The sequence below is a fragment of the Oculina patagonica genome, chromosome 2 (genome assembly GCF_052425735.1).
Source record: "Oculina patagonica isolate OP01 chromosome 2, crgOcupat, whole genome shotgun sequence".
Taxonomy (NCBI): Eukaryota; Metazoa; Cnidaria; class Anthozoa; order Scleractinia; family Oculinidae; genus Oculina; species Oculina patagonica.
In genome coordinates, this window is record NC_135759.1 from 20,173,681 (window position 1) to 20,245,769 (window position 72,089).

General features: G+C 38.6%; 2 protein-coding genes and 1 pseudogene across 2 annotated transcripts in view; 2 read left to right on the forward strand and 1 right to left on the reverse strand.

Annotated features, from left to right (window-relative positions):
• Positions 1-16,150: 16,150 nt before the first annotated feature.
• LOC144638216 (neuropeptide FF receptor 2-like) lies at positions 16,151-26,915 on the reverse strand (annotated as a pseudogene).
• An 8,694-nt stretch (positions 26,916-35,609) lies between these two features.
• On the forward strand, positions 35,610-40,768 carry LOC144638225 (uncharacterized). The gene is made up of 5 exons (XM_078497434.1): positions 35,610-35,657; positions 38,640-38,729; positions 39,132-39,707; positions 39,924-40,178; positions 40,419-40,768. Exons 2-5 carry the CDS (start codon positions 38,660-38,662, stop codon positions 40,766-40,768), a joined length of 1,251 nt encoding a protein of 416 aa, XP_078353560.1. The 5' UTR covers positions 35,610-35,657; positions 38,640-38,659.
• A 7,665-nt stretch (positions 40,769-48,433) lies between these two features.
• LOC144638230 (uncharacterized) overlaps positions 48,434-72,089 on the forward strand; it is a 38,517-nt gene continuing 14,861 nt past the window's right edge. Inside the window, exons 1-19 of the mRNA XM_078497447.1 lie at positions 48,434-48,495; positions 48,907-49,117; positions 50,960-51,357; positions 51,912-52,119; positions 53,289-53,689; positions 57,104-57,314; positions 58,863-59,263; positions 60,016-60,226; positions 60,825-61,225; positions 62,129-62,339; positions 62,634-63,028; positions 63,951-64,158; positions 64,675-65,072; positions 65,905-66,115; positions 66,578-66,978; positions 68,023-68,233; positions 69,024-69,421; positions 69,834-69,863; positions 70,913-71,323. Coding sequence (XP_078353573.1) covers positions 48,963-49,117; positions 50,960-51,357; positions 51,912-52,119; positions 53,289-53,689; positions 57,104-57,314; positions 58,863-59,263; positions 60,016-60,226; positions 60,825-61,225; positions 62,129-62,339; positions 62,634-63,028; positions 63,951-64,158; positions 64,675-65,072; positions 65,905-66,115; positions 66,578-66,978; positions 68,023-68,233; positions 69,024-69,421; positions 69,834-69,863; positions 70,913-71,323 — 5,260 coding nt within the window. The 5' untranslated portion in view covers positions 48,434-48,495; positions 48,907-48,962. The remainder of the gene's footprint in view (positions 48,496-48,906; positions 49,118-50,959; positions 51,358-51,911; positions 52,120-53,288; positions 53,690-57,103; positions 57,315-58,862; positions 59,264-60,015; positions 60,227-60,824; positions 61,226-62,128; positions 62,340-62,633; positions 63,029-63,950; positions 64,159-64,674; positions 65,073-65,904; positions 66,116-66,577; positions 66,979-68,022; positions 68,234-69,023; positions 69,422-69,833; positions 69,864-70,912; positions 71,324-72,089) is intronic.

The window sequence follows — 72,089 nt, forward strand, 5'->3', positions numbered from 1 at the left end:
AATGATTGTTTTTTTCTTTTTATCCACTCTGTTTATTTTTGACCGCTTTAGCCGTCAGGACACAGTTTGCCGTCTATATTTTCCGTTTTAATTTAGTTACTGATCCAGGTCTTCAATAGATCCGGCACCACTCATCGGTTTGTCGCTGTGATATTGCAGTATTTTATTATATATGTCTTTCAATAATGCAAGCAAGTGAAATTTTAACATTCTTCTCCAAGAAATCTAATAACTATTTTTATCAATGAAGTAAATTATAAACTAATTAATGATTAACGAATATTAACATTTAACACCGGAATTACTTTCAGATAAGAGCATGAAAACTGGTTTACCAGTTAAAACAATTCTCCGAGAGCCAAAGGTAGAGATGTGAAGGAAAAAGCATGATATTTGAAAACCTTGAAACCGTTTTGACAGCTAACAACAACTGACGGTTAACGGCAAATAAATTACGGTTAACTGTAAAAGTTACACTTTTTGACGGTTGAATTTCAGGCCGTTTGACCACAGGTACCCCAAGCTCTATGGGAGAAATAGACCGCGTGACCTTTGTTCAGCGTTGTGTAAGGTGTTGTAAATTGAGCTTCACGGCGGTTGTTGCGTAACAGCGCAATTATAAGGATTTGTAAGGGAAATAACGAACGCGTTCTTAATAAAAAAAACCTTACCTGAAGTCCTCTGTCTGTTGTTCTCTCTCCTATGTGGGTTTTGAAGCGATTTAGCGCGACTAAAACTCTCTGGAATCGCGCTAAATCGCTTCAAAACTCACATAGGAGAGATAACAACAGACAGAGGACTTCAGGTAGGATTTTTTTTATTAAAGACTCGTTCGCATTTTTAAATTAACGTTGGAATCGTTAATTTCCATACAAACCCTAATAATTTCGCTGTTACGCAACGGCCGCCGTTACGCTTAAATTGCAACACTCACACAACGCTGAACAAAGGTCACACGGTCTATTTCTCCCATAGAGCTTGGGGTACTTGTGGTTTGACGACTGACGTTTAGACCCATTAAGACCCTCACAAATGGAATAAAATACGGCGTCCTTATAAACAGTAGACATTTTATCAGTGACATTCACCCCCTACCCCACCCAAGTCCCTCCGGTTGCGCGATTTGTTATATCTACACAACCTGCCAACTCCATCGATATCCAGTGTAAAATGTCCGTTGTAGAATATGAGCAGCTCATTATCCGAGCCTGATACAGCATAACTGAAAAGACTTCCTTTAGTGTTACTCGAACTCATCCACAGACACATAGTGAAGGCTGTTAATTTGCGCTTGCCCGAGATTTTGACAAAGTCCTTTACTCCTTTCTTTGGAAAGTGCAACGCATTGTCTAGAGATAGAGAGAGAAAAAAAAACTGGAATGAGAAATGCTTGTAAAGGGAACAATGTACCTAGTATTGTGGAAACTAGTTAAGACAATGAGAAATAAATATATTATTCAGTGACACAAGCTACTCTGAGTTCTCCTAACAGGACAAACCTATGACCTTCCACGAACCAGTGACAGGAACTTAGAAGACAGAACAGTATGCATTATAAAATGTCCAAGTAATTGCACGCGCTATAGTTTGTCAGTTCGTCTTCATTAAGGCCCGTCTACACAGGCCATTTTTGTCGTGCAACTCAATGCAATTTTTGTCGCGCTGAAGTTGCACGAAGTCTCCTGCGATATCGTTGCGATAAAATTACCATGTAATTGCCGCGAGTTTGCATGCAAGTAAACTAGCGGCGTTAAAATCGCTGTGAGTCGCAGGAGTTTCGAAAAAATTTCATTAAGTTGCGCTACAAAAATCGCCTGTGTAAACGGGCCTTTAAAGCTCCATAAAGCACGCGGCTTACGCCACGCGCGTGCTTTATCGGTCATTGTTGAGCTACATAAGCACTCAGAAATTTTTAAGAACAAGTGACAAAAGCACTTCTCTCGTGTTCTTAAAAGTTCCCGCGTGCTTATATAACTCGATCATAAATGAACTCGGGTGCGCTTTTGATTTCTTTATGAAAACGGAATATAGAATTGCCCGCTTGGTGTTGTTATCTTATAACGTACCCATTATAACTGGATTGCAGGGAGATGGTTTTACGAGCGTTGCTCCTCCCTCATGGAGAAAATCCAGCCATTTGAATACTTTGTGATCAGCAGCGACATCTGTTCTTTCCAGACATGATTGCGACATCTTTAGAATTTGGTTGGCAGTCAGCGCTTCATTCCAAACATTCACATTTGATAACATTCCTTGGAAGGAATCAGCAGTTTCAAAGCCACCACCGACCGAATCTTGATCCTGTCCCAGAACCAAAGTGCCACCTTTACTTATTGTGTGACCTTTTTTGACGCCCAAGCCTGCACCTTTTACTTCACCATCTCTGTAGAATAACAATGATCCCGAACTGCTTTCCCACGTTACACAGATATGGTGCCACAGGCCGTTACTGGCAGCTACTGATATAGCACTGTGAACAAAACAAACCAAAAAACAAAAAAAACAAAAAAATTACCAAACATACTACTATAACTGTCACATGATTTCGAACAAAAATCTAAGGTACTAAGTAAAATTTTAAATCAAATGTATTTTTCTTGAAATTTGATAAAGAAATTTCAAGCAGAAATTGCAATGAATCTTCCACAAATTTTACAGGAAAAAAAAAATGTCGATCCATAGTAACCAACTCATTTTATGTAAGAACGTTTATTTTATCGGTTTTACTCTTTTGCGGCAGATGGATCGGCTAAGCTAATTATTTTGCAACTTATTGATGTGTATCGAAACAAACGCGGTCAATCCCCAGGGCATTTTTCTTTCGAGATATTTGTGTGTTTCATGGCTAACTTCCCAAATGAAATTGGGTTACCTGACAGATAGAAAGCCTTACAAACGTAGAAAGAAATATGTAAATAAATTAATTTCTACGTTTGTAAGGCTTTCTAGGCTTATAAAATTTCTATCTGTCTCGAAAGAAAAATGCCCTGTGGATTGCCCATTATTTTGTTCTTAGGATTATATACTTAAAGCTATTGTTTCATCAGAAAATCAAAGAGGCTGTACCCAATGTGGCGGGTTTCGGAGTTCTACACAATTGGGACGTTAACGGTTTCAAATTGTTCGCCTTAAAAATGTATCTTTTGTAGTGTTTTTTTGTTGATGTCTTAAAGTATAATAATTTAACATTTAAGTAAACTTCTGTATCCATATCACTCTTAGGCAGAAGACAGCATTATCATTATTTTATTTTTGATTGATAACGTACTAATAATAAGCCAACGCCGTAATCTTTCTTTGACTGGGTATCTTTTAAAATAATATGTAGCAAAATAAGCATGATAATTGTTTCCCACTGATATTGTAAATTTCACACAACCTGCTTTTTCCTCCAATGTATATCTGGAATTTATCACTGCCGTAGTATATGAGAACCTCATTATTCTCGCCTGATACAGCGTAACTGAAAAGAGACCCTGCACTGTTATTCGAGTTCATCCACAGGCACACGGTGAGCTTTGTGAAGCTGTGCGTGTGCGTTTTCGACAGTTTGACAAAGTCCTTTGTCCCTTTCTTCGGAAAAGTGAAAGCAATGTCTGAGGTAACAAGAAAAGAAGAAATGTATAGAATTACATAGCGAGTTTGTAGAAAATATTAATAAGTGCTGAATTTGGATAGCCTGCGTAGCAGGCGTCTGTTGTTTTACGCGCGCTCAAAACTACAAGGCACCTGCTACGCAGGCTAATGATCTTATATCTAAGCACTTGAACTTCTTCGATTCTGCTGAAACTTGGTTAAGGTATGTATTAAGTCAATATCAGCTGATTTCAATGTATGTACAATAATTACGTAAACTTCCTAAGTGGCTGTGATTTTCTTTAAAAAGTGAGGTCCACTGAAGTGCTTATATCAGTAAAAATGTATACCCCTGCCGGTTGAACTCTATCATATTTATGCTGAAATTAGCTAAACGTTTTCCCAAGGTAGCCCTCGTGTAGCCCTCGTATGTAGCCCTCGTGTTAAAGCCGAAAACGTGACATGATAATTTATAAAGTCTGTCATTCTCCAGTGCACCCGCAATAAAAACGGAGCTGCCTTAAGTGCAATTAAACAAACGAGCTAACTAACTAACTAACTAACTTGGAAGCTATCGTAATAATTTTCAAACAATGAAAATGTTGTATAGAATTAAAATACTCATAACCAAATTTAATGGAAATAACTTTTACAAAATTCTTTACTTCATACTGATAATGAAGACACGCATTTCGAGAAAGGCTAAAATAACGTTATGAAGAAAGGTAACTAAAGGTAAGGTAAAGTCTGCGTCGAGCCAAGTGGCCCATACAGCCGGAGCTTATCCCGGTTTCCGTAGCATTAAGCGTCTAAGGAGTATTTCTATTCCCCCTGTGTGGAATGCTAGTCCATTGCAGGGTTACCACAGCATGAAATTCGCGGTACCCATTTACACACCTGGGTGTACAGAGACACTATGAGAATAAAGTGTCATGCCCAGTAACACAACACAGAGACTCATACCCGAACTGCTCGATCTGGACCTCCAGCGCGCTAAAATAAACTATTATTTATTTTTCTAGCTATTTTGTCCGCCACACCCTCATATCACGAGTCTTCGAAGACAACACTTAAGGTGATTCCACGGAATTGCATTGCGCATCCTTGCTGCGCATATGTTTTCGCGTCATTTAGCGCGCGCACGAGCGCGCGCGCACACAGAACACTACGAGATTCCCTTCAGGCTAAGCTCATTAGGGATTTAAATGGTCGTTTTCTCTTAACCCTATTCAGACCGGGCTTTTTTGGACCTTCTCAGACCGGGGGGGGGGGGCTTCGGAAGCCCCCCCTATGTAACTTCCAGAATATTTAAGCAATCACTATGAAACTTATAGGATGTATTGTACGTCCAAAACCCTTTTTTTTGGTATACGTCACGTGGGATGGTGACGTCACATCACGTGACAATTACATCATGATGTCAAAACAGCCGCCATCTTGGATCCGCCATCTTGGATTTCAAAATTTTTCCAAAATGCCAGAAAACCACCCAAAATCATTGCAAAGTACTCAAAATGAATAAAAATGTGCTAAAAGCCGTAAAAATGTAAAAATAATGCCATTTAAGTTGATTTTTATTAACAGAAACACGCAAAATTACAAATTTGGGAAAACATGCCTGTCAAAATGCCGTTGCCATGGTGATGTCAAGTTCCTGACACATCATCCAACCCTACCAATTTGTTGCCAGATAAATTTTAGGAAAACTCAGAAAGTTTGGCAGCGTTTGGTTAAATCTTAAAAAAGTTATAAAAGTTCAAAGTCAGCGCGGGCCTCAAAAGCCCCCCCCCGGTCTGAATAGGGTTAAACGAGCACGGTGACCCCCATTTTTTAATGCATTAGTTTAAATGTCATACGGTTGTCTACAATATATCGCGATTTAAAGAAAAGTTTAAACTTCTACATTGAGATATTTTAATTTTAATGCCGTAAAAAACACGTTTTTAGGTAGTGCCGTTAACGTGCGCACAAACCAAAATCTTTAATTTCTTTCATTATCTTAATTCCTGTACAATAAGAATAGTTTTTAATATAAGATCAAAGTCTATTTTGTTGAACTAGACTAATACTTTAATGCAAAAATGATTTTTTTCTAGAAACAAAAGTTCCCCATTCGGATTTCTAGGGTTCCTAATATATACCTCGCGGGTCGTATATTTACTATAATGCCCATCCATTTTACACAAAAACTAGCGCGGTGACCCCCATTTTTATTTCATTTTTTTAATGCTCATAACATAATTGTAACCTGGACCAAGTTTCAGAAAATTTTTAATACTCCTTCTATTTCAGTGGAATCACCTTAACGTGTAAGTCACTTTACCTGTTCGTAATGGTTCACAAGGAGATGGTACAAGAAGAGTTGCTCCCTTTTTACGGAGGAAATCGCGCCATTTGTATATGTTGAGGACTGTATACACTCTCTCTTTGAAACACAACTTTAATCGTATCCTAATCCGCGTCAACCTTCGTTTACAACACTTCTCCGCATCTATTTTGATCTATCTCGCATCCTTTTTCCTTTCCTACTTCGCACGCATCATTCGCTTCTTCGACTGTTCAACTGCAACTCGATTTTTACAACACGTGTTCTAACATGACACCGAGCCATATTTGGCAAGTAAAACTACGACGTTCACGTGCAAACGTCACGCAATATCTCAACAAAAATAATGTCACGCAAACGTTCAATTTAAAGTTCCTACACACTCCCCCCTTGATCAGCGAGGAGCTGGTCAACATGGCGTCTTCTAAGATCTGCTTTGATTGCTGCAGCCCTTCTTGGAACTTGTCTCACTGGTACTTGTTCCACTACTTGGTTGGTCTCGATCGGTCTGGCATACACAGGTGCTCTTACTTCTAATGGGCACAGCCCCTGTACTGGTCGGCTGAGGTACATCGGCTTCCCTTTCTTTGTCAACACTTTAACTTTGGCACCTCTGGTCTCACCATCCTTGCCCGTTATCAATTCTTCTACTTTGCCAAGCCTCCACTTGCCACGCGACACTCCTTCTTCATTTGATTGCCGTTCCCTTTCACATACAACGGGCCGGCAAAGTCTATGCCAACCCTGGAAAAGGGTGGCGCTTGTTCCACTCTGAAGCTTGGTAACTGCGCGGTAACCGGAACAGAATAGGCAGTTCCTTCGTACCTTCTACAAACAACACATCTTCTTATGCTAAGCTTCACTGCTTGCCTTCCCTTGCTGACCCAAAACCTTGTTCGCAATTCTGCCAGCGTCTCTCTTACTCCACCATGATGAACTCTCTTGTGGCACTGTTCAATAAATAGTTTAGTCAGATGATGATCTCTAGGTAGCAGTGCTGGATGCTTTGCTTGGGCTTCTAGAACTGTTTCTGGGATTCTCCCATGGCATCTAATCACACCATCCTCATCTGTGTTAAGTCCAAGATCCCTTTGAAGCTGGGTAAAATTCTTCTGATTCATGAGGTTGGACTGTGCTTCTTTAACCCATGCTTTCTCTGCTTGATCTATTTCTGTAGCTGTCAGGTTTCCTGTTGTAAGATTCTTCACTCCTTCTTTCTTTAGCTTGGCATTTCTCACAAATCTGCGGACATAAGCGGTCACTCTAAACAACTTCTCACAACTGCTGTAAGCGTTCACAGGAATAATACTTGCGATGCTCGATGCATCCTTCCCAGCAGTCAACAGGGCGTTGTTTCTGCACGACGCCTTGATTTCCACTTGGCTTTCGGGGGTCGGTCCTACATTCATTGAAGGCCAGTACTCCTGTGCCTTGCTCAACCATTCAGGCCCTTGCCACCACAGCTTACTTGACTTGATTGTCACTGCCGTTACACCCCGTGATCCGAGATCAGCCGGATTCTCTACACCTGGACAGTGGTTCCAGGTCTCTCTCGCAGTCAGTCTCAAAATTTCATTCACTCGGTTCTGCACGAACTGACTCCACTCTCTTTCTCCTTTGATCCAGTACAAGGTAGTGATGCTGTCAGACCACATGTGTACACTGTTCACAGTAATCCTTGATTGCAGAGCCTTCTCTACTGCTTCCTTTAACTGCACTGTGATTCTGGCGGCCATCAGCTCCAGACGTGCAATCACCTGTTTGGACAGCGGTGCCACTCTCGTTTTTGAAGCCATAAGACGCACAAATCGCCCGCTGTTCGTCACACACACTAGGTACACCATTGCACAATAAGCTCGATCACTAGCATCCCCAAACCCATGCAACTCATACAACACAACTTTCTCACAGATTCCGTCATAAATACAGCGTGCTAGGTTCACCGAACAGGCTTCCTTTAACGAGCTCAGCCACTTCCTCCATCTCTCTTGAAATGCTTCTGACAAGGGCTCATCCCAATCAAGCTTGCTCTGACAAACTTCTTGAAACATAACTTTCATTCCAACTGTCAGCGGACTCAACATCCCCAAAGGATCGAAGAACTTTGCAATTATCTTCAACAGATTTCTCTTTGTCAGCTTCATGTTTTCACACAGTTCAATCAGCGCATCAAATTTGAAGATGATTGTATCATCCACACGATTCCAGATTTCTCCCAGGACCTTCTGTTCCTTGTCTTTCAGTTCATCAACACCTCCCACAGTAGTCTTAGCATACGTATCGTCATCTTCTTTGAGGCTTTCTCCACACTGTTCAGTAGCTCTTGTTTCAACACGGTCATTTTGAATCTTCTTCATCAGATCTTCACTGTTCGAACTCCACTTCCTTAGCCTGAAACTTGCTTCTTCCAGTCGAGACTTGATCTTCTGGTAAAGTGTGAATGCCTCTTCGACACTATCTGCTCCTGAATTGAAGTCGTCCACATAAAACTCTTCTAGCACCTTTCTCACAAACTCTGCATCTTCATTCTCATAGCTCTTGAGATGATGTCTAAGGGTTGCACTCAACAGAAATGGAGAGGAACTCACTCCAAACACTACTCTGCAGAACCTGTAGACAACAACCATCGGCTCTTCTTTATCAAGGTCGTCCATCCATAAGAATCGTAAGCAATCTCTGTCCTTCACATCAACTTCAATGTTCAAGAAGGCTTTTTCAATGTCCGCTATCAACGCGATCCTGTTGCATCTAAAACGCACCAAAATGTCAAACAACAACTGTGTGAGGGACGGCCCCACATGCAGGCAGTCATTCAAGGAAGGCTCCTTTTCATCAGCTCGTGATGACGCATCATAAACTACTCGCACTTTCGTTGTCTTAGCATCTCTTCTGATAACCGCATGATGTGGTAAGTAGTGGGTTCTGCCATTCTCACCCACTTCTAAATTAGTCACAGCTTCAATTACACCATCCCTCTCTTGTTCTCTGATGACTTGATCGTATTCTCTCAACAGTTCTGGAACTCTCTTTAATCTTCTTATCTGAGTGTTCAACCTCTGAAGACTATTTCCATAATTCAGCGGTAATTCTTTGTGGTGCTCCTTCCATGGCAAGCCCACAATGTATCTGCCATCCTTAAACTTAATACTCTTCAAGAAATTCTCATGCACACTGTCTCTCTCCCTGATTCCTATGGAGTCAAAGTCCCATAGCCTCTCAAATTCCACTGTGGGTGATTCTTGTACTGTCTCTAGTACAGCTTGATCCTGGATTTCCAGAACATGTGTGACCAAGTTTGTCCCTGTGGTCAGTTGTCGCTGCGGGATCTTCAATGGACCAGACAACACCCATCCAAGGGAAGTCAAGATAGCAACTGGCTCGTCTCTCTCCCCCCTTACTACATCACCCTTCATAAACTCCCACAGATAATCAGCACCGACAAGCAGATCAACTTCCAAATTCTCCTCTCTTGGGCAAACATCTGAAAACCATAGCTTGTTCAAGTATGGATGGACCCTTTTTGCCTCTTCTATATGCTGATTCTGCAGTGCCTTGCAAATGACAGGTACCTTAAACGCTTCAACTTGAACACCATCTTCTTCGAAGAGATGTCCCACATGGAGTGTGACAAGTTCTCTCTCTGTCACCATTGCTTGGGGTTGTCCAAATGTTCCAGTTTCCATGATTGTACTTCCTATGCTCTTCAGCTGTAACATTTCGGCTAATTTCTCACTCACATAGGACCTCTGACTACCAGCATCAAATATCACTCGAATCTTACATCCTTGTATCTTTGTAACACCGCTTGTACTCGCCATCGCCTGAGCTGTTTGTAACACAACCCGTGCTCTGGAATTTACATGCAATGTTGCACCAGTCTCCCTCGGTTTGTGTGATTCACTGGATATTGCACTTCGTGAGTTTTCGTTTTCCACTTTCGGCTCTTTACACTGGTTGTCGCACAAGGCTGGGTGATGCCACAAACCACATTTGCATTTCTCCTTACACTCACAACAAACTGCTTTGTGTCCCCGTTGAAGGCAAACAAAACAACGCCCAAACCTTTTGGCAATCTGCTTCCTTTCACTAGGACTGACTATCTTCCTGCAGTCAACATGTTTGTGTGGCCCCAGGCAGAATGCACATCTATTTTCTAAACCCCCAGGTGCAAGGAAGGTACTTGTTGACTGTCGGTCAGACTTCTTGGGACCCGAAGGATAGGTCGGGAATACGCTTACGCTCGTGCACCTCTCCCGAGCAGTAATCTCATCAATCAACTTCTTCAACAAATCATCAAGCTTCCACTTACCATCCTCAACTCCACGAGACATTTCCAGCTTCACATCATCCGGCAATTTCGACAAGAGAATTGGTACCAGCAATGTCCCATACGAATCAGCTTGAATCCCCATACTTTGTAATCCTCTGATTTGGACTTCTATTTCATCATACAACCTTCGGAGTCTTCCAGTGTCTTTTCCATTGTAAACCGGGGATAATTTCACTAGTTTGTCCATGTGTGCGCTGATTATTTTCTGCTCGTCGCCGAAGCGCTTCTTCAAAATGTCAATAGCGGCGCCATAATTCCCTTCTGTCAAAGACAAACCCGCAATGGCCGTGCTCGCTTCTCCACCCAACAAACCTTTTAAATACGTAAACTTATCGATCTCCGACAGTTGACGATTCTCGTGGACTGCATTCTTGAAGGCATCCCAAAAGCCTTGCCACTCAGCAACGGATCCATAAAACTTTTTCAGTTCGAGTTTTGGCAGCCTCGCTCGTACAGTTACGGAGCACGTGCTCTGCGACGGCGGCGTTTGAATATTTTGTGCTTGCGACGAATTGGGATTTTGCTCGCTAACACCTCCACACGTTCGTAGAAAGGTATCGATCTTCTGCATACCTTTCCTGACCTCTTTTCTAAAGTTGTTTGCGTCGGCGATTTCTTGTTCAATGTCCTTTTGTTTCTCCAGCAACACCAGAATTTCCTCATTCAGTTTCGCGATTATCTTCATAGTTTCTGTCAAATTGTCTTTCAAGTCTCGCAGGAGTGATTCCTTTTCCTCGGACTCTCCAGCAATTATCCCATCAATCGTTTCAATTTCTTTCGCAGCATATCCTCGATGTCCCTTGAGAATTTTTCGTTTCTTTTGCAAGTCTCCCATCTCAAAACCTCTCACAATTATTCATGCACAATCGCTGCTGTCAGAACATAAACACGTCGGTCGCAATCGTCTCTCTTCTTCACATCGAGCTCGGAGGACCACTTGTTAAGGACTGTATACACTCTCTCTTTGAAACACAACTTTAATCGTATCCTAATCCGCGTCAACCTTCGTTTACAACACTTCTCCGCATCTATTTTGATCTATCTCGCATCCTTTTTCCTTTCCTACTTCGCACGCATCATTCGCTTCTTCGACTGTTCAACTGCAACTCGATTTTTACAACACGTGTTCTAACATGACACCGAGCCATATTTGGCAAGTAAAACTACGACGTTCACGTGCAAACGTCACGCAATATCTCAACAAAAATAATGTCACGCAAACGTTCAATTTAAAGTTCCTACAGTATACGTTGCCAGCATTCCATTCATCTAAAAGACATGATGTTGACATTTCTTTGATTTGTGTGGGAGAAAGCACGTTATCCCATATGTTAACACTTGATAACATTCCTTTGAAGGATTGAGTGGCATCAAAGCCACCACCGACTGAGTCTTGATCTTGCCCCAAAACCAAAGTACCACCTTGTCTTATCGTGTGCCCTTTTTTAAAGTCCGTGCCTTCTTGTTTCATGTCGCCATTTTTGTAAAATTTCCATGATCCTGAGTTACTTTTCCATGTTACACAGAAGTGTTGCCATATGCCGTTGTGGATGGATACTGTTGTTTGTCTATATAAAGAATGAATTTGTTATAAAGATTTCGGAGGTTAAGTGCATGTTCTAAATCAATGTCGTCCCCAAATACCGAGATATTTCTGAGCGGTTCCAATTTGAGAGTCAGCGGTTCACGAACATTTGAGCGGAGTTTATTCCACTCAAATTTAATTGGCTGAATATCGAACATGAGCACTTTGTACATGCTGCAATTCGCGATTCGCGTTGCTAACTAATGAAATCGCGGCTTTTGGAGACGAAAATGTAGTTCTTATATTAAGTATCACTCCATGTATAATACCTGTTGAAAAATGTCTCTACTTTCGAAAAAAAATAAAACAATGTTCCAATTGGACATGGTACAGTATGGTATTCACTATAACCTGTAATACTGTCTGCATACTCTGACACACATTACCTGCTTTCGCCATCAATATCCAACTCAAACTTTTTGTTGTTGTAGTCAATGAGCACCTCGTTATCGTGGCCGGGCACAGCATAACTGACAAGACTTCCTTGAGTGTCGCTCGAATTCATCCACAGGCACACCGTGAAATCCCCCGTCAAACTTTTCACGTCAGAGATAATGACAGCATCATTGACTCCTTTCTTTGTAAAATGGAAAGCTTTATCTATAGTAACCAGAAAAAAGCGATGTATAAGCTGAGATGATACTTCTATTTTGTTAAACTAGGTAGATACACAGGGTTTCATTCTCTTGCTATTCTCAGTCTCATGTTCTATTCTCTTATTCTCATTTTGTTGTTGTCTGAGCCTATCGGGACCATCAGGCCACCAGTTTTTTCCCAGCTTCAGTGGCATGAGTATAGCAGGATTATCTTTGTTTGTCCATGGAAGGATTAACCATGCAACCCAGTTTCTTGTTCGGAGGTACGTGGTACACACCCATGCACTAAGCTGGATTGGGCAAGGGAGACAATGTACTGGCAATGCCCCCTTTAACTCCCACTCTCACTCTCACTCTGACTCTTCCTCTCGTACCCTCACATTCATGTTATTGTCTTTAGTCTGATCTTGATCATCTCCTACGGCCACGTCAGCTAAGTATCGGGCGATATTCTGCTTGAATTCGCAATATAATTGTTAATTTTATTACACGATAAAGCTTGTCTATGCGTGAGTATTTCACGTCTTGCCTGGTCTTCTGTGGATATGGTTTTCTCTTAAACCATACTAATAATAAGATTGAAAATTCCTTTCTGTTGTTTCCTTTCAATTTGTTTGTTTCCATAATGTGTAAGAAGGGGACGTTTTAGACACACCACTCGCTGGTTGATATGCTGATAAACATTGCAGTGTATAATTGAAGTTATTTCACTTTTTTAGCAAATCAACGCCACCCAAAGAGCAAAACGAATAATGAAATAATTAATACGATGATAATGATGTTGATAATAATAATAATAAATGATTATAATAGCTTACTTGGACACATATCTGCTTCAATAATGGATGCGCTTTTGTGGGTATCAATTGTATTATCTGACAACTCAAATACATTTCCACTGTTCAACCCAATGCAGTCCTTTCGTATCTTATCAAAGTCTGTTCTCTTTTCGTTCCATATGTTTACATGAGAAATTTCTCCCACGAAAGCTTTAGCCGCGATAAACTTCTTCTGAGACTGCTGTCGTTGTCCAAGGACGAGATATCCACCCCCCTCAAGTAACGTTTTAGTGTAGGCTAGGGGACCGATCGTACGGGCCCCTTCACGGATGGACAAATGGCCAGTAGACGACTCCCACGTGATCCACAAGAAATGCCAATTGCCGTCATTTAACTTTAGATCCACCTCATCGCCTTTGAAAGAACCCTTTAGAATCACTCTGATTTTAGGATGCGTCTTGATGACTATTTCGTCAGCCTGAATTTTAGTAGCATAGGAAAGAACTGTTCCTTCACCGTCCTGCTGAGTTCTCATCCAGAAAGAGATGGTCAACGCTGTCATCTCAGGTATGGCAGTTGTTATGGACACATGCGATTTTCTTCTGAGGAACAGCTTGTAGTTGTGAATTTCTAAGTAGGCATCAAACGTAAGACAGATTTAGAGTTAAATATATAGAGGATATTACATGGTTGCGCGGAAATCACGAGTGGGATATCGATTTGAACACGAGAAGATAAATTTCATATCTCCAAGCAACCATGTAATATTCTGTTTATTATATAAACCTACTAATTACGATATTTTTGACGATTTTCCGAAGATTTCCGAAGATTTGCAAAATGTTGTCTGAAGGTCGTACGAATGTAAATATCTTCCAAACCTTTTTCGAAAATTTCCGAAGATATCCGAAGATTGCCGAAGATTGCCAAAGAAGATCCGAAGATGTTTCGACTTAATATCGATGTACTTTGGCTTTCGAAATCGATATCTTCACATGTGAAGATAACATGTTATTTTCACGCGTACGTGTGAAGATATGATTTTTTCGCGCGAAAGATTTCCTGGTATTTCACTGATTTTTATATAGTAAAATAATAAATATAGTTAATAGAGAAAACGCAAATCCGTCGCGTCTGGTGTTGGTCGAGCAACATTGTCAACAATTGGTTGAACGTCTTTTTTAGTGTAAAGGAAACCACAAGTTTGGAACTGTTTTTATAAAAACCACTCTATACCTAGAACGGTTTTTACTTGAGTGTCGAAAGTGAATTGCGTTTGCTTTTGTTTTGCATAACTATTCTTAGTGATTGGCTTAAAAATCTCGCGCCACTTTCTCAGCCAATCAGAACTAAAACCAAAACCAATCGTGACTCGCTCGCGCACGTTTTCCCGCGCTTCGTGCCGGCTACATGTATTTGCTTTGAGTTTTGATTGGTTCCCTGGATTGTCTGTGTCGTTTGTGATTGGTCAGAGTAATTACTTTGGTTTTGGTTTTACGACACTCAATTGAAAACTGCTCTAATGCAACGTCTTACTTACTGCTATTAAGGCAGTGGAAGACTGGACAACACTCGTCATTGGCAGGGTGGAAGATGCATCCGAGAGGTAGAGTAGCTGGACAGGATTTAACCGTTTTACAAACGGAGCCTCCGTCGTTGCTGTCCGTCTTCAAAGGGTAAAATGGTGTAACGACATCATTATAACAGGTTCCATGTGTTGTCAAGTAAGGTTCACTCCCACAACACTGCACTGTAGTATCATCAGCATCCGTGTCGTGTCCAGGAAGGTCACGAACTTTACCTTCAAAATAGTTATTAAAATACTTTACAGTGACTTTAAAGACAGAACAAAAAATGCTGTCACGGACAAAATTTGTTACAACGTCCTCAGAATAGGCCTATTCGACTCGATTGGACGAACAGCGCAGGAAGCTCATGCGGGGGAAACTAAAACAGCTTATTCATTTGCTAAAAAGATACCCGCTGGGCCCCAGGGCGGATTATAAATGACAAATCTTCATTAAAGCTTAGGGCACTTGTTCGTTTTCTTAGGAAATCTCATGAAACGCTTTTTTCTTTTATCGACACTTTTTTTTATATTTGATTTATTTTACACTGAGTATTTCCTTTCACTCGCTAAGAATATTTCATTAGGTACAATGGATTGGAAGAGAGTCTTTAAATTGTCCAACTTGTGTAACAACAAATCCAAAGCTAAACAAAATATAACTCACCTTGACAACAAACTTGCCTGTCAGGAAAAAAAGCAGCATTACTGCAACATCTAGCCTCCTTTGTATTTCTGTGCGAATTGTTCAAAACGCTGACATTTCCTCCACAGCAGAGAGATGTTTCTGTATTATACGGCTTCTCTCCAGCACAACATTTCCATGTTTCGTGTTTGGGACGAACATAAGGCTCTGAACCACATCTATCGCATACTTTATAACGGACATCATAATGCTTATTTCCGCATTTGCCAATCATATCTGTGCATTTACAAGCATACAAAAGCATATGCATCAGTATCATTTAAAGCCTTATGAAAAAACACCGAAGAAGTCAATTTTTTGCAATGCTGTTATAGAATAACATCCGTAAAATTGTACTAACTGATCGCCTTGTAAACTTTTCCTTCGTGTTTCGAACGTGATCATTTTGTCAAAAAGTGTAATTGGTTTGGAAAAAATCGTGACAATGTCATTAACAACGCACTCAAATCGTGGCAAAGAAACTTGACGTAATCTAATGGTTTAAAGACTTTTCGTACCTTTGTTTATCACCCAGTGTCCAAAATTGTCAAGGAAAGGTGTCTCAATAAGCTCTGATGAATGGTCGTCCATGTATCCCTTTTCGAATTTCATTGAAGGTGATTCTAGCTTCTTGATCAATGTTATTTGATGTTCTATTCTTACGGGCTGTCCTGATAAGGTACTATTCTGGAGACCTGCACTTCCACTAACAACAAACTTGTTGTCGTCGCATGAATGCTTGCTGTTCCACATCCAGTGGTTTAAATGTGGTAATCCCGGACATGTTCCCAGTCCACACCTCTTCTGTCCTGAAGCACAACCCAGCCATAAGCCATCTCCGTCGTCATTCATTCTGTAGAACAGAGCCACTTCGTCTCCGTAGCGAATAGGGTCATTTGTTGTCAGCCTTCCCTTGCCATAGATATGGAACACTTTCCTCGCGTGCGTGAAGACGTTTTCCGTCTCTTGACGTTTCGAGAAATTGCAGTCATTTTGGCTGCAAGCTAACCAAGATGTTGCCGTGTTTGTTGTTTCATTTATGGCAAAGAGGACAGCATCACCACTGAAAATATGATCTGGGTCTTCTTCTTCTTGTTGTTCTTCATTAAAAACAAAAATAAGTTTTAGTTTGTTACCCCTGTTCTAAATTAAATCTCTCTCCGTGCAACTATAAACAGCAGAGATTAAAGTGTGACCTCATTATATGAGAGAAAGTGATGATGACACCGTTAATGTAAAACACAATGCACTTCACCCAACGATCTTCACATAAACTACGGACTTCAGAATAAGGTTATAGTCTAGAATAATTTAAATAATCGAGTGTTAATATTGCTTTCAATACCTGCATTTGAGTAACAAAACAGCTCCAATGACAGAAAAAGGATTGTCAGACATCCGATCGATGCCAAATTCATCTTTTATCCCAACGATGTTCTGAAAGAATATGTGTTAAAGTTAAAGTTGCAAATAGGTAGGTAGATAAATAACTTAGGGTGACATCTACGTTGGTAGGTAATGTACGTAGGTTTCATAGGTAGGTAGATAACTAAGGTAGGAAGGTAGGTTGCTAGGTAGGTAGGTAGGGAGGGAGGTAGGGAGGTAAATAGGTAGGTAGGTGGGAAAGATAAGTAGGCAGGCAAGTTGATAGGAGGTAGGTAGCTACCTAGGAAATTGGATGAGTGGACAAGTTAAGTAGGTAGCAAGCCAGCTAGGTAGTTTTTTCGATTGGTAGGTCAAGCTCTCGGTCAGTCGGTCAGTAAAAAGTAGGGTAAATAGATAGATGAAAGGGTAGGTAAGAAGGCAGACTGCCAGGAAGATGGGTGAGAGGGTTACCTAACAGTTCAATAACTGATTAAATTGATGCAGAAATGTACTTGAAATTGTAAATAGCTCAACCCATCGTGGCAAATTGAAGATTTAATTGAGTGAATATTTAGTGTTTATATATATTTGAACAGATTAACAGTGATGACTTAAAAAAAATAATGCAAGCAAATCAGAAATATGCGTGTGGTCTATGGGAAATCTGAATAAGAGAACGACCAATAGTTGGTGTAATTATGATTGCTTGTGAGCTTGTATCTTCAGAAAGTCTTCCCGACTAAGAGGACGATAACAAGAAAACATCCCTATTTTATCAAGTTGGGATCTGGAAAACGAGGCTACGTACTTTTACTGAGCAGCGCGTGAGCATTGCACAATAGTAACTTCTATTGTGTTGAAGTCCCTGACTGTCTCGTGATTCTTGCACAACACTAAACTATTGTGAGAGGTCTCAAAGGTCGAAATTATCAGACATAAGCAATCAACGCCCCTTCACCCCTATCTAAGCTAGACATCTCCCATCTTATGTAAACTAAAAACATTAAAGGAATAGCAAGCATAAAAACTTTTATTTGCAAGCAAATAAATTCATGTATCTTAACTTGGGATTACGAGGGAACAGTCACGACAATCCAAATTGCAATAGAAAGCAAATAAACAACAATGTGAATATTATAAACCAAGTAATTGTTAACTTCAGCGTTGAAATACGTTTAAGGCCAGTCTTTTCCCAGGGCTATGACATCTTTGAATTTTTTTCTGTTTTGACAAAATTTGCTCTTATAGTCGTACTTTTTTGAATACAGTTTCAGTAAGAATGCTGAAATCTGTCCAAAACTTTCGAAACGCATGATAATCTGACCCACTTCTTCTCGACAACTTGTTCGTTTTAAAGACGTGAGTCGAGCACTTTATTGTGTCAACAGTCATCAAAAGTCAGGGTTATGAAGTGTGTCAAAAATAACCAAGTTTAGATTTACGAAATATATAAAAACTGCCATCAATCAATACAAACTTGTCATATGTGTGACAAGAACAGGAAATGTTTCAATAAACAACTGCGTGAAGTGAAAGCTTTAAAATAATAGCGTACCTTTTTCATCCTAATTTAAAATACTTTAAAACGCTTTCTACGCCAGGAAAGTTTTTTCATAAGCCAAGGAAATCATGGCAAGAATATAATGTAAGTGCTGATCAACTAATTGCTAAATTTTAAAATATCAAACTTTTTGCCGGAGGCAGTTACAGGTACTTATTGACAACAACCGATTCAGAGCATAAGTACACTCAAAGGCAATGATATCTGCGAGCAGGTGACCAGCTTTAGTTCTTTAAACTGTGAAAATTTGGTGGTAAAATCCCTAGATTTATAAGTTTGTATACATGTCTCTAAAATGTCTAAAACTCCCCCTCATCGGGATTCAATTGTTTTTCATTGTCTAAATATATTTAATGCACTAGACGTTATGTTCATATATTTTTCGGGTTTCTTGCCATATTTTTGTGTGTCGACGCAAAAAAACTCTATTTTTTTTCGTAGATTTAATAAGCAGCCGTAGCGTATAAAGGTTCTCACATTTGTTAGCGCAACTAGTGGTAGTGGACTAACGGAAACGTACATGAATCAGTATCATGTTGCAGTAGAGTACGAAATGAGACCGAACATCGTGTGCTAAATTTGTAAATACACTGTAGTGACCTTCAAGACTGCACACCACCGAGACTAAATCACGTCGAAATAACTGTTCCGCGCGCGGCAGTTACCTCCCTAGGAATTTTTCAGTTTCTTTTTTACGCTGTAAGTTTTTAAAATTTAACGCGATAATCCACACCAATTTAAATTCGTTATGATTCAGCCAGTGTAAACTTACTTTACCTACTAAAACAAAGTACAAGGTACCATAAATTAAGACAACTCGCTGTACACGTAACTTAACAAGATCAAATTTTTTCTCATAATCGCATTATGTCATTTTTACACACGAGGATGCTTTACGCAACGAATTTCTCTCTATAGAGAGATTGATCTTCTCAAAATTAAAAGACCAGACCTGACCAGACTCAGATATTTTCCTTCTAGATTAGTTTCGACCGCACTTTATTTTAGACCTGAACTGTTAATTATTTATTCTTATTCACGCCAAGGAAAGGACATCCCGTTTAAAAAATCCGATTATATTTTAGGTACTCCTCCCTTTCTCATTTCTGTTTTAACGCCATTAGCCCATAATATCAAGAACAATAAAATTAGCACGTATAGTAAAGTACCCATTGAACGTCGTGCATAATTACGACCAAAAGCTAAGTCAAATCTGCACTGCGCTATTTAGCACTAAATCCCAATAAACCAGTTTAAAAAATAATTCCCTTTTAGAACAGCTCATATCTATACAGATTAAATACTGAAGAAGAAGCCCAGGACTTTTATTCTTACCTTAAACGAGTTTAAATTGTTTCTCTGCCGGGAACCACTCTTCTCAGTCCAGTAGCCATGGCAAGAATGAGATCTAAGTATATCACAGGGCAGAATAACTACTACATTCCAACATCGCCACGTCTTAGCAGTCACGTTCCAAAAAGCAATATACGGGTGTTCGTTAACACTTTGTTAGCTTAAGGCATGGTACGCTTTTAAGATATCGGGACAGGTGCTTAGCTTAAGTTATCGCTTTTGCGCAGTAAAATCCCGGTTTTGACTATAGCTTCTATTATCACATGAACTTTTCAGGCAATATGGCAACAAAATTTTCTTTCATTGTTTTTAATTTCTTACCGATTCATTTTACTAGAAGGAAAAAAGGAGTCTAGCTATCGCTTGGCAAATATCCCTGACCGCAAAAAACTAGTCACGATGCTCTGTTGAGGCTTGATGGTTACGCCATATATTATTAAGTTCCTTATGAAATAAGAGCTTAGAAAGTCTATACGCGTTTCTGGATGAGCGACTTCGTTCCTCGAAGACAAGAAAGCCTACAAATGATATTATTCAGTTCAAAAAATTAAAGACTAGAGAATTGCGAAGAACCTAAAAATAATGAAAGAGACGATACATTCCCTAGGAGTGTTTATAAAGTAGGAGACATTTGACAGGGAGATGCGCTTTATGATAAAACATAGATCCCAGCTGGCAGATTCTTTTTCTCTCAATTCTCCCGATATTAAAATATCTCGTCAATCATTTAATAACTATCGGGTAAAAATTTGTTCGAAGCGAAAAATAAGATTTCGTCCAATAATTTATCTTACCTAACTGTACAGTTTCCGGCCTAAAGAGTCCTCATGGGCCCGATGAGGATAAGTAAGTAACTGTACAGTTTATGTGTTACTGATCTTAAAAAAAGTCATAAAGTGACTTCGTTTCCTAAAACTCCTTTTCCGGCTACAACTGAAGCTAAAATCTCATAGCTGGGTTGATGCTTTGTTCAGAAATATATACTTTCTAAGCCCTGTCGACTAACAAGAATGTAAAGTCTTTAGCTACATGTACTTTCAGACGAGAAAAAAAATTAGAGAAGATCAACCATTGACTTCCAAAACAATTTTATTGCTGGGCACTAACTAGATGACACCCAGAAGCATTTTAATAGTTTACTTACATATACGCAGCTCAAAGCTGATCTCGTTGATGAGGCCATCCATTTAATGCTATCTGTGCGACCTGAAAACCATGGACATGAACGAGCAAGAAAAAAAGTTAAAACGTTCAAGAAATAACAGGTGATAGCTGTGAAGGTATCAGGTGTCATTTTGTTTCTCTACTAATTTCTTTTTTCTTTTCAAGTGACTTGTATAAGAGCTCGAGTTTGAAACATTTCTTAACGAAACGAAGATTTTTCCCTCAAATGTTCCGTTTTTTACCGACTTACGTTTGGTAAAAAAGTTGCCCCTTGAGCACTTATTTTCTTGTAAAAATTACGTGATCAAAATTATCTGTTTTACGATTCCATTTACGTAAAAAGGTTTTCCCAAAGTTATTATGATCGATATTGTTTAATTTTAAAAGCTGTATGTCCCATGTGTGTAGTCCCTTGCCAAACAGTCATGAAAATCAAATAACAGCGGGAAAACTGATCTAGAACTCTGTTTATTTCGTCCGGTTATAAACAAGAAAGCTTTACAGCTGGTAGCACAGGGACGAATCGTCTACAATTATTATGACATTTTCCAAATCAAAGAAAGGCGGAGAACCAGAAAGTGATGATTAAAGACAATACTGTTACACGAGTAATTATCTAGCTGATTATTGTGTTTATCAGTATTCTTATACAAAAGATATACATCGCGCCATTGATCTGTCATCACTAATCTGACAACCATCTTCATGTTAACAGTTCACGATGTCAAAATGGACATCAATCACGAGGGGATTCATATTTTATTTGTTTTCAAAAGGCTTCCTTCTGTTTAACTGCATCGAATATATTCGCCCCTTAAGTAGCCTCCCACGCAGTCGTTCTTCGGGGCGATCGTGTCCTCCCACGCAGTCGTTCTTTGGGGCGATCGTGTTTCACGATCGCCCCAAAGAACGACTGCGTGGCTACCCCTTAATTTGCTCGAATGAAATCGTAAAGTTAAGGAAGAACTAGTTGACATCTGAAAAAACGGAAAACGTCGATAATTTCGTTATTGTATAAATAAAATTGTGATCGCTTGATTTTGTTGCTTAATATTGCAGTAAGTGCACCACATGTCTTTCGAGTCGATCATTTTGTCCCGCTTGATAGCAAATGCATGAAAGTTATATGTTATTACTTCTTAAAATTTGAGTTAGGTTTCCCTCATTATGTTTCCGTCCAACGATCAAGCGACAGGCAGATCGACAGACAGGTTTAGGAATGAGACACTGTGGGAAGGAACGGGAGAAAAACCACAGTTGAGACTCAGATCCTACGGAGAAAGTGGCGGTGGACTGGCCACACCTTAAGGAAACCGGTAAACAGCATCACCCGACAGGCACTGCAATGGAATCCTCATTGCAAGAGAAAGAGGGGTCGTCCAAAGAACCCCTAGCAAAAAGGTGAAGAGGCTAAAATGAAGAATTGGGGCTACACTTGGACAACACTGGGAAGGCTGGCCCAGGACAGAAGCTGATGGAGAACTGAGATCGTCAGTGGCATATTTCCAACCGGGACTAAGGGCTTGAATTGAAATTGAAATTGATAAAGCGACGTTTGTGCGTGGGCCTTTGTTTTAATATTAAGAACACTAGCGATTGATTACTACGACGGTGTCATAATTGAGATCGCTGGCTAAAACAATAGAGCAATAATGTGGACACACTTTAACGATCGGTAGTGATCGATCATAAAGGATCGCAGTAACTAAGAATAGAGCCATTCTCAATTTACAACGTTTCCCCTAGGTTAATTTAGAAGGCGCACAAAAATTATTCACATCCTTGTCTTTCTCAGTAAAACTGAGATGACTCTTGGGGAAACTTTGACTGACATAGCTATCATTATAGAGGTTCAGTTTATTGATGATTTAATCCGTTAACTCCCACAATTTTTCGACTTAAAAGGAGAGAGTGAGAATGAAGGAGCAAACATCGGATGCGCAGAAAAACTTTTCGAGAAAAAGGCTACCACAGAGCGCAGTGAATGGCATAACAGGTGCGCCTTCAAGACCAACAGGTGTTTGAATTGAAAACCTGTTGCTTCTCGTGTACCCTTTTTGTGATTTTGAGTGAAATTTAAACATACTCTTACAACTGCGAAATCATAGTTGATTAAAGTTAACGTTTGTCACTGACTGTTGTATCTTTGTTAGCAAGACGTTTTGGCTAACTCATCAGTTTAAAGATCGCCTGATGGTACGAGCGATGTAAACGTGACCACAGAAAATTGTTTTCTTTGCGTATTTTGTAATAGTTATTGGACTGAGTGGAGTACAATTCAAGGAGTAATCGGGCGAGCCGATCTCAAATAACGAGCTCGATATTACTCCCTGAATTGAACGACACGAGGTCCAAATACCAATTAATCGTATCAATAACAAAATTCGAGGTTAGGAAGTCTTTGAGAACCTTTTTTGTGTGAAAAAGTCAAAAGTAAACTTAATTGGTTGTACAGTGGAAAACAGTGGAAAAACAGCAAGAAAGAACCCATTTTAATGCGCGTGATTGACGCGCGAATGGCGTTGGTGTCAAATTACAGGTATCTAATTCGTAGCCGTCTTTTGTTTTCAAATCTCAGCAAAAAACGACAAAGAATTGCATCTTGCTCATGGCGAGGGATATTTTCTAGCGTCCTTGCTTCGCTTCTCTGCACTTAAGTTCAGCCTAGTTTTGTACTCTTGAAGGTGTTTTGGTCCTGGTTTTCGCTTCTTAGTATAGCTAGCTCCTCTTCTGACAACGTAGAAAATTTCTCATGTTCGTTACTATTGCTGAAAAGCTCAAAAGGAATGGAAAATGCGTGACAAATCTGCGTAACAAAATTTCGCCATTGTCGTCTAACAATGCGACAAGTTTACAGGGCTGACACTGTGCTTTGTGCTAATTGGCTAATATCTGTCACATGTTGTGTTTTCTTAGATTTAATTGGCTGAGACAAAACTATCTAATTTTTCCTAAATTGGACAGTTTGTACATTTAACTGAAAGCCCTAATTGAAACTATCCAAAATTAATCCCAAATTGGACATGTACAGTTGGCAGACATTAATGAAAAACAGTTGCGCTGACAATATAGGATTTACTGACAGCTATATAATTAGATACCTGTAATTGGACACCAACGTGATCGCGCGCCAATTGCGCGACAAATAGGCGCGCACAGACTTCTGGGATGACAATGTGGTCATTCCCAGCGTTTGGGTCTTTTAAAGACATCCAAGCTTCAGTCTGGGAAAAGCCGCTGATAGTAATATTAATGTGCCTCCTGTCCGACGACTCTAACGTTATCAAAATTCATCTGATGATGATATTCGTGGACATGGCTCGCAAGTTTGGAGTTATGATCGAACATCAAGACAGTCTTTTTGTGCTCAGAAACTCGCGTCTTCAGTGATCTTTCTGTCTGGCCATAGTATATAAAATCGCACTGTCTGCAGTTACGTTTGTACACTACTCCGGATGATGGACGGTCGGTTTTATCGTGCCGTCTTGATGTTCGGTCACAACTCGGAACTTGCGAGCCATGTCCACAAATGTCTTCATCAGATGGATTTTGATAACGTTAGATTAGTCAGAAATAAAGCACATTACTATCAGGTTAGTGAGTTTTCTGTCATCCATTACTTCCCGTATGTAATGTCGTGGGCTCTTACGCGAAGAAGGCACAGTTACATCGCTCTTTCGCTCAGTGCTCTCAACGAGTGAGGGAAATTTCCCCTCCCTCTGCTTCGTCCTCTTTTGTTGTTACCTTAAGTTGGCGGGTTCTCCCTCACCTTTGCTGGGATAATATTCTTAGTTTTTCATATTTCAGCTTTCTAATTATAAATATTTCCCCCTAAAACTTAAAACAAGTTTTGTTATGTTTAGTTTCTTCGAATTAGAAAAGTCCAGTGTCATTTGTTGGGAAATCATTAGCAGAAATTCCATTTTAAATGGTAAGCGCTCCTGTACTCCGATTCCCGATTTCCTCGCCATTACTTATTTGTACATATGTGTGGATTAGGGGGGAGAGAAAGCAACTTCCCATACATTCTCTTATATGAAATCTAAGCGATGCTCTCACAACTTCAAAGCATTCTCGGGGGGGTAGTAGCGGTTTTAGCGTGAGAGTTTTTTTTTATCCAAAAAAATAAATGGGGGGGGTTTTTTTTTTTTTTAAAAAAATAAAATTTGCATACAGCAGAATAATACCCGTAAACTATGGGACTGATGAGAGAACTTGACAGTCGAAGTATTACAGCGAGAGGGACAATCGCAACTTGGTCCTTAAAACTGAACGATTTCATCAAGTCTGTGGTGCTCCCAAGCAAACCACAAAACCAAGGACTACCAACACAAGCATGCGAAGTGCCTTGCCTTTGGATTTTAGAGCAGCTTGATTTACCATGCGGTTACGACTTTTTCTCCATAGGAAGACAGCGACTTTGGAGTAAGCTACAGTTATTATTAAAAGCGGCCAAAGAAATCCCAGAATGAAATAAATTGTAGCCACTATTTTTCGACTTGAGCCTTCATTCACTCAGGACGAAGAGCAGAGGTAAAAGGCATATGTGTTGTTAGTTCCTTTGAAAGAGGTGGTGAAACTTATAGCGTAAACGCCAGTGCTATACATCTGAGGGAATAAGCAAACAATGAAATACCCCAAATGGCCATAAGGTATCGGTAGAATTTCGGTTTGTGGCGCAAATGTCGAAACAGTCTTGTGATGCTCTGATGCCTGTCGAAGGCGATGGTCACCAAACTCAAGTTGTAAAAACGGCCGTTTACAGAACATTGTCGGCTTGGTTTCAAACGGGAACAGTATAGCCGTCCACTGGCCAGGTACAACTATCAGGCGATATGCAATATCTGTAATTGCAAGGTGAAACAGCATAAAGTTTGAGAGGTGTTTCCTAAAGCGCCTGCCTCGAACCATTGCGATGCAGACAGTTATGTTAGCGATAAGCCCGAGGCTGAGAAGAAATAGAGCTGAGATGTGTAATAGTCAGGAAAGGTAACAGGCAATTTATCCGTTTAATTCGAATATTAATAACTGTAGAAATGTTCATAATTTCGAAAAAGATAAAAAATACTTGTTTTGTCGACTTGTAATAAGAAGACTTTCTAACATGTGTCGCTGATGGGCCACTTGACTTTTTCAATTCACTGTATTTCAAACAAAGTTAAACCTTAAGTTAAAATTAAAAGGAATCGGCAGGTTGCAGTTGGTACAAATAAGTACTAGTGACGCAAATGCAACCGTTTTTAAAGCACAAGAATCCATATCAACACTGAGAAACGCCAATGCAAGAAAGGGCCTGGATGCTACCCCAGACCCAGGCTCGTACCCAGTCGCTCTTTACTTAAGAGCGAGGCCTGTACTATATCATTTAATATAGATAGATAGACAGATAGATAGATAATTAAGCAAAGTTCGAGTTCTTGCTGACGTTGTCTAAAACCCCTTTAACTTTTTTGTGTTCTGATTTCTGAAGTTGCGTATAAATGCAAACGGTGGTGATCTATATGCACTTGATTTTCCTTAAACTTACAAACGTTTCCTAAAACTCGCAAACGTTAAAGGATTAAATAAATATTGTTGTTCGTAAAGGAAACATTGCTGCGTTTTACCTATAATCCGATGTTGATGAAAATACAAATGAAATAAACTTTTACTGTTCTGGTGTTGAAACAAAGTCCTCGCACTGCTTTACCGGTTGTTCTGTTGTTTACGTGTGGTTCACTCCAGGGGCCTAAGACTTGAAGTTTTAACCAGAACAAAACAAAAGGAAACTATTGCTGAATTTTTATAATTTAAGTTTCATAATAAATGCTCAATAGTATTATTTAGTGAAAATACTAACAAGGACAACAGGAAAGCTGCGATTTCCCAACCTCCGATGACCTTCAGTGACCTCCATCCCCGTAAATGTTTTAGCCTTTCTAGAAAAGTAACCCTTCTATAATATTGACAGCATCTTATCTTTGGTTCATAACAATTTAGAAGAATGATTCAATTTAATGGGACGACATTTTTATAAGTTACAAGTCATGTTGGATGTTTTGTCGACCAAAATAATGCCCTACAGATCTTACGAGGCGAAGTTTCATGAATAAATTAGTGACCCCGGTAAGTGCTTGCTCATACAGTGAAACAAATTGCACGTTAAGTTAAATTACAGCCCTTTATATAACATTATGACTGATGAACGACAGACGCCTTGCTTTTTCCCAAATTCAGTTTTCAGACCTGTTTCTTTGTCGGGTTCAAGGAAGGAAAAATAGCTCTTTGAAGGAAAAACAGAGCGATGTCAAGATGTCACGATATTTTAAGTCATGTTTCTCCAGTGAAATATACTTTCTTTCAAAAACCTCAAAATAAACACCGGAGAACAAATAAAAAGCCCAAAGGATGGCCTGATACTTTGACAAACGTGAAAAAATGGCAATTTTAGGAAGATACGCCGTCCGTGACTTAGCCTTTTAATTTTTTAAATCATTCCTTTCACGAACCATAAGCAAGCAAAAGCGAAAACTTCTCGAAACCTTTGACAAACAGAGCGGACCAAAGTGATGGAAGCGAATACCACTGCGTTATGCAAATAAGTAAGAGAAATAATAAAAGTAAATAGAATTATGTATATGTATAGGAAAACGTTTAAATTTTACCCAAAAGCATAAAGCAAAGGGTAGACGAGACACCACAGAAGAAACAGCTTTTCAATTTAAACACCTGTTGACCTTTTAGGTGCATCTGTCACACCTTTTAGCTAACTAGGGCCACGCGTTCTCCCGTCTCCACTGTTACAAAATGTTTCTCTTACTGGTCGAGTTTTTTATTTTATCGCTGGCTACTGCTTTATCGCTGAAGGGAGAAGAAAATACGAGTTTTAGGCAAGTGATGACAGAGCAGTAGCAATGTATTTTGTTTAAAAAAGAACTGATAAAAATTATCCATTCTATCAGTTACTAATGAAACAATTATTCATGTAACCTTCGCTAGCAAGTTATCCGACCTTCGTTGATTTAAGAAAATGGAATCATTGTCTGAAGATTTCTTACTCTTGTCTCTCGCAGATGACAACAGCTGACATGATTACAACATGGATTTTACGACAGACGAACACAGATATAAGATCTCAGTTTCTTAGTTTATTTGCCTTTCTGGCATAAATAAACATTTGATATTGAACAAATAACAATGGTCATTTTGCCCGAGCGTTAATTTAAAAGTGAAAAACACCTAATAAAAACCAATGTCATTTCTAAAGTATTTCTAAACACAAATCGGGTGTAAGATAAAAAATTTCAAGGGAATTTTTTATTTTCATGCGATTAAATTGTAAGCTAAGTAAAAGGCAAATAGAGACCCAAGCAACAAAGTGGCACCTGATGCCTCTAGGCTTAAGTTCTCTTATTCCAAAACACATGACTTTAAAATATATAAGTCGAGGGAAAATATAGCCATTACTACTGTTTAGTGTTGTAGAACAAGAAAGTTTTTATTACACAAAGTTTACACCAGTGATCGCTTATACATCATTGGAAAGACACCATTTTTACTCCCTCTCTCTCGAGAAATCTAAATTTATCGTGATTGAGAAAGAAAGGTCTTTACAACTTAATATCATTTTCCAGCTAATTGAATGGGATTCGATAATCAGTTACACAAGATCAGCTTAAAAAAAAAAACACTTAAAACAGTGCTTTGTTTACCCTGGGTCATTAACGGATACATTTATTGTTGAGTCGTTCACGTTAGAGTAAAGCGAAGCGCGAGAGTGACGTCATGACTCAGACAAGACTCAGACAAACAAAACAGAAATGGCGGACGATTTTCCTAAAACACTTTCTAAAACAGCCGGTGTTTCTGGAAAACTTTATTAAAACAAAAACTTCGCCTAGATTCCCTCAATTTCTCTAAGAACATGCTGATGTTTCCTATGCCTCGTCGGGGGTATAGTCACTCGCGCGCTTCGCTATTGAAGAAAATTTCAGAAGCAGTCTAGATCCGCAGCAAGCTTTGCCTTTGCCTCGAATAATAAAACGTATTCTGTATGAAATTGACAGTGATATTTTCAGCTTAGTGACAGAGCTTCGAAAGTGTCATTTTCATATACAGTCAACTCTCTCTTAACGGACACCTCTGATAAGACGGACACCTGGTTATGGTCCCTGCCGTTTTTCAGTCATTTTACTGTAAGAAAACTCTCTGTAAGACGGACACCTCTAAGACGGACAACGGACAATTAAAAACCGCCAACGGACAGGCACTAAAAGTTATTTTTTCGTGAATAATACTTCAAAACTTGCTATCGACACTTTGTTATCGACAACTGAAGAGCATAGCAGGTCAGCGCCTTTAGAATACCAAATTTACCAAAAAAAATCCGCTAAAACGCATTACTTCTCTGCTTAAACTTGTAGATTTAGTTTTCTACTTACAGTATCACCGTTTGTTATTAAAAAACAAGTCGAATTCGAATCTCTGATATTATTTTTGTTCCACTTTATAGATTTTGCTAACGCAAGCGACTAAAACAGACGTGTATTCGTTGTGCACAGCCGTTTAGCTTTATCGTCTCAACATTTATGGTGTCATGTTACCTCGACTCTCTATAAGGCGGACACCTCTATATAACGGACAGTTGGGGCCGGTCCCGACGGTGTTCGTCTTAGAGAGAGTTGACTGTATGCAGATACTAACTTTAGTTGTAGCCGTCAAATTTTTTTGCGTGTCGGAAATCTGTTTGAGGATTAAACAATGTATTGTAGCAAAGCCCCGCCCTAGCGCACTTCGCTCACAGAAAAAATAAATCAAATGGACCGAGATCAGGAAAACTGAGGAGCAGAGAAAAACATCAGTCTAATGGGATAATGGGTTCTACTTTTAATTCCTATCAAATTTCTTTCTTTACGACCACTAAAGCAGCTAAGGGTTGGTTCTTATATAATCGCCCCGTCGTTTCTTTCGTTGTTCGTTTGCTGCTAAGCGATTGGAAGCGATCGGGGGTCAGTCTCATACGAGCGTCCCGATAGCCTACGAAAAACAATCATTTCAACCCTAGATCCAACACAATGACAGCCTTCAATGAAAGAACAAAATTCGTAGCCTCCCATCTTCTCAGTTATTACAGTTTTACGGCGAAGAAGGGAAATAGAAGTTAGAAGGATAGAACACGGCCGATCCAGGCGATGGTGATAACCCCAATCGCCGCCGACGTTAGCAATCGTCTGTTTAATGTTCTTGTATAATCGTCCCGATCGCAAGAAAACGTTTTGAAGTGACAGAGGCGATAGAAACGATCGGAGCATCGAAATTTATGGCATTCTTGCACCCGATAAAAACAGAGTAAGATTTTCTTTTGTCTCCTCATCCAGAACCGAGAATGCTCTTCGTAAGGTACTTTAATAATATATGTCGAACAAAAATGAATGGAAAACAGCGGAATTGTCAACCGTAGTGTCTTGACTTGTACCGCCTGCAGTGTGCATGGTTGGGAGTGTCTAGCAAACGATAACAAATGATAGCAAACGGATACCATATAATGTCTGTTTTACATCAAATATATTGAAAAACCACTTTGGTTTAGATATAAGAATGTTTAGATGTCTATGTAAGTTATGATAAAAAATGATTTACCGCTTAAAAAGAAAAACTAAGGCCAAGCACTTGTCAAAATATCTTAAGAGCTTACTATGCCCTGAGTTACTAACTTGTTAACGAGCACCCGTTATTCTAGCTGCTAAGACGTGCCCACGCTAAAATTTAGTGATTACCCTTTTGACTTATTAACTTAAACATGTATAAATTTCATTCACAAGGATATATCAGTTATTTTGAAACAAAATAAAGGTGAAATCGTATCGGCATACCTTAAGGTTACTATTGTTAGCGATTTTAGCGAGTTGGGCCCAAATCGCAAAATTTAGTACTCGCTAAAATTTGTCTCGGACAAATTTAATAGTCGTTAAATTTAAGTACTTCCCACCCACCCCAAGGGGAAACAAAATAAGCATAGACGACTTGAAGAATTATTCTAGATGCCGGTAACTTTTTTCTTTCAATTTGAAGTGAGTTGGTTCTTTTATGTTAACAACATAGCTATGTATTACCCAATAAGGTTGTGACATTTTGAACAAGTTAATTGTGGTTCAGATCCAAATACCTTAAGGTTACTATTTTTACCGGCTACTAATTTTAGCGATTTTTTCAGAGCAAGATTTAGCGACTATTTAATTTAGCGATTTTCCGAAAAATTAAAAAAAGTTAGTGATACTGTGTAAACCAGTTTTTAATGAACATATAGCTAAGATGGAAATGAATGTTCAGTAAAAGAACCAACTCACTTCAAATTGAAAGAAAAAAGTTACCGGCATCTAGAATAATTCTTCAAGTCGTCTATGCTTATTTTGTTTCCCCTTGGGGTGGGTGGGAAGTACTTAAATTTAACGACTATTAAATTTGTCCGAGACAAATTTTAGCGAGTACTAAATTTTGCGATTTGGGCCCAACTCGCTAAAATCGCTAACAATAGTAACCTTAAGGTATGCCCATACGATTTCACCTTTATTTTGTTTCAAAATAACTGATATATCCTTGTGAATGAAATTTATACATGTTTATTTGTTTTAATGTAATAAAACATAACCGTTAGAATTAACAAAAATGAGTAATCAAAAATTGTCATTGTTAGAGCAGTTTTCAATTGAGTGTCGTAAAACCAAAACCAAAGTAATTACCGTGGCCAATCACAAAGGACATAGACAATCCAGTGAACCAATCAAAACACGAAGCAAATACATGTAGCTGGTACGAAGCGCGGGAAAACGTGCGCAAACGAGTCACGATTGGTTTTGGTTTTAGTTCTGACTTCTGATTGGCTGAGAAAGTGGCGCGAGATTTTTAAGCTAATCACTAAGCGTAGAAATGCACAACCAAAGCAAACGCAATTAACTTTCGACATCCAAGTGAAAACCGCTCTAAATTGCGATTAAAGATCACTTTCGAGGTGTAAATGAGGATGTAAATGTTAAAAAGGTGAAAACGTCTGGAATATAATGCAATTTGAAGAGCTGGATCTGAAAAAAGAGTCAGAAGATCTTGGAGAGGATTTCAATATAATCGGCAGAGGCCCCAAATAATCAAGAAATAAATTTAGCCAGTATTACAAGAGTTTTACACCAACACGATTTCATTAAAGTTTCAAAGATTCGAAGCGATAGATGCGGTGTCTTGCAAAATAAACAGTGCGAAAACGTATTAATCTGGGTTTAACAGCGCTATACTTCTTCAAAACTGCGTGGAGCGAATGATTCATATGCGAGGAGTGATTGCCGCAAGCGCTGCGAGTTGCACCCCGAGTTTGCATGTCTTGTGTGGAATCAAACTTCGACACTCCTTCGTGCGCTTACCATATGTGCCTCGTGAATATGATTCCCCCTTCTCAATAATTTCGCATAACTTAATATACAATATAAAACTAAATATGAGTCAATTAAAAAGCAATAGATTTCACCACACGATGGAAGATCTAAGGATGGACACCAGTTCGGTGGTATTTGTCTATACTGACAGCACCTTATAACTGTTTAGAAGAATGATTCAATGTGACGGACATTGTCATAAATTGCAAGTCATGTTGTATGTTTTGTCGACCAAATGCCCTGCAGATCTTACGAGGTGAAGTTTCGTGAATAAATTAAAGGATACTGTTAGTGCGCGCACACACGGTGAAAGGAATTGGTTACTAAGATGATTTTCTCCCCTAATCATTGATGAACGACAAACGTTTGGTCATTTCCCAAATTCAGTATTCAGATCTGTTTCTTTGTCGGGTTTGAGGAAGGAAAAATAGCCGGTTGTTTCTTTGAAGTAAAAAGCAGAGCGATGTCAAGATGTCACGATATTTTAAGTCATGTTTCTCCAGTGAAATATACCTTCATCCAAAAACCTCAAAATAAACACCGGAGAACAAATAAAAAGCCCAAAGGATGGCCTGATGCTTTGACAAACTTGAAAAAATGACAATTTTAGGAAGATACGCCGTCCATGACTTAGCTCTTAATTTTTTGAATCATTCCTTTCACGAACCATAAAGCCTGGTTCTCATATGATCGCCCCGATCGTCTCTGTCGCTTCTGTCGCTTCAAAAAATTTGCTTGATCCAATCACCTCGAACTTTGCAAACGACAGAAGCGACAGAGACGATCGGGGCGATCATATGAGAACCATCCTTAAGCAAGCCAAAGCGAAAACTTCTCGAAATCTTTGACAAACAGAGCGAACCAAAGTGATGGAAGCGAATACCACTGCGTTATGCAAATAAGTAAGAGAAATAATAAAAGTAAATGGAATTATGTACACTACTATAGGAAAACGTTTAAATTTTACCCAAAAGCATAAAACAAAGGGTAGACGAGACACCACAGAAGAAACAGCTTTTCAATTTAAACACCTGTTGACCTTGAAGGTGCACCTGTCACACCTTTTAGCTATTGAGGGCCACACGTTTTTCCGTCTCGATCCACTGTTTTATGATTGCCTTCGTTACAAAGTATGTCTCTGACTGGTCGAGTTTTTTATTTTATCGCTGGCTACTGCTTTATAGCTGAAGGGTGAAGAAACGACGAGTGTTAGGCAAGTGATGACAGAGCAGTAGCAATGTATTTTGATTAAATATAAACATTATCCATTTTATAATTAGTGATTTCTTGTAACCTTCGCTGGCAAGTTATCCGACCTTCGTTGATTTAAGAAAATGGAATCATTGTCTGAAGATTCGTTAGTCTTTTGTTGCAGATTTTCACTCTCCGATGAAAACAGCTTCATCGATTTGACAACAGACGAACACAAATTTAAGATCTAGGTTTCTCAGTTTATTTGCCTTTCTGGCATAAATAAACATTTGATATTGAACAAATACCAATGGTCATTTTGCCTACGAGTTATTTTTAAGGTGATAGTTGTTTAAAAAGAAACACCTGATAAAACCAATGCCATTTCTTAAGTACTTCGAAATTTAAATTGGATGTGATATAAGAAATGTGGAGGGATTTTATTTCTTTTCATGCGATTAAAATGTAAGCTAAGTAAAAGGCAAATAGAGACCCAAGCAACAAAGTAGCACCTGACGCCTTTAGTCTTAACTTCTCTCATTCCAAAACACATGACTTTAAATATATAAGTCGAGGAAAAATATAGCCATTACTACTGTTTAGTGCTGTAGAACAAGAAAGAGGTTTTAAAATATGAAATAAAATGATATTTATTTTAACGTGTTTTAATTACACTAAGTTTATACCTGTGATCGCTTATACATCCTTAGAAAGATACTATTTTTACTCCCTTTCTCGAGAGAGGAATCTAAATTCATCGTGTTTGAGAAATAAAGGTCTTTACGACTGAATATCATTTTGCAGCCAGTTGAATGGGATTCGGTAATCAGTTACACAAGATCATCTTCAAAGAAACACTTAAACAGTGTTTGGTTTACCCTGGGTCATTAACAGATACATTTATTGTTGATTCGTTCACGACAGTTTCACGTTGTAGTAATGAAGAAAATTTCAAAAGCAGTCTAGATCCACAGACTGCCTTGAATAAACGTACCCTATATGAAATTAAAAGTGATGTTTTCCACTTACATGTAGTTGACAGAGCTTAGAAGGTGTCATTTTCATATATGCAGATACTATAACTTCAGTTGTAGCCGATAATTTTTCTTTTCGTGTCGGAAACCTGTTTGTGGATTAAACAATATATTGTAGCGCACTCCGCTCACAGAAAAAATAAATCAAACGGACCGAGATCAGGTAAACTGATCATTTCTATCGCATCGCTCGCTTGCAAACTGCTGAGACGATCGTTGGTGATCTAAGCGATTGGAAGCGATCGGCTCTTATGTAATCGTCCCGATAGCCTGGTATGAACGAAGACCAGATCCAACATAATAGTAGCCTTTAATGAATGAGCAAAACTCTTAACCTTCTATTTTCTCAGTTATTACAGTTTTACGGCGAAGAAGGGAAAGAGAAGCTAGAAAGACAGAACAAGGCCGATCCAAGCGATGGTGATCGCCCCAATCGCCGCAGACGTTAGCGATCGTCTATTTAATGTTCTTATATAATCTTCCCGATCGCAAGAAAACGTTTTGATGTAACACAGGCGATAGAAACGATCGGGGCGATTATATGAGAACCAGCCTTAACAAAGAATCGAAATATAAAGCATTCTTGCACCCGAAAGAAACGGAGTATAAAATTTTCTTTTGTCTGCTCATCCAGAACCGGAAATGCTCTCCGTAAGGAACTTTATTAATATATGTCGCACAAAAATGAATGGAAAACAGCAGAATTGTCAACCGTAGTGTCGTAACTTGTACCGCCTGCAGTGTGCATGGTTGGAATTGTCTAGAAAACTATAACGGCAAACGGATACAATACGCTAACCTTTTTACATCAAATAAATTGGTAAGAAGCAGAAACCACTTCTGTTTAGATATAAGAATGTGAGATGTCCATGTAAGCTATGGTAAAACGAAATTCACCGCTCAAAAGAAGAACAAAGGCCAAGCACCTGTCTAAATATCTTAAGACCTTACTATGCCCTGAGTTCATAGCTTGTTAACGAGCACCCGTTATCCAGGCTGCTCAGACGTGGACAGACTAAAATTTAGCCATATATTTCGATGCCCTTTTGACTTATCACTTAAACGGCATTCTTGCCATGACTACTGATCTGAGAAGAGGGTTCCCTGGCAGAGGAAGCGTTTAAACTCCTTAACGGTTTTAAGGTAAGAGGAAAGAGAAAACGTTGGCGACATAATATGTACTTTCTTATGTCATTTACATAGGTATGTACCGATAAGGTTATAGTTTTTCCGACGATTTTATTGTGGTTTAGTTCGAAATATGCCTATGGGATTTTACCTTTTGTTTAAAATAAGATATACTTATAAAAGAATTTAGTTATCGTTTTTAATGTTCTTAACCATAAGCGTTTAAATGACAAAAGAGACTACTCAAAATTGTCATGGGTTTTTTTAAATGGCGATTTAAGACCACTTCCGAGGTGTAAAATAGTATGTAAATATTCAAAAGGTCAGGGCGTCTGAACTTCGATACAGTTTGAAGAGCTGACATCTGAAAAAATAGGTAGGCGATTTTAATAAGGATTTCACGAATCGGCAGACGGCCCAATTGTCTAGAAGTACCAAAATTGTGCCGGTATAACTCGGGTTTTATACGAACGCGTTATCATCAAAGTTTTGAAGACTTGCAGTGACAGATGCGAAAGTCTTGCAAAATAATGTGTCCATTACGTGCAAATCTGAGCTAAACAGTCCTTTATTTCGCCAACAACTGTGTGAAGCGAACTGCGCGCCAGCATGTGTGTCTTGTACGTAAAGTGGAATTAAAACTTTAAAAGCTCCTTCACTGCGCCTAACATATGTTTTGCCTCGTGACTTTGCTGCTTCTCACTAATTTCGTTTTATTGATCAGTCAAAATAGAATATAAGTTAATATATGTTAAGTAAAAAGAATAAGCTTTCACCACACAAGGAAAGAACTAAAGATTAACAAATGTTCAGTGGCATTTGCCTCACGCGGGTACCATAACCTGGGTTAATAGTTTGTTAACGAGCACCAGTCATTTCTGTTAGCGATTTGACTGCCAAGACTCGGCAATGTTGGAGATTAGCCTCAAGCCATTACATTGATCGCATTCTTACACCGATTAAAAGATTACAAATAAACATACAAACTAATCAATAGCATTCAAAGGCCTAGGTCGTTTTCGCACTTGGAACGAAATCTGTAATATTTCCGGTCATTTTGGAAGCTTAAGTGACAATCATGGCGAAGACAAGTGCCACCTTTATGTATAAGCAAAACCAACTTGTCAAAAAATACCACCAATCTACGAAGTTTGTCGTGTGACAAAGCTGCGATACGTTTAAATGCTTTTGTAATATTTTTGTCATTCTGAGTACATTCTTTCATATGCAAGTGCTACCTTTTTACCTCAGTGCAAGTATGAATTAAACTGATAGAACGTGAGAAAAGACAGATTTGAGATATAAACAGGTACAGTATAAACATATTTCAACGCATCAGAGGACTACTTACATACGACTTAATTTGTTAATGTAAAGCGACAGGAAATGTTAAATTGTCTAAGATTTTATGCCGTTGTGCCATTATTGAACTTACATCTGAGAAAAAAATGTGTAAATAAACGAGGACAACTTTAAATTGAACAAGGACGTATAAAATACCATAACTTGCGAAAGATTTTTATTTATGTATAGCCTATTTATTTCGATATTTATGTATAGGCAATTTATATTGGTGCTTATAAATTAACTCAGATACTACGCGCGCTCCTATTGGTCAAACTCCCGCTTCCGACATGGCCGTACTACGCTCGACCACGCATAAGGACGAAGAATTAAAAACGTTAGTTAAACGTCTTCTTTTGGTCTATCTGATGGTTAAAACGGGGGATATGGTTCTCGTAAATGATCATTATGAAAATTTTAATACTGTGGAGGGATCACATAAATACATTTTCCCGCCCACCAAAGTTGGAGCAAAGGAACTCGAAAAAAAAAAACGAAAACGCAGAGACAAACACATGAGAAGGAACACAATAAACAGGTTTGCTTTCACAGAACTAGAAAAATATTTGAAAAAATGGATATCGTTCCATTCAACATTTACTCGGAAACGTTATTTGAAAGGAATTAAAACTGCATCAAATTGGTCGCGATGAAATTATTTTGATACGCTGAGTCCTTGTACGCTCTTGAATTATACTGTTAGTCTTATGTGCTTTCATTGCTGTCTGCCAAGTCTGTTGTTCGGCGAAAACGAGTAAAAACGGAATAAATAAATGCATGACAAGTTTCTAAAGCAGAGTTTGTGGCACTAACCATTATTCTCAATATCGCTTCGTTTAGTCTGTAAAGTTTGTAAACTTGCAAAGTTTCGCGCAGTTTTTTGCTATCGTGATGAATGACTCCGGCCAAAATTTGCTAGATGAACTTCAGTATGAGAATAAGACATTTGATTACAAAATATAAAAATAGATTCCTATTTCTTTGACGAGTGTTTTCCCCATAGTTATTTCATTTAAGCAATAAACTGATTTTTCAAGGGATTTACTGGCGTAATAAAACCACTTGGGATGTTGGGAAACACTCGTGTTCTCCCAACATTCCGCGTGGTGTTATTACGCCAGATAAGCCCTAGAAAGTGCGGTCTACTGCTTAAATAGACTACCTACCTACCTACCTACCTACCTACCTACCTACCTACCTACCTACCTACCTACCTACCTACCTACCCAAACACCCACCCACCCACCCACACACCAATCCACCCACCTACCCAACTACCTACCTCCTTACCTACTTATAAAAACTACCTACCTACCTACCTTCCCACCTAACAAACAACCAGCCTACCTACCTAGCTGCCTACCTTCTTACCTACCTACCTACCTACCTACCTACCTACCTACCTACCTACCTACCTACCTACCTACCTACCTACCTTCCTACCTACCTTCCTTCCTACCTAACAAACAACCAACCAACCTAGCTGCCTGTCTTCTTACCTAGCTACCTACCTACCTACCTACTTACCCACCTACCTACCTACCTACCTTCCTAGCTAGCTAGCTACCTACCTACCTGCCTACTTACTTCCCTGCCTGCCTTCCTGTCTACCTACCCATTTAAAAGTTTAAATGTACCTAATTGATGTTGCAGAACAAAGTTTGAAGACGAAGATGAATTTGACATCCCTTGGATGTCTGACACTCCTTGTATTAATAAAGCTGTTGTGCTACACAAATGCAGGTAATTTTGTTAGTTGTTTTGCATTACTGTCAACTCTTATAATCCTTATTCTTATCTTTACAAACCAGTATGACTTTCATTCTTGTCCGCTTAGTTTAGCTATGAATTCCTAGTCACTAAAGTTCTTAAGACGATTCTTCAATAATGTAATTGCAGAATGCCCAGAACCTTTAATTTTATTGAATCTCATTAAAGTGTCTTATAAAAACACCGTGTGTCGCTTTTCATGGAGAAAAAGTAAATCTAAATAACAGTTTGTATTATGTTATGCAAAACAGGGAGTGTTCAAAACAGGGAGAAAAACAGAAGAAAGCATGTAAAGATCAGACTGAAATTTCAAAACGAAAGTGTAATCTTGTCTATGAAGTTCTAACAGCAGTTTTTGGTTCTTTTTTATCAAAGAACAAGAAGAAGATCTAGATCACATTTTCAGTGGCGACGCTGTCCTCTTCACCGTAAACGAAGCAACCAATACGCCAACATCTTGGTTAGCTTGCAGCAAAAATGAATGCAACTTCTCAAAGCGTCAGACAACGGAAAATGTTTACACCCACGCCAAGAAAGTGTTCCACATCTATGGCAAGGGAAGGTTGACAACAAATGACCCTATACGCTACGGAGACGAAGTGGCTCTGTTCTACAGGATTAATGACGACGGAGATGGCTTGTGGCTCGGTTGTGCCTCAGGACAGAAGAGGTGTGGACTGGGAACCTGTCCGGGATTTCCACATTTAAACCACTGGATGTGGGACAGCAAACATTCATGCGACGACAACAAGTTTGTTGTAACTGGTGCTATGGACCTCCAGAATAATACCTTATCAGGACAGCCCGTCAGAATTGAACATCAAATAAAACTGGTTAAGAAATCAAACTATCTTTCGATTACTAGTGGAAAGAGACATATGGGCGAAAATTCATCAATGCTCATAGAAACACCTTTCCTTGACAACCTTGGGAACTGGGTGATCAACAAAGGTACGTGGAGTGAACAAAACCTTTTTGTTTCCTGATACAGGAAAGCGTGAGAAAACAAAAACACCCGAAATAAGTATATAGACCTTTCATTTATTATTTTTCTCAGTTATGTGCGTGTTGTTAAGTCTATTATTTCAAAATGACATCACTTTTTTTTATCTAAAAATGCGTGACTGAATTAATTAAATGTGACGTTTGATAATTTATAATTTACAGATATGATTGGCAAGTGCGGAAATAAGCATTATGATACCCGTTATAAAGTATGCGATAGATGTGGTTCTAAGCCTTATGTTCGCCCAAAACACGAAACATGGAAATGTTGTGCTGAAGAGAAGCCTTACAATACAGAAACATCTCTTTGCTGTGGTGGAAGTGTTAGCGTTGTGAACAATACCCACAGAAGTGCAAAGGAGGCCAGATGTTGCAGCAGTTCTGCTTTCTTTCCCGACAGGCAGGTTTGCTGTCAAGGTTAGGACGTCTCTACTTTCTTTAGTTTTCTGTTTGTCGTTAATGAATTGTTTCGTAGCTGCTAATCTATAAATGTGTAAATGTTCTATCAAGTGATAATAAACAAACAGTTAAAAAAGGAATAGCGTGGGTGAAGAGAGAAAAAGAAAACGATTTCCGAAGAAAACGAGGACGATTATCGAATGGTAGCAACCATTACCGTTTTTCTGGCTTCAGATTAATTTTTATATATATTTTTAGGAAACGTTCGTGATCTTCCTGGACAAGACACAGATGCTGACGATACTACAGTGCAGTGTTGTGGTAGTGAACCTTACTTATCAACACATGGAATCTGTTGTAATGACGTTGTTACTCCATTCTATCCACTGAAAGTTAATGGTGAAGTTGCTTTGGAATGTTGTGATGATCAAGGTTTTAATAACAGGACAAGCTTTTGTTACTCTTGCGGTAAAAATAAACATGTCCTGCCACTGACCGAGAAACAATCGTGGAGTTGCTGTAAAGACAAGGAAATATACAAAGATGAAGAATCCAGGTGTTGTGAGTATGGTGTGGAAAGAGGAAAACAATGTAAGTTCACTGTTTAGAAATTAATATACCAAGATCAACAGCAACATCATTTTACGTTAAACAATTATTGCGTTAAAGAACATTTTGAATAGTACAACACATCATCGATCACTTCTGGCAAAAGTAACAGCACTCAGAAAATAGGTGTCGCTCTAACGTTACTTGAGTCTTACTAAGTAAAGCAACAAATTAGTGACATATCCTTTTCCATCTCATTTCTTTGGCGGAAGAAGAGGATATGGAACTAAGTTAATATTGTTCTGGGAAACTGTAGCAAGCAGCCATTTAGGTCTCTATGTGAATGTACAGTTATTTTTCTGATGACGGCTGACAATTTGTTTTTATTTAAAATTAAAGTGTAAGAAAATAACAAGACAGATCATGTCATTATGTGTTCAAATCGGAGAAGAATATGGCATTTTCAAACTGAAGAGTTCTTTTGTACTGATTTGATAGTTGGTTTGGTGGTGTTTATTTTCCTCTTTATTTGTTCTCATTTCATAAAAAGACAACCATGATCTCAACCTTAACTGTCTGTTGGAGTGAAACATCTTAAATTTTTTAAAAACGGTCAGCTAATTCTGATGGTATGTTTTCGCTTTTCATTCAGGTAAGTGTATGTTTCAGAACAACACGTATATTTCTGGACAGCGTTTCTCAGATGGACCAGCGTCTACGTCTTGCCGCTCTTGTATTTGTAACGACGGAAACTCCGTTTGCAATAATGCTGTATCCTGTCCACCTAAACTGCCAAGCGAATGCATCTTTCATCCTGCAAATGAGGAGTGTTGTCCAATTTTCCATTGCTTCAATAGTGGTAAGCCATAAGAAATACGCAATGACAAAACGAGTTATTTTTTAAACAAAGAATTTTAAAAGGACTGTGTCACGGGTTTTAGCCAAATTTAGGCATGAAAAATGAAAATCAAATTCGGTGAACAATAAAAATAACCTGTTAAAAAAATGAAGGGACACAGTAAATGCAAAGGAAGGAACGGATGGCCAAAAATGACAAAGATTGAAACGGATTGCGATGTGGGCTTTTGAAATGCTGTTGGGCTGAACAGTTTTTAAAGTTAACCTCGTTTGTTTTTAACACAGGGAGCAAAGGAGTTTGGTTAGAACTGATCAATAAAATTCCTCTTACCTCTTTGAAATGCACTCTTGCGTATATTTTATCCCTAATCAGCCCATTATGCGACCCAAAATGCACTCATTTGCGACCGGTTCCAATGCTTTGAATCTCAACAAAACCCAAACGATCGTTTTGACCGCTATTTAATAGTTTGAAATGTATCGATCGCTGACTGATTTGTCACGGAGCGCCACAGTCAAATCAGTGAGCGGTCGATACATTTCAAACTAATGGCGGTCAAAACGATCGTTCGGGTTTTGTTGAGATTCGAAGCATTGGAACGCATAGTGGGCTAATTACGGATAAAATGTACGCAAAAGTGCATTTCAAAGAGGTAAGACGAGTTTTATTGATCAGTTCTAACCGAACTCCTCTGCTTCCTGTGTATTTAACTTTAAATTATAACGCCTGGAAGACGTATTTCGGTTGCAATAAAGCTGTGGTTTTGTCATTTAGACAAAAAGAAAATTCCTTTGCAAACATTAAGTTTCATAGGGAGATATTTGGCAAAACAGATCTAGATTTTCTCTCTGAATAAGAACTTATACCAATAAATGTACATCAACTTTACCTTAAACAGTTCTTATATCCTTGCCCTGCTTGTATCTCTTGACCATGTTCTACTCAATAAAATTCCGTTGGGAGCTAGAAATTTTAGGTACATCATGATTAAATGGCTAATATGCTAATTTCAGTTGAAAATGGCTGAATCTTTTAATAATTAACAATTATTCGCCGAAGGCGAAGTGATTATTGTTGAATAATCCCCTCGACTTCGAGACGAAGTCGAGGGGATTATTCAACAATAATCACTGAGCCTGAGGCAAATAATTGTTTTAGTATAATTTTTAGAGGTGATCATCAAGAACTTAAAAAAATAACGAAAGCAAACAAGAAAACAGCAAACACAAGTGTTTGCTTGCATACGGTGTAAACCAGTTTAAATCATCGATTGCAATCAGAATTTATTTAGTTAGAGCAATAAAACGGAACAAAACAAACACAATGAAAAAGATAGATGTCCGTTACCTTTGTATGATTGTGGATGACTTCTAAGCGAATGTGCGAATCCTCTAAAAATCATAATGAGTAGCTGACCGGGTAGCTGACTGTAGGAAATGATATATACCTGGTTTTTCGTTTTGTCAACGCACTTAGACTCCAAAAGGTAAAATGTACCGCAAGATATGACATCAGCTGCAAATATATACTCAATGAGCCAGCACAAAATCTTTAACACTATAGCAGTTTATTTTGACTTTTTTTCACACTTGCAATTGGAGCAAGGTAAGCCAATTCGAGTCAATCATCGAAGCTGTCATAAATACTGTGTAGTTTCGGGTGATTTATTTTAAAAACAAAATGGTTATGACACTTTAGAAAAAACATTGAAGAGATTTGGCCGTTGGAAGATTTAACAAATGAAGCTTTAATGATCACAACGTGAAGCACAAGTTGTTACATTCCACCAATCACCGCCATTAACAATGTTTGAGTTGTATAGTGAGTCTGATTTTTTGACTTATTAGAACTTCGCAACTACAAGCTTTTCCTCAGAAGAAAGTCCCATGTGTCCATATTGCCAGCCATTCCCGAGATGACAACGATGACTATCTCCTTCTGGATGAAGACTCAACAGGACAGTGAAGGAACAGCTCTTTCTTACGCAACTCAAAGTCAGGCTGACGAACTGGTTATCAAGACACACCCAAGTGTGAAGGTGACCATCAAAGGTTCTTCACAGGGCGGTGAAAGGGACTTGGATTTAAACGACGGAAACTGGCATTTCTTGTGGATCACATGGGAATCGTCTACTGGCCATTTGTCAATCCGTGAAGGGTCAAGGACTATTGGTCCTCTGGTTTACGGTAAAACACCACTAGAGGGGGGTGGATACCTTGTACTTGGACGACGACAGCAATCCCAGAAACAGTTTCTCGAGGCAGAGGCTTTCGTTGGAGAAATTTCCCATGTCAACATATGGAACACAAAGAGAACCGATTTTGATGTGATACGAAAAGACTGCCTTGGATTACACACTGGTACTATTTTTCACTTGTCAGATCAAACGATTGACACTCATCAAAGTGCGTCTATTATCGCGGCTGATACATGTCCAGGTGTGCTATCATTTTTATTACCGTTTTGCTTCATAAAAAAGGGTTTAGAAAAATTAAGCGTACATTTTAGAATAGTTGCAGGATGTTCGAATCGTTGTACGCGGAAAATCCCAACTGATAAATTTCTTATTTTCTTCCTGTCACTTTAGACAAAGCTTTGCATTTCCCAAACAAAGGAGTGGTTGACTCTGTCAGAAAATCGGGCATGCGTAGTTTGACGGCGTTCACGGTGTGTCTGTGGATGATTTCGAGTGACATTCAAGGAAGTCCTTTCAGTTATGCTGTATCAGGCCAGGATAATGAGCTGCTCATATTCTACAACGAAAACTTTGAGTTGGACATTGGTGGCGAGAAGAGGTATTTAACGTTAATATAATTAAGAAATAGGCATTTGATTGGCGGAACAAATACTGCTTATCCTAAATTCCTGCTGTCAGCTCACAAAGAAGCGTTCGCTTAACGATGATTATAACCGGTTTCTAGCCTGTGTACAGCCGTTCCGCTCCCCTCAAAAAAAAAAAAAAATCGGGGAGGGAACGTCTGTGTTTTGGCGACGTTAATCGTGTTCCAGCATCCTGCTGTTATCGATTTAAATTTTACATAAATTATTATATCGGATATCCGGATGAGCGAATTTGAACCATGCGGTTCCAAATATAACACAACAAACATGGGAGATAAAACATCATCGAGCACCTGCCTCCTCCACAGGCTTTTCCAAGGCCGCGCGGGTTTTGGAGAGAGGCAGGGATTTTGAGCGAGCGCGAAGCGCGAGTAGGGAGATTGGGAGCAAGCGCGAAGCGCGAGCGGTGGGTGATGGGAAGGGGAAAAATACCTCAATGATTAACTAACGTTTCTCCCAACGATCGCGAGCGACTGGGGACGAGGCAGATCGAGCACAAGAAAAAAAAAACGCTAGATCAATAAAATGCAAGAAGCATAACGTTTACAGCACAAAATCTAATAACCAACCTTCTTCGCTCTCCAAGTAAAGCAACAACAGTTTTCGGCAAAGCCAGACACTGTCATTCGTACAATACATTGTGCAACAGTATTAGTTAGCGGCCGGGCCCAGAATCACAATTATTAAATCCAAGAAATCATTTGCCTTCATGGGTAAATTTTAAAGCTTGTCCTTCCAAACCAAACATTTTAATGCGAAATGAGCCAAAATAAACCGCACTAACGAGAGATGTGGCAAATTTTAGAGGTTTCAAACTACAGCGCAGAAATTTTCGAGACCACGGTTTTCACCAAACTACAACTCTTTCCAACTTGTCCTGGTTAACAATACTGCATATCATTTATTATTGTGCCCTTCAGAAACAAGTGAGACGCAAAAGACTGTAAAGTTCGAATGCTCGCTGCACGCTGAAATAATTTGGAACGCCACAAGCTATCGCCCGCATTATGAATGGTTTTTGTGTAAGGGCCAATCAGATCATTTTCCACACGTTCCGGGAAAACCACCCGCCGCGGAACAAGATTAACGTCGCCAAAACACAAATGTTTCCTCCCCGTTTTTTTTTAGGGGAGCGGGACGGCTGTACACAGGCTACCGGTTTCGAGGTTACAAAAAAGCTTTCATCCTAGCGCAAAAATAAACTTGACTAGACTAGACTAGACGAAACTGCAGTAGACTAGGCTAGACTAAACTAGACTAGACTAGACTAGACTAGACTAGACTAGACAATACTAGACTAGACTAGACTAGAATGGGAATGGAATGGAATGAGGTGGACTGGACTGGAGTGGAATGGGAATGGGAATGGAATAAAACAGAATAGAGTACAAAAGACTAGAATAGAATACTTTTTTTAGATCGATAGCGTGGGAAGTGGTTGCCTCATCTCCTGGGCTTAGGAATTATGTAAAAAAGGCTTGATCAAAGAATTAAGAAACATAAAAAATATAACTTTTCAAGTATAATGTCAGTGTTAAATCGTAATTACATGACTCTGTTCTCACATGATCATGACGTATATACACAAGAAAGAAAACATTTTGCTTCTAAGGAACTAGTGATTCTGACAAGTAGGAATCTTTATGAGACTTCTCCGACGAACTCCAACATGTACCAGGTACACGAACAACACCAACATACAACGTTTAACCTTTTTCCAGGGAAACATCAATATCACCTAACGATGGCGCGTGGCACCATATTTGCGTATCGTGGGAAAGCAGTTCAGGATCATGGAAATTCTACAAAGATGGCGCGATAAAAAAGGAGGGCACAAACTTCAAGAGAGGCCACACGATAAGACAAGGAGGCACTTTGGTGTTGGGACAAGAACAAGATTCGGTCGGTGGTGACTTTGACGCTGATCAATCATTTAAAGGAATGTTATCAAATGTCAACGTTTGGAATAAAGTCCTTCTTGCTTCACAAATCGAGGAGATGTCGACATCATGTCTGCTAGATGAATGGAATGCCGGAAATGTATACAAATGGCGCGATTTCATCCGGGAATCCGACGGACGACTTTTAAAAGAATCTACTTGTGAGCCGCTGCGAGTTGGTAGGTGATTTAACACGTAAAACAGGTTTCATAAATATTCAGAATAAGGACTACGTCAAGAATGTTTCACATGGTTTGAAGATGGTAAGACCGGTGGGGAGGAAGCAAGGTTTCTAAATTCCAATTCGATCGAAAATCCGAAGTCACAGTTTTGCCAGTCGCAAGACTATTGTGTACTAAGCTGAACTGATTTATATTTAGATGGAAGGAGGGGGGGATGGAAGGCATATTTTGGGAGGGTAGGAGTGCTTATTTCAAGCAAATGTTTCGTTAGCAGACCGCTGGGCTTATAATAAGGGGTGCTCAGAAGACGGGGAAGTATGGGGGGGGGGGGGGGGTGTTGAAAGAAATAGAAACCGACATTTTACGGCATGTGTAGAATAAAGAGAAATATGTTATAATACAAAGTTGGGTCATCGCGAACATTCTGTATAACATATCTTGTCCAAGCAGGGCTCGACACGAGTCCATTTAAACTTACGCCTGCTGTTTTCGTAACTTTCCAGACAACGCTTTCAATTTCCCAAACAAAGGAGTTACTGACGTTGTGAAAATGACTAACATGCTGCGCAGTTTGACAGCTTTCACCGTGTGTCTGTGGATGAACTCGAGCAATACTCAAGGAACTCTTCTTAGTTACGCTTTATCAAGCCAGGATAACGAACTGATCATCGAATACAACGGGAATTTTGACATGCTCATTGGTGGCGAACAAAGGTACCGTTAATAAAATTTAATATTAGAACCACCGAGCTGGTAATGTGCTCCCCATTTTTTCACGACTGGTTTATTCATGATTGTGAGTCACTTCGAGTGGTATAGACGATTTAAATCCTTTGTGGTGCCGTATCCTCTTGTTCTATAAAATTAAAGGAATGGGGTTGTAAAATTAATCTGAAGAAAAAACATATACTAGTCAGTCCAGTTTCCTTCTCTCATGATCCTCTCTGCCTACTATGTGACCGTGCATACATCAAACGTATCTCGGCCATTACGTCATGTGGTACACCGAAATATTGAAATATCGTGTTACCCTTCAAAAGTCGTTTTTTTTTACATTTGGCGCAAGAATGTAACGTTTGAATTCAACTGGCGATTCGAATGAAAATAATAAGGTGGTCGTCGAATGCAACGTGTTTAGTGTTTAACATTGACAATCGATAGCGGTGCAACCTATCAGTCGTTAATATCATAGCTGAAAAGTTTCCTCCATAGTAATACTACGAATTGTGCAGTTTAAAAATTCTTACAAAACAGACCACATTTCGACATAATTTTTAGAAAAACTTTAATGCCGTATACAACAACATGATTTGAAATGATTCTTGCAAACATTCTACCTCTAAATAATAATTAATTTCGCTTATACTCTTCGTGGTCTAATTGGAATATTTTGACAGTTCCTCAAGGTTATTTTCAAAAAGATAAAATTAACGCTGTATTCGAGTAATGGTGCATTGGTGTACCCCGCTCGTAGCTGCGCGTAAGAGACGTAATGGTTTAGTTGTAGGTACATGTATATGAATATGGGCACAATTTACTTTGCTTTCCTTCAAAAATTATCTACAGGCGTTTCTCAGTTCGTGCTTCTAACAGCTTATGGCACCACATCTGTGTATCGTGGCAGAGCAATTCTGGAGCATGGAAATTCTACAAAGATGGTGACCTGAAAGTCGAAGGCACAAACTTTAAGAAAGGTCATACGATAAGACAAGGGGGCACGTTGGTGCTGGGACAAGAACAAGACTCGGTTGGTGGTGGTTTTCAATCCGTCCAATCCTTTCAAGGAATGTTATCAAATGTTAACGTATGGGATCTCGCTTTAGATGCTACAAAGATCGAGCATCTCTCAAAATCGTGTCTGTCGGATGAAGCTACTGATCGCAAAGTTTACAAATGGCTCGATTTCCTTCGTGAAGGAGGAGTGACAATTGTTAAGCCATCTCCGTGTAAACCTGTTTTAATTGGTTAGTAAAAGTTTTTAAAAGCATTATACATTTTTTATTTTGAAAAGGGAATCAAGCCTTATCAAGCTCTCTTTTTCGACCGCCATCTTAGTATCAAGAAGTAAAGTCTGTAACTTATATAAACTGCAGACTCTATCGATTTTAGCTAATCAAGTCATTTTGAGGCACAGTCTTACGATAAAAACAAAAAAAAAACTAAATCAATTTAAAAGGAATGTTTTTCCTTTTTAAAGGAATGAAATTATCATATAAAAAGGAACACCAGAATTAGGCTTAAGTTAATAAAAAAAGGTAAATTTATTCAAAAAGAAATTTTGTAAGGCGAAAAAAAAAGATCCGTTTTTCATCAACGTATATGATGATGTGACGAAAAGGGTACTTTAACTGATTTGTTTTTCCTTACTTTTTCAGATAACGCCTTCAACTTTCCAAACAAAGGAGTCACGGACGTTGTCAAAATTATCAACATGCCGCGCAGTTTGACGGCGTTTACCGTGTGTCTGTGGATGAGTTCGAGTAATACACAAGGGACTCTTTTAAGCTACGCTATATCAGGGCAGGATAACGAGCTGATTATCGAATACAACAGATATTTCGACTTTCTTATTGGTGGAACACAAAGGTAAAGTAAATATATTAAGCAAGTGACGCATTCGGAAGTAACATTTTATTTAAAACTCTTATTTGACCGGCCCTGTAAATATCAGTCGCTGAAGTCTGATGACCAAAAAATTTCGCAAAAAAATTTGCATTACATCCGATGCCTACAAAATTTAGCAAAAGCGTAATCCCTCTGCAAATTTGTGCGGAATACTTGCATGTGGCCTACACGACGTATTTCGCAATTTAGCCAAATGGGAATGGCGTCGGATGCGAAGCTTTCGCCAATGGCGTTTTGTCAAGGCAGAGAGAGCTTTTGAGTTTGGTTTAAGAGGAAGAAGGCAGTAATAATGGAGTTTTTATTGATGTTGATCGTCGACTGCGAAATACAAGCGACAAATTGATCGAAATCGAGGTAAGAGTTGTGTACTTGGTACGAACTGGTACGAACGCACGTGGTCTGAAATGCAATGAAATGTTATTTATATTTGCTTTCTGCGTTCGAAACCTTGCTTCCTGCTTGGAATGAATGTCTACATTTATCTTTGAGTATAAGAAGAGCGTTTTACTTTGAGGAAAAGGCTTTTTAGGGCAAGAGAGATATTCGAAAAAAATAAAAATAAAAAAAATATTCGAAATTCCTTTACGCTAATTCCTTAAATTCCTTTAATGCTAACTTATGCAAATTAGGTTAAACGTTAACTTAGATAATTTGTAGTAAATTCTATATTTCATTCTTTTTCAGCCAGAATTGCTGGATATGTTGCCAATATAACAAGGAACATTTTTGCCTTCAACTTTTTCTTTATAAACTTAAACATTTGTAAAGCTTGTTGCTTTTTGTCCAATATTTTTGGTCATTTTTGCTAATTAAATTAATACGTTCAGAAATGTTATGGGATGTTTCGAACAAAAGTATTTTTCCTGAAAACCTGTTTCATAACCTTTCAAAAGAGGTATGTCTTTCTTCTCAAATGTAAATATCTTTTGAGAAAATAAATAAAATTTTTGACAGTACAAAAATGGCTTGCCAGAGTGTTCCTGAATGAAAATAGGCTAGACACGATGGATAGCTTAGGTTCTTTATCAATAACAGGTATGCAGTAAAAATAAGAAAGGCAAAATGCTAGTCTGATTGTAAACTAGACAGCACAAATGCGAGAACTGGTTTGTTAAAAAGAAACATACTTATGACTAAATCAACTGATTTTATTGTCGAAGACTGCAGCAATATTAAGAGCAGAAAAATTCATCGCTAATTTTTCGTTTGCATTGTTGCAATTTAATTCGCTCTTGTTGGTACTTTTTGAAGTCATCACGTTACCCTTGTAGAACGAACATTAATTTAAATTGCTCTATCAGAACTAACAGTTATAGTTTATTTTGTTTGAAAAAAAAAGCAGTAAAACATACACTTTCCTATTTAAAATTAAAGCAAAAAACTCAGTTTTCTTCTAAAATTTGAGGAGTTCTGTTGAGCTAGGTGAAGATGTTATACACCACTTTGATAATGGCGGACAATTTATTTATTCTTTTATATGTATGTTAATTAGCCCTATTGGCCTCGTTTTAGAGTAAAAATTCTTTTGAATTTTTCACATGCTGACGAGGCCAGTAGAGCTAATTAACATACACATAAAAGAATAAATAAATTGGCCGCCATTATGAAAGTGGTGTATAGAAATTTTACCGTGCCTTAAGTATGCAAAGATAATTAGACCAAAAACACTGTGCAACAAGTTTCCCTACTGAAATTTATTCGTTTCCACTTTGATACAAAAAACGAACATTTAGCCGCTTTCTCCTACTAAGTAACGCGAAGTCGTAGGTTGCATACTTAATTATTTGTATTTTTTTCTTAAAGGACAACTTTAGTTGCAGCCAACGACGGTGAATGGCACCACGTCTGTGTATCATGGGAAAACAGTGCAGGATCATGGAAATTCTACAAGGATGGTGATCTTACTAATGAAGGCACGAGTTTAAAGAGAGGTCACACGATAAGACAAGGTGGCACGATGGTGTTGGGTCAGGAACAAGATGAAGTCGGTGGTGGTTTTCAAACCTCTCAATCCTTCCAAGGAAAGTTATCAAACGTCAACGTATGGAATAGTGTGATAAACGCTGCAAAAATCAAGGAGATGTCAGCATCATGTCTGCTTAATGAGGCAGATTATGGAAACGTATTCAAATGGCTCGACTTCCTACGCGACGGAGAAGCAAGGCTCATTGAACCATCTTCATGTCAAGCATTTGGAAAGGGTACGTGTTTTAATACATCTACATCTTAATTTTAGCTAAACTAGAAAGGATGAAGGTAAGAGAGCGACTCCCTCATATAGGCCTTAATCCAAAGGTAATCCCACTTAAGTTATTTTTAGACATGGTACCCATACTTCCGCGCTTGGTTTTTTTTTTTTTTTTTTTTTTTTTTAATACTTCCGCGGATGTGAACGCGCGTTGCGTGGATTTTCTTTATCCTCTCTCGATATTGAGCTAAATTTGTCCAACATACCCCTGACTCAGTCCAGTAATAATGAACCCCTAAGAAATAGTTATGAGAAATAAAGCAATACAAAACACTACTACGACCACCACAACGACGATGACGATGGCATTGTAATCGCGAATGCGACGCGTCGCCCGGAGTGAGGATGTACGGGAACAATATCATATCAGCAGTTAATTAGTTGATAACCATTTTCTATCATCTGTTTATACAAACTATTGTTAGGTTTTCTATTACTAAAGAAGAAATTAACTTTGAAAACATTTAATCTAATGGGCTATATTACTTATTTTCCTTGTCAATCCAGACTACACTTTTAATTTTCCTGACAAAGGAGTCACTGACGTTGTCAAAATCTCCGGCATGAATAGTTTGACGGCGTTCACCGTGTGTCTGTGGATGAGTTCGACTAGCACGCAAGGAACTCTTCTTAGTTATGCTGTATCAGGCCAAGATAACGAGCTGATTATCGAATACAACAGATATTTCGACTTTCTTATTGGTGGAACACAAAGGTAAAGTAAATATATTAAGCAAGTGACGCATTCGGAAGTAACATTTTATTTAAAACTCTTATCTGACCGGCCCTGTAAATATCAGTCGCTGAAGTCTGATGACCAAAAAATTTGCAAAAAAATTTGCATTACATCCGATGGCTACGAAATTTAGCAAAAGCGTAATCCCTCTGCAAATTAGTCATAGTCATCGGTGGCACACAAAGGTGAAGTAGTTATTGGCAAGTGACACAAACAATACAAATAACGCTTTCTCTTAAGTACTGTTTAAATAGCAGCTATTTGGTAGATTCTAGTGCATGCAAAAGAAATAACGCCATTTTGCGGCGTCCAGCATGTGTCTGAAGATAACCTCATTAGAAGGACTACTCGCTGTACCAGACGAAGTCAGTGTAATTACGTATTGAGCTGGTCATCAAGAATAACAGAAGTTTTAGGTTGCTTTTGCCAACGCAGAGAGGTTACTCAGGTTACGTAATTATATATCAGTACAAGATTTGTTCATAGTGGCAGATATGGAGGATAATACATGGTTGCGCGAAAACATGAAATTTATCTCGAGTGTTCAAAACGATAGCTCACAAGTGAGCGCAGCGAATGAGTGAGATAACGGTTTTGAACACGAGAAGATAAACTTCATATATCCAAGCAACCATGTATTATTCTGTTTATTATATAAACCTACTAATTACGATGTTTTTGACGATTTTCCGAAGATTTCCGAAAATTTTCAAAATGTTGTCCGAAAGTCGTACGAATGATTCCGAACATTTTCCAAACTTTTACGAAAATTTCCGAAGTTTTCCGAAGATGGCCGAAGATTGCGGAGGAAGATCCGAAGATGTTTCAACTTAATATCGATAAAATTTGGCTTATTGAGCATTGAAACACGGAAACTCTGCGAGCTGATTTTCCGGTACAAAACAGAAAACAACGTCAAATAGTACAAACTTAAGATACGAAGATATTACTAGCTATATAGTATTACCGCCATATCTATTGAAAATATTTATTACAAAGATGCCCTACTTTCCAATTAAACATTGCCTTTTATATACAATATCATTAGAAACTTCCAAAACCACATTAAATTACAATGCTGTGATCGACCAGTACAAACAACCCTGGTATAAAGAGGCCTAATGATCTGTATGTCTTTTGCTCTGCAGAGTTACTTCAGTGACAGCTAACGACGGTGTGTGGCACCACATCTGTGTATCGTGGGAAAACGGTTCTGGTTCGTGGAAATTTTATAAAGATTGCCTCCTGAGCGACCAAGGTACGAGCTTCAAGAGAGGTCACACGATAAGACAAGGTGGCACTTTGGTGCTGGGACAAGAGCAAGACTCGGTTGGTGGTGACTTTGAATCCGTCCAATCCTTCCAAGGAATGTTATCAAATGTTAACGTATGGAATAACGTGCTTTCTGCTGCGCAAATAACTGAAATGTCAACATCATGTCAGCTGGATGAATGGAATGCAGCTAATGTCTACAAATGGACCACTTTCCTCCGCCAGGGAGGCGCCAAGCTACTTAAACCATCTCCCTGTGAGCCGTATCAGATAATGGGTAGGTGACACCGCTATGTCTACAGCATCCAAAAACTGGTCATAAAATTTGTCTAAATTTCAAGTTTTTTCATCACTACGAAAAGTACAAATAATGCACTTCGCTTTCTTTTCATTAATCACAACTTATTAACAAAATGTTGCTACTGTACTTCTAGACCCTCGGTATAGGACCAATGGGGTATGTTAAGCCAGCTATAAGGAAGCGAGGATGATCTGAGATGATGATTTCCCAATATATACCTGCCTGCAATATTATTTTTTTAAAAATAACATAATTTTTAATCTGTAATAGACAATATGGTGGCTATTTTTTTAGGCGAGGACTTTAGTCTCGAGCCTTATGTTATGAAGCGATAAATCGGTTTGGGTTTACAACGGGGGGGCGATGGGCGATGGGCGATGGGCGATGGGCGATGGGCGATGTGATGATTCGAACCGAGGGGGATTGGTAACTAAGAATATGGCTTGAGATTTGTTTTCCTCCGCCATCTTTGTTATTCGAGACTTTTTCGCAGCCAGAAGCCTTGACTCGAAGTGAGATTAGTAGCTGATATATTTTTGCGCTCACTTACAAACATATTGAGATTTCATAGTATACAAAAACCTTATCGACACACCGAACTAAATTGTGGTTTACGAGCTGGCATGGGAGGCAGCTGGTGAGTGCTGTTTCGGCAGACCTTTGCCTTTCAAGAATGAAGTTGAACTGGATATAAAGCATTGAAAGCAATATAAGCACGGCTAATTAAACATCAGGATTGATATATTTGTGATCTGAACTACTGGCGACATTGTTACCTGAGCTTTAACTGAAGAGGAGAAGTGCAGAAGAATATATTGCCACAACTGCTGAGGTGAGCTATCAAATATTTATATCAGTTTGCTTGTACATGTACTTTATTGAATAACATAATGGACATAGTATTTATGGAATCGAAATAACGATTTTAAAAGGCTAAATATATGCTAGATGTTGTTATATTAAATTTGCTGGAATTTATGGATTACTAAGCATTGAGAGAGCTTCATTCGCGATCCCTTCTGTCAACAGAACGTTTTCGTATACTACTAGGTCAGATTTCAACATTGATTTTAATAATGGTGTGCAAAGCAGCAGTAAATGTAAACAAGTGATTGTAAAATATGGATACAAACAAACTTATTTCAGGCTTTACCACTGATAACAGAACTACAATTGATCACATTTATACAAATCTAAATAAATCAAGAGTCCAAACTGGTGTTCTCAAGACACACTAAAGTGACCTTAAAGCTTGGTGGTTTAATAGCAACCAAAAAAGAGTATATACATTTGTGTAGGCCATAATAACTAGTAAATGATTTAAGAAGCATAGTGTACATGTAGAAAGATGTGTTTCAGAAAAAAGAAAAAATTAAGTAACTACTTATGTTGCAATAAATTGTTGTAGTTAATCAGTCTTAGTGTCTAAACAAATATGTGTAAAACAGTTATTAAATTTTTAACAATTGATTCTTTCTTTTATTATGTTTGCAGAACAGAATTAAAAAAACAACAGAAAACATCCAAAATACAGTTTTCAAAGAATCCACTGACATCTGTGTTTTGTCCTAATTGCTTCAATATGTTTAATCTGCACTTTGTCAGAAAGCAGCATGAATGTGTGAATGTGGCTATTGCATTGGAACTGCTTTGACTGAAACTGGTTATTGGCCTCTATTATGCCTCTATGCAATATATAGAAAGCCCAATCCTCACTATAAATGGCAGATATATTTAAACAAAACACAGCGAAAACCATGTAGCAATAACACCTAAGTAAAAAAAAATAAACTGTGTAAAGCATTTCTGGATTTGCTACTGAAAGATCCTTCAATTTAAATTCATCACTGGCAAACCACTGTATCAACTCTACTTACTGTATCAAGATGTTGGACTTATTGGACTTACTTGTATCACAAATTGTACAGAAAGTGCAAACAACTTTCAGCCCCATTTAAATTTAACAAGAGTAAATCAAGATGCTATATCAACTTTACTTCCTGGAAACTTGTACTTCCTTGCACTGCGTGTTTTACCTCTAAGTGATATTAAGTTTTTGGACTTACTGCACAAAATTTACATTACAGATTGTACAGTCAGTGCAGACAACTTTAAGCCACATATAAACAAGAGGCAATCTAGATACATTATTTCAAGACATTTTATTCCTGCCAAAGTTGTGGAAGTTTCCTCGCTGTCTAGTAAAGTCACAAAATATGTTGCCTTCCATTGTGAAAAGTCGTGATAAAAGACATCTTATTACAGGTGTATGAATTAAATCGTGCCAATTTTGTGATCAAAGCAGCTTACAATTTGCCTTTAATAATTACAGTAACATTGGTTAGAAACTAACCTTTCCTTGGAATGCACAACTAAAAACACCACCGGAAACAAAGTACTGCACGTATTTTAAAATTTTATTTACCTGACAAACCCATTTCCCCCCTTTTATAGCAAATTTCGCAGTGTCTCAACTTTCGACTTACAGTGAGGAGCCCAAAAGGGTGACCACTTTTAATATATTAACAATTGTCCTTGCACGAAAGAATGTGAATTAATTAAAAGTGGTCACACATTCGGGCTCCTTGCTGTAAATCACATCTTTTGGACTCGCATTTTCACTCAATAGACATTTTTGGCTTTGTCAGTGTAAATTGCCCATTTCAAAATCACATGATGCTCCCCAGAAAACTTGTTTTTAACTATCTGAATATCAAGAGAACTTTTCTGAATTTGAAAGGAGTGATTCTCAAGAGTGATGTCACAGTCTGAAATAGGACAACAAAAAACGAAGCCCAAAAGGTCTCTTCTCAGTTCTTTGTCTGGAATTTTTAACATACTGTCTTGCTTTACTGGAAGGTGACGATTGGTTCAAGGTTGGCACAAAACAATAATTGGATCAAATGTTTTTCGTCTTTGTAAAAACCACTAGCCTGCTTTGCAGACGAACTTTAACACGTCTGGCAGCAACGCAGGCTAAAAACCATCTGGGTACCAAGTTTTGGAACTCTGTAGTGGCTTCAGCACCAGTGGCCAGATCTTGAAATTACTGCGATTTATATTAACTAGGGTGCGTAAAAAAGTACTTACAGCCGCTGTCATTGTAACGTGCATATCGGCCTTCTATCGACATCCATCTTTCGACGTGCTAAACAAACAAGACGGATCGAAGTTCGCCAATCACAGCCACTGGCATAACCTGCTGAACTAAAGACTCATTTGCATAAAACCAATAATGATATGCATCGGTTTTGATTGGCTCATTTCAAACATCACGTCGAAAGACGATGTCCAAAACGATGTCGAAAGATCGAAGAAAAAAGATGCACTGTGCACTAAACACTGAAAGCGGGCGTAAACCAAACTTTACTTTTTTGGTTATCATTCTAGACCACGCCTTCAATTTTCCAAACAAAGGAGTCACCGACGTTGTCAAAATCACCAACATGCCGCGCAGTTTAACCGCGTTCACTATATGCCTGTGGATGAGTTCGAGTAACTCTCAAGGAACTCTTGTTAGTTACGCTATATCAGGACAGGATAACGAGCTGATCATCGAGTACAACAGATTATTTGACTTCCTCATTGGTGGCACACAAAGGTAAAGAAAAAATATCAGCAAGAAAAGCAAGTAACGCAATATACTTTCAACAGCCCGCGATTCTGTAAGTAACCATCAATGATGACTCTCAAAAGTGGTAGACAGAGGTAGAATAGGATGGATGAAACTGTCCACCACAAAGTTTTGCAAGACCATACTTCATTGCAACCAAATGTATTTCCGGGCTTGTGTTTTAGTTACGCGCAAAGGAGACTAAGGGCCTGTTTATATTGAGGAGAGTTGTCCCTGGTAGGAGGGTTTCCCTCCATACCAAGCCACCCCGGGCGAGAGAGCTTTTCATAGGTTTCTCTATAAATAGCTGCAAACCTTTTATATGAGAGATTGCTAAGTTGGCTCGGGGGGAGCGGGGGAGGGGTTAATTTGGCCCTGGATGGAGGGTCACTCCCTTTGAAGGTAAGGTGACCCTGGGGAGCGAGCCAACATTTTCTCCATATAATAAACAGTTTGGTTATTTTTGCCTCGCCTACCAGGGACAAGTTGACACATGCGGAGCATGCGCAAAAGCTAAAATCAGCAAAACCAAAACTGCAGATAAATTGAAATCGAAGTCGGCGGTAAATTAATCCAAAAAATGGTCTTTGTCGACGATTCAGCGTTCCTGATTTTAGAAAAAGCAGCCATAATAGATGTTTCAAAACAACTCTCGCCAGTCTTTTGAACCGGTCTAAACGCACGGCAAAAGATGGCTCGGGGGAGAGGGTAACCCTCCTACCAGGGACAACTCTCCTCCATATAAACAGGCTCTTAATCATAGTTATCGCTTCTAACAGGACTACAAAACAAGTCTGAAACAGAGCTGTTTTTGTCGCTGTTGTTGGCAGTTTTGTTACTGCATGACAAATTCTTTGGCGTCAGCAGAAAAATAGAGTTGCAACAGTTAAACAGGTCACGAATGCCCAATTTTTGACCATCGGAAGTTAATAACTTTAACTTATTGCCAAAATCTGCTCAGTAAAACAAAAGTAGCATTTGTAATGGTATAAGCCTCAAAAGTTTAAGAATATAGTCCTTTGTTGAACTATGTCAACATATTTTGATCTTAAAGCGATTTCGATTTTTTTTTGGTCAGACGTAAACAAATCTATATAAAAGTCATTCCTAAATATTATTCAGGTTTGGCTGCAAAATAAAACTGAAGACGGGTTTGTTAAAAAACACAACAAGAAAAGATAAGGAAAATAACGTAAACATAGTTCCACTGACCAACAGACGAGGAGTCCGTTAGTTAGTCATGGTGTATTAAATCTGGACGGTAAATCAAGGGCGTTACGTCTGTTCGGGGCTATATGCTGATGACTACATAAAAGAGATCTTTGATTTGTGATGATCTTTCGTTCTAAAAATAGGTTAAATTAACCGACTGTGTCAGTCATGGTCGTACAAAGCCGTTCTACCTAGCCGTTCTACCTAAAAATTGGAATATATTTAAAACAAAAATGATGAAAAAAACAAGTTTTGAAAAAAAGCAATAAAAATATATACATTTAGTGCGACTACCTGACTTGGTGCAACTATTATTTTTAATAGAACAACATCAGTTACTGCGAACGACGGCGCATGGCATCATATCTGTTTATCGTGGGAAAAAGTTTCGGGATCATGGAAATTTTACAAAGACGGCTTCCTAAAGAAAAATGGAAATAACTTTAAGAAAGGTCACACGATAAGACAAGGTGGTACGTTGGTGCTGGGACAAGAGCAAGACTCAGTCGGTGGTGGCTTTCAATCCGTCCAATCCTTCCAAGGAATGTTATCAAATGTCAACATATGGGATCGCGTGCTTTCTGCTGCACAAATTAAGGAAATATCAGCATCATGTGTACTGGATGAATGGAATGAAGCGAATGTATACAAATGGTCCGACTTTCTCCACCAAGGAGGCACGATGCTTCTTAAACCATCTCCTTGTAAACCGTTTGGGACGTCAGGTATGTTATCGCTAAAAAGAAAACAGAAAAAGCTGCTTAAGAAACAAAAGAACAGCTTGGTACACTTGTAACAGTATTGTACGAAGTAACAACTGCTTAGTAACAGTATTCACTTTATGAACTTTATTTATTATTGTAATTGTTGTCTTTGAGATAATCTTTCAGTTTTTTAATGAACAGTCTAGTGAGCTTGTTACACGACTGAATTAATTTGCGAAGAAAAGTCAATAATTTAGTGTATGAAGTATTATGAGAAAAACTTCAAAAGTTAGACAACTGCTTAGTAACAGTATTCACTTTATGAATTTATTTATTATTTTAATTGTTGTTTTTGAGATAATCTTTTAGTTTTTTACTGGACTTTTTTGCGAAAGTTGGGTGTCGCAACCCCGTAGTTAAAAAAACAAGACAAGACAAGACAAAATAAAAACAAAGTCCACATCAGTGCTTATTAAAGCCTTCAGAAAGTAAATAAGCAAATTTCCAGGTTCTTATACTTCTAAACACTTTATTTTAAAAGGAGTATATTCTATATTTATTTTAAATTCTATTTTTGGAGATAACTGTTGTGCCATTTGGCCAGCCAACATTGGTGTATTTCAACGCCCTGTCCTAATCTTGTCGCGTCGAAAAAACAAAGCCAGGTAAATTGAAGACCCAATGAAACAGCCTTGAGCATGGGGAGTTTTGTCTGGCATTAACGTATCTGAAAAAAAAAAAAACTGAATTGTGACTTGTTTCTTTATTGTTAGATTACTCTTTCCAATTTCCGGACAAAGGAGTCACTGATGTTGTCAAAATCGCCAACATGCCGCGCAGTTTGACGGCATTCACCGCGTGTCTGTGGATGAGTTCGAGTAACAGCCAAGGAACTCTTCTTAGTTACGCTGTATCGGACCAAGATAACGAGTTTCTCATCGAATACAACGGATCTTTTGACATGCTTATCGGTGGTACACAAAGGTAATGTCAATATTTAACAATTAGACGGTTTTTTGTTGGGGGGCGCTTTTTTTTTTTTTTTTTCCCCCCTTTTTTAAGGTTGATATTAGTTAGTTAGTTAGTCTATTTTATTTATAATTATATCGCGTGTTAAAATCTCTTCCTTTCTATCTTTTACCCTTTCTTCCTACCATTCCCGCATTATTTAACAACTATTTATCGAAGTAGAGGTAAATATCCACCGAAAGCCACCGACACTGAGGTGAATAATTGTTTTAGTACATACTAAAACTGTGAGATAATATCACTTAAAAAGGATGACTTTAAACTCATTTTTTGTTTCGCTGTTAACGATTGCAGTTTTTGCATGCGAGTTGCTCGAAAGTGAATAGCAAAGGATATCCCATGTTTGAGTAACCAATCGGCGCGCGCCAAAAAGCGCTATCCTCTGTTTTAGTATACTAAAGAAGAATATATTAGAGTGAAAAAATGCATATTACAAGTTTGATAAGTTTATATGAAAACACCACCTTGAAACTGTACAACAAATACCGTGCTCGATAGTCGTAATCTACTAAAGTAAAATACTAATTTGTTTCACGGTATTGCCCTTTAACAGTGATATATCAGCAACAGCTAATGATGGCTTATGGCACTACATCTGTGTTTCGTGGGCAAGCAATTCGGGAGCATGGAAATTCTACAAAGATGGCGACTTGAGTGCCGAAGGCTCAAACTTTAAAAAAGATTACACAATAAGGAAAGGGGGTACTTTGGTGCTGGGACAAGAACAAGACTCGGTCGGTGGTGGCTTTCAGGCCTCTCAATCGTTTCAAGGAATGTTATCAAATCTGAACTTATGGGATCGACTGCTTCCTACTTCACAAATTAAGAAAATATCGTCCTCATGCGTGCTGGATGAATGGAATGAAGGAAACGTTTACAAATGGTCCGATTTTCTCCATCAAGGAGGCACAACGCTCCTCAAGCCATCACCCTGTACTCCGTCTGGGATGTCAGGTAGGTTATAGATAAAGCTTTATGACTTTATGATTGTGTTTTGTTGTTTATATTATCAGTAAGCTTTGGGTGAAAACTCTATTGAAGAAACTTCTAGCTGGTTTGTTTTGAATTTGAAACGACAAACGCCCGATTTCCTCTATGGCGCGCGATTGCAAGGAATCATGGTAGTTGTATTCAGCGTCTCGCGTATGTTTTGACGAATACGACTATCATAATTCCTTGCAGGCGCGCACCATAGAGGGAATAAGGAATTAACCAGCGAAGTCAGGTAAATAATCTAGGAGAGGCAATAAGAAACATTAACATTACTTCGTCTATTGAGGCGACAAACGGCTATTATTTTATTTAAAATTTTCTTTGCTCGCGTGATCAATACGGAAAGCTTGCTCAAACTTTCTGTTTCTTTTAAAAATTGTATAAAGATAACAGCCACGACATTTCGCTCTCGGGATAGCGTCTATCAGCGAGGACCAGCTGCTCTCTATAATTATAAGTTAGCAAATTCGGAGAAAATTGGTTGTTTTAGACTATTCCTGAGGGATAACGGTGCTTATACAGCTTAACAATGTGTTTTAATGGGGTGGGGTATTATACTGATCATTATTATTTTTAACTACAATCTTGACAAAGTCGTTTACCTAGTTAGCCACATTTCCCCTCATTTGAGTGCCACATCTCATTATTTTTATAACCACCAACTCTTTTCGTATTATGGAAACAAAGTCTGGTAAATTATAATTACAAAACAACATTGACGAGCAGGGTAAGAGGTGGATACTGACATTATTTACGCGCTTTATGACTTCCGTCATAAAGTTTGTGATATTTGTTCGTCCCAACGAGTTTTTCCCGGGATTGACAGACATTAACTTATTTCTTACTCTGTTTCTTTATTGTTAGACTACGCTTTTCATTTTCCTGACAAAGGAGTCACTGACGTTGTCAAAATTGCCAACATGCCGCGCAGTTTGACGGCGTTCACCGTGTGCCTGTGGATGAGTTCAGGAAGCAGTCGAGGAACTCTTCTTAGTTACGCTGTATCAGGCCAAGATAACGAGCTGATTATCGAATACAACGGATCGTTTGACATGCTTATCAATGGCCAACAAAGGTAGCTTATGTATTAAAATGTCATAATAAATAAGATTTACCGAGCTAGTTTATGAGCTGCCCATTTTTTGACAACCCTGTCTTCTATATTTTCTTGGAAATTATAAACACGTACAGCTTGTACGTTTGTAAACCGTTATATATTTGTACTTCAATATTCGAATTAAAAGAAAATGGATATTACAAGTTTGAAAGGTTAATAAAAAATCTCAACCGTGAAACTCTGAAATAAATACTGTGCTCGATTGGTGTAAACAGTGTAAACTATTAATTTCATGGCATCGCATTTTGACAGTGATATATCAGTAACAGCTAATGATGGCGCATGGCACCACATCTGTGTTTCTTGGGCAAGCAATTCGGGATCATGGAAATTCTACAAAGATGGTGACTTGAAGGACCAAGGCACCCTTAAGAGAAGTTACACAATAAAACAAGGCGGTACTTTGGTGCTGGGACAAGAACAAGACTCGGTCGGTGGTGGCTTTCAGACTGTCCAATCCTTCCAAGGAATGTTTTCACTTGTAAACGTATGGGAAAGCGTGCTTTCTGCTTCAAAAATCAACGAAATGTCTAAATCATGTCAGCTTAGTGAAAGAAATGAAGGAACACTGTACAAATGGTTCGATTTTCTATACGAAGGAGGCGCACGGCTGGTTCATCCATCTCCCTGTAAAATGGTGGAAGTTGGTATGTAACAGAGATAGCAAAAAATACTAACGTTCATTTGTTACTGTCTTAAGTAAGAATTTTAGTAACTTATTCATCGGAAATTTAGGTAAAGCCGATTATCATGTTGGCGATATACCTCTTACAGACATATCATCCAATATGGGCATAAATGAGTGCACAAACTGTGAAAGACATGTTGGTGAACACGTGTGAGGAACGCGAGGAAAGCCAGTCGTTACAAAACCCAATAACGAATGTACCAATTTAATTACAAATATGGGACAATTTCAGCAATGTTCGTTTTTTAATTGTTGTTCAAAAGTTACAATTCAGTTCCAGTTCGTGGTTGGTGAAAGCTTCATGGGCTTTTTCGTGTAATTTCTTGGCTTTCGGATCTTGCAGAGAAAAGTAAAACTACACAGAAGAAGAATTGAACAAAGAGAAGTGACGTGGAAGGCGTTGCTTTTGTTAAGCCGCATCCATTGGCATTCGGTTCCTTGTAATAGCACATGCACGATTCTTTTCGCATGACAGAGCTAATTTTAAAAGATATGTTTCAATGAAAACTGGTGGTTCTCTCATGTCAGTAAAGAGTCTTATTATTTAAGCTCATTGTGAAATTATTATTGACCATTTGGTAATATATTCAAAATCGGATTTAGGAAAGGGGCCACCCCATACTTTCAGGCCAATCCAAGGCCTGTATGGACTAGAACATTTATTTTACAGAGCGTCTCCTCTTCCTCTTATTCTAGAAGTCTGGATGTTCGGGAGCCCCCACTTACCGCCTTATCTGAAGATCTGGATTCGCCACTGATATTATAGATATAAATGTATGTGTAATATCGGTGTTTAGAATAAACATACTGCAAAATATGAGTTTTCTTGCTGGGCAAAGCAATATTAAATCCAGTCTGTTCTGTCTTTTTTGTCACTTTAGATTACGCATTCCATTTTCCTGACAAAGGAGTTAATGACGCTGTCAAAATCTCAGGCATGCCTGGCTTGGAAGATTTCACAGTGTGTCTGTGGATGAAATCGAGTAACACTCAAGGAACTCTTGTAAGCTACGCTGTATCAGGCCAGGATAACGAGCTGATCATCGAATACAACAAATATTTTGACTTTCTTATTGGTGGCACAGAAAGGTAAAGTAATTATGCGCAAAGCTTGAGCTACTGTTACTCGAGTACGACTGGACGTAGTTCTTTAAAAAGTGGATACTAATATTCACCGTATAAATCACTATAAGTGTCAACAAAAGCAACTTACGCTCCCTGCTAAATAAGGCGTTATGACGTAAGACTTATGATTCATTACTATGTTAAATCGTCGAGCCGTGGAACTTTATAAGTTTAACTGATGAACGCTAAGGAGTTAGCCGAAATGCCTTGTCTTCATTAATGTAAAATTCTGTGACAAATCCACAATGAGACAAGAGCTACTCAACTTCTAAATATCCAATTTTTTCGCTATTTTGTTGCTGATGCAGAACTATGTTTTAAAAGTTATTAACTTTAAAGGGCACGAGGATAGCTAAATTTGTTGGGCCAAGGTAAACTTGAGAGTGTTGCCAACCTAGTCCTTCTTTATCACACTGAAATGCCACTGAGACAAGTTCAAGGAAGCTGGCGACCTAGTGTATTTCCTTCTTGTCTCTACAGGAAAACGTCCGTGACAGCTTTTGACAGTGTATGGCACCACATATGTCTTTCGAGGCAAAGAAGTTCCGGAGCATGGAAGTTCTACAAAGACGGTTACTTGATAGAGCAAGGCACGAATTTTAAGAGAGGTCACACGATACAGCAAGGTGGCACTTTAGTGCTAGGGCAAGAACAAGACTCGGTCGGTGGTGGTTTTCAAGCTATTCAGTCCTTCCAAGGAATGTTATCAAATGTTAACGTATGGAATAGAGTACTTACTGGTACATTAATCGAAGAAATGGCAACTACGTGTCCCTTGGATGGAGAGAACGAAGGAATTGTATACAAATGGCTTGATTTCATTCGTCAAGGAGGAGCAGGATTCGTTCAACCATCTCCCTGTGAACCGTTGGGTAAAGGTGAGTATAAGGTTAATACATGTTTGTTACATATCTACAATATATAACAATATATAGACACTTTAATTTCTTGTATTGTGTATGTTTAGTATTCTATAAAAATATTTGGATACAATTTAGACTATGCTTTTCATTTCCCGGACAAAGGTGTCACTGACGTTGTCAAAATCAAGAACATGCCGCGCATTTTGACGGCATTCACCGTGTGTCTGTGGATGAGTTCGAGTAACAGTCAAGGAACTCTTCTTAGTTACGCTAAATTAAGGCAAGGACATTTCGATACTCCGCCTTTGTTGGCCCAAACATTGTCAGTAGAAAACTTGACTTTAGTGCTACAACCGCAAAAACTACCATGGCAGGAAATATATATTGTCTTACTGACGGTTTCAGTTACCACTGGGCATCTATTAATTGGCTAGTTGATTTACAGATTTGCCAAATGAAATGTAAACAAAGAACAGGACATAAAACCTTCCCCGCCAAGTGAAAAACGTATCTGGGAACCCAATCAACGAAAGAATTCAGAAGAAATTATTTACACGAGTACATTCCCTTGGAATTAACACGGAAGCATTTAGGACAGACAATAACTTTGACGTCGTACAGACGAAAAATATAACCTTTTTCAGTTGATTTGGAAATCCTGTGATAGAATCGGCATCTTTTATATATGGTATTAAGTACCTCTGCTAGGGGTCGTGACAGAAAGGAGTCATGATAGCACGAAGTTCTGGCAAGCGAAGTCTTTAGATCTTGACATGACCAACAAAAGTAAGAAATTAAAAGTTATTGACGCAAATCTCTTCTCTTCATGATTTTTTTGACACTTTAGACTATGCCTTCCATTTCCCGGACAAGGGTGTCACTGACGTTGTCAAAATCACCAACATGCCGCGCGATTTGACGGCATTTACTGCGTGTCTGTGGATGAGTTCGAGTAATGCTCAAGGAACGCTTCTTAGTTACGCTTTATCAGGACAAGATAACGAGCTGATCATCGAATACAACAGATACTTTGACATGCTCATCGGTGGCACACAGAGGTAAAGTCAGATAACCTTTGAGCTGTTCATATTCCACACTCCCGTTGCGACAAGGAAATGTTAGTTGATATTCAGTGAAATCAACGGGGAAGCGTGAATAATATATTATTAAAGCATGAATCTTACATTAATAAAGCAAGTTAGTGGCAACCACACTTTCCACTCTCGTCGTCACACAAAAGAATCATGAACTCTTTAGCTTTACATTTAGACGTGCAAACATTGCACCTGTTTGAATGTGTTGATCGAAAACTTAAGAGACTCTCTTAATTTCAAGATTGCATAATTATTCACGTTCACTAAAAAAGAACGAAATGTTTAACATATGTACCTGAAATATATTCAGTAAAAGTAGAAGATAAGTACATGCAAGGACATTTTGAGTTTTAAAGCTCTATTAGCCTTGCCTTGTTGGGGAATCAAAACCTGTTTTTTGAATTGCTGTTATTATTTTTATCATAGAATATCATCAGTAACAGCCAACGACGGCGTATGGCACCATATTTGTGTATCATGGCAAAGCAACTCAGGCTCATGGAAGCTCTACAAAGATGGCGACCTGAAAGATGACGGCACGAACTTTAAAAAAGATCACACGATTATACAAGGTGGCACATTGGTGCTGGGACAAGAACAAGACTCGGTCGGTGGCGGCTTTCAATCCGTCCAATCCTTCCAGGGAATGCTATCAGGTGTCAACGTGTGGGATCAAGCGCTTACTGCTGAAAAAATCATGGCGATGTCAAAATCTTGTCTTGTAGATAAGCAAAATGAGGGGAGTGTATACAAGTGGTTTGATTTCCTCCTCCATGGAGGGGCAATGCTCGTTAAACCATCTCCCTGTGAACCTTTTACAAGTCTGGGTAGGTGGTTGCTTAATACAGTTTCTCTTAAATGCGCGCTAAAAGTCAACAGATTGTATGTCAGGCTCTGAGTTTATCAAAAGTCTCGATCATTGTAAATTCAAAGCCAAGCTACTGAATCAAATGTTCGGATAATTTCAGGATCTTAGAGTGAGCTTAAGTAATTTTGGAAATACGTTACTTACCTAGTTTAAATTGAATGCATGAGAACTTCTACGGAGTAACCATGTGCGCTGGACTCCGGATCGTACGTTCGTTCCACGAAGGACAACAAGTTTTGTTTTTCGCTCAGGAGTTTAAGACCACCGCCGAATTAAATACTGGGTGAAGCTTATCGATGGAGTAGGATAGCTTCATTTTTTACAGACAAGGATTTACGGCCTACCATTAATGGGCCACTAACCTCGAACGCGGAATTCGCCTGTAATAATTAACTTCTACCGCTCTAAAAAAGGTGAAACTCGTGCAGTTTTGTTTGAAGTACTTTAGCATGACCGATAGATCTCTTGGGACATGTACATTGTTTAGTCAAGAGATATTCTTCTAAAATATGAATCAGAACATTGGGTGTCGAAGTCGTTTATGTTAAATTAAGAATGGAGGAATAGAAGAAAGTGAAAACGATGCATGGAAAACGACGTTTGAACAACGGCTAGGTAATTTGGTGCTACTACCGCAGTATCGGGGAGGCCATGGGTTCGATTTCCGTCGGGGACTCAGAATTTTTCTTTGTCCCATGCTCGTGTCATGTTGAATACTTCATCTTCATTATTTATTACCGAGCTTAAATGTTACCATCTTTATTATTTACTAGAGTAAGAACATTGATAATAGTGTTTTAATAGCCACCTAACATTATGGATCTGAATTTTTTTATATGAAATTTTATTCTCGTTTCAAGAGAACGTGATGTGTTCAGATAGAAGCACAATCACGTGATTCTTGATGCAGTCAAAAAGGAATGTGGACGAGAATGCAAAAATTCGAGGAGTCTTCGCGAACTCTAAAACACTGACATATATTTTTGTTCTTCATTGTTATTAGACTATGCTTTCCACTTCCCGGAGAAAAGAGTCACTGATGTTGTCAAAATGAGCGACATGGCGCGTAGGTTGACGGCGTTCACTGTGTGTCTATGGATGAATTCGGGTAACAGTCAAGGCACTCTTCTTAGTTATGCTGTGTCAGGTCAGGATAACGAGCTGATCATCGAATACGACGGGAATTTTGATATGCTCATCGGTGGTGAACAACGGTAACTAGTCTTGTTCATGTTGTGTTTGTGTGTGATTTTGAGTAACAAAATTTTCAATGAAACGTAAAATGTCATGGTCTCCCGCACACTCGTTGGTTGAGAGTTATGTCGATCAGAGTATAGGCGTAATAGGTCACGGAATGCAAATTTGTTTTCAACGCATGAAATTATCTTCATTGATTGGGGGACAGTCGATCGATAGAGAATAGTTTCATTATTCTTTACAAATCAAATGAATCCTCATAAAAAAGTCTTTCATCAATTTTAAATTGCTTGTGGTTACACTTGTGTGTTTAAAATTCTATGACGTAATTTCTACAGTCTATAAGCTATAAGAAGGATTTGAAAACTCAGGATGAATTAAACTGTTTCTATTTCAGTGTTGCACGCTTGTTTGCTACATCCAACGTCATTCAGAGATTGAATAAAAAAAAATCACGACAAAAAACTGATGTTGTAAAATCAAAAGAGAATCACTGACAATGTTTAATACTCAGATCCAAGATCCCCACGCTGTTTAGAGCGAAACGCGAATTTCAGCAACAGGAGGGAAAACCTCTTTTCAAAATAAACTTTGCCGCAATTATTTACACGCTTTTTAACTATAAATTGGGAGAATATAAAAACTAAATAACACACAGTACAGCACCTTAAATATACGACTTAATTAATAAATATCTGTACATCTGCGCTAAAAACGAATATGACTTACTCGGTTATGATGCAAACGTTGAAAAAAAAATACGTGGGTGACTGAGCTGTTTTTTTTTTTTCTAACTTTCTTCTACAGCGTAACATCGGTAGCAGCTAATGACGGCGTATGGCACCACATCTGTGTATCATGGGAAAAGGATTCAGGATCATGGAAATTCTACAAGGATGGCGACCTGAAAGAAGAAGGCACAAGCTTCAAGAAAGGTCATACGATAACACAAGGTGGAACTTTGGTGCTGGGACAAGAACAAGACTCGGTCGGCGGTGGCTTTCAATCCGTCCAATCCCTCCAAGGAATGTTGTCAAATGTCAACGTATGGGATCGCGTGGTTTCTGGAAGACAAGTCCAGGAGATGTCAAAATCTTGCGAGTCAAATGATCGCCATGAGGGGAATGTATACAAGTGGGTCGATTTTCTTCGCGAGGGAGGCCCAAGCCTGACTCAGTCACCTACCTGTAAAGCGATAGAAGCGGGTACGTGAAGCTTTGTAATATTGTCCATGATTTTCATGTACAGTACAGGAAAATATATCATTTATGTATCTGTAAGGAGATTTCATAAGAGTGGAGTATTGGTTAACATACGGTCGGGACGAAACGTCTGGCCGTTGCGGAGAGATGACTTTGAAGATATCTTTATTTAAGTGTTTTCTTTAAATAATAGTCGGAATTTAAACAAAAGCTTCACCTTGGTATTTTAACAACAGTTACAAGACAAAAAACTCCAGTTGACTTCTCTGTCGAAAAGCGCTAGCAAAAACTAAAGATCATTATAGAACACAAATAACAGGAAGGTGAATTTCTTTGAAAATGTGACATAAATTTTATTGCTTGAATGCTGGCATTAAAACACATTCCTGAAGTAACTTCTCTCTTATCGTTTCAGCGCCGGGAGGAGAAAAGTTACCCAGCGCAGGTAAAGTAGAATATTTTATCTCATAGTTCACAGTAAAAAAGAAACAGTAATTGCAATTGCAAGAAATTGAATCGCCCTTTATTCACCAGGAAAGTAAAAGGATTCAACAAGAAGTCCCCTAATAAAATGGAGCGTGGCTTTTTCATGCTTATTTGTCAATTAACCATCAGTCCTTACGGCAATTCCACCGAAATAGATCTGACAACAGATATTCACTCAAACTTTGCTTACTGGTTGTTGATCTTAAGGGAACTTTATTTTTGAAAAAAAAGGAGGTTCCGGTATCCGTTTATAAGCAGGAAGACTTTGAATACACCACATAATCCTTTACAACATCAGCAATTTTATTATCACGAGCACTGGCTAAGTTTGCATTTCCGCTTTTTATTATAATTTTTCTACAGAAGAAATTTGTTCATATCTATCTTATAGAAAGAAGGTGATTGCTAGACTCAGAGGAGTAGAAAAAAATGATAGGTCCCGGTACTCGTTTAAGAGAAAACGACGATTTATCTCTCTTGCGAAAAAGCCTCCATTTGCGCGCGCGCTAATCACAGAATTACCTTAAACAGCTAACAAATAACATGCGCTTTTTGAAATTTAGTTAGATACTGTGTTCTATTGTGACAAAGACTATGCCGCTAGCATAAGCAAGTTATATCCCAATTTTTTTTTTGGTTTCATACAATTTTGAAGCATGTACAGTTAGCAAATAGCTTGAATCCATGAATAACCATGACGAAAAGACGAAAATTAACTTTCGCACCCGAATGGTTTGAAAACTAGGAGGTGAAATCCCTTTTATAGCTGCTGTGGTCTACCTTTATCTTTAGTTTGAAATATTTCAAACCAGTTTAATTTTATTTTCCATTGTTTGAGAGTATGATAATGAAAAAAAAAAACAAGTGAAAAGTAAAAATCAAACTGGTTAAAAAAAAAAATATAAAAAATTTTTATTTTGTCAGTACAATTGTTATGTTACTTGAATATCGTCGTGGTATTGTATTGACGATACTGTTCTCTTTGAATACCTTTTTTCTATATTTAAGGCGATTGGACTTACTGGAAAGGCCATTACTACTACTACCGAGAAAAATCAGCCGCGAATTCCTGGTTTGCAGCCGAGGGTGTCTGTAGAGACTATGGGGAAACAGTTCATTTGACTTCAATTCACAGTCAGCAGGAAAACGACTTTATAAAGTCACTCTCCTCGGGTGATGAAGAGCAATGGATAGGACTCACTGACCACAACATCCGAACGAATTCATTTAAATGGATGGATAGGTCGCCTTACGGAGCTTTTACCAATTGGGCGAAGGGTGAACCAAACCAGGCTTCAGTGGATGAAGACTGCGGTGCAATGAAACCAGATGGAAAATGGATAGATGTGGCTTGTAGAAAGCAAAGGGTCGGCAGTGACACGCCATTCGACAGGAGAGCCTTTACATGCAAGACTTCTGGTAAGAATAGATCAGTGCGATTAAACTGTCGACTACCGTCAACTCTCTCACTCCAGTCTTTATTTATTGCTGGTATGCCCGATGATAAGTTCATGATGCAATTGTACGAGTTTGAACTTTGTCAAATATGGCCAACTTAAGCTCGCGAAAAAAATCTGCACAATGCTTCTAAGTTATATTTTGGCCGTGTTACAAAATACAGTCATCTACACCACCCCGTTCATTTGTTTACTTGAGTATTTTTACATACATGCATAATATATAAATTTAGGCAAGCCTAAAAGCGGAGCTCCCCAGTTAATTATTTTGCACTTTATTGAACTCTGAATTCTGGCCATTGTAAAACTTTAAGGCTAAGAATTTTATATTCGTTTTATTTTTTTAATAAATAATAATTAATATTTTTCCTTATTTCTTTTTTACCGTGTCCGGGGTGGGGGGGGGGGGGGTACTCCCTAAAATTTACTATGGGGGTGTGCCGTTGAGTTGCTGAGACTCTGGACCTGTTCCAGAGACAAAAGGTTCAATTTGCGACCCTGTTCCAGACAAACACTGCAAAGTAGGTACCCTGTTCCAGCAATATCCACAATGGAAATATATGAAGATAGATATAAAAACACTACCGTACATCACAAAGCTCTCACTTGACTTGAAAGGAGCGGAGTTTCATAGCTATATACTTGATAGTGTTTAATCAGGATTCTGGGAAAACAATCAACCCTGTTCCAGAGTCAAAAGGGTGATTTGTATACCCTGTTTCAGAGTC

What these genes read in the sequence shown, in the direction of transcription:
- LOC144638225 (XM_078497434.1), top strand. Translation starts at nt 38,660, where the DNA reads ATGAATTTGACATCCCTTGGATGTCTGACACTCCTTGTATTAATAAAG. An exon ending in GTTGTGCTACACAAATGCAG is followed by an intron (nt 38,730 to 39,131) that starts GTAATTTTGTTA and finishes TTTTTATCAAAG; the next exon opens with AACAAGAAGAAGATCTAGAT. An exon ending in CAGGCAGGTTTGCTGTCAAG is followed by an intron (nt 40,179 to 40,418) that starts GTTAGGACGTCT and finishes ATATATTTTTAG; the next exon opens with GAAACGTTCGTGATCTTCCT.